Consider the following 56,315-nt stretch of genomic DNA (forward strand, 5'->3'; position numbering starts at 1 on the left):
CACCCACCCTATTTTCTCCACCTGCCTAAATTCTGCCCTCCTTTTAAAGTCCACCCCTCCACGCAGCAGCCCTCCCCAACTCAGTCCTGAGGCCCTACAACTCTCAGCTAAGCAGATGCCTTTATTCACAGAGGGAGAAGAGGCCCAGCAAAGGGAAGAGGCTCATGCAGGGTCACGGAGCAAAATTAAGTCTGGCTAGGAGGAGAATTCAGGGTCCTGATACCCCATCTAAGGCAGCAACTCTGTAGCACATTAGGATGGCAGCGGCTTTCGCCTGGGCATGCTCACTCCCAGAGCCAGGGCATGAGCTCTGCAGACACTTGATTCTGTGAAGCAGTACAAAGCAGTGGTGGGAGGGAACCAGCTTTTATTGGAGGAGCAGAGCATGGCAGTAGGTGGAAGTCGAAGTGCACTGGGATCAGGGCTCCAGGGCTGGGGGGCGGAGCCGGCACAAGGCCAGGGCTAGAGGAAGGTGAGGCAAGTAGAGGCCGCGACCCCAGAGCTTTCCTTGTGCTCCTCGAACAGCTGCACCAGAGCCTTCATGTAGAGCCTGTGATAGTGGTCAACTTCCTCCTCACTGGGGTTGAGGCGCTGGGGCACCAGCATGAGGCGGCCCACTGCAGGAGAGGTGACACAGGTGAGGCGACAGGCCTCTGCTGCCCACACGGCTGCCACAGCCTTCCTCCCCAGAGCTGGGCACGCACCCACAGTGGTCACAGGCACAGCGAAGGGCAGCAGGCCCCAGGATTCAGCCGAGAAGAGACTGCGGCCCCAGAAGATGCAGGGAGCAAAGCCCATGAGCTTCTTGAAGGTGGTCTGGCACAGATGCTGCCAGGAGCCTGTGGCAAAAGTCTTAAGTCTGAAGACATCATTCTCCCCAAAGAAGTATACAGGCACCAGAGAGGCCCTGGGAAGGGGCGGCAGGAGAGACGAGGGGTGGTCAGGCCAGTGGCTCCCAGAGTGCCCCAGGACGGGAGCCTCAGAGGGCGGTGAATCTCTCCCCACACCCCACGATGCCATTTCCCAAGGCCTTTTGAAGCAAAAAAAGATGGCTACAAAGAAAGATCTGGAAGAAAGGACTCACATTTCCTGAGAAACAACCGTATACTGGGCTTTCATATATACATTTCCTCATCCAGTCTCTACAACTATAACATCGTTGCAAGGTAGGTATTAGCCCTATTTCACAGGTAAAGAAACAGTCCAAGGTCTTGCCTTTGAGAGAGCGTCAGAAAGGGATTTGAACCCAGGGCTTCTGAGCCCAAGAGTCCTGCTGTTTGCACTATGACCCTGCCTCTCTTGGGCGGGAGGAAGCTGGTGAAAGTGGGCACGGGGCTTGGCGCGAGGTAAGCACTCAAGCGTGGACATGAGTGCTGTCCAGCTGCAGGGCGCACTGTGGGCTCTGGGGACACACAGTCCCACCTACAAGGAGCCGATTTCTAGGGACTGAGAGTGTGGACCCCCAGACGCGCCGTGACGTTCTGATCACTAGGAGCAGCCCCAGGCCGGGCGCCTGCACCCCACTTACCCGTGCCTCAGTGCCAGGTCACAAAGTCTTTCCGCTTCTGAAAAGTGAGGCAGTGTTCCCCTGGGACTGCGTACAGGGACTCGTGGGCACCCCCGACCAGGATGACCACGGCCTGCCCCCCGCTGGGGCTGCAACAGAACAAAGTCCAGGCTCCAGCGGTTCACGGAACACAGTCCTGGAGGCACGAGGAGGTGGGGAGCAGTCACCACCTCCTCCGTGGCTCCCTGGCCACTCATCCCACCCTTTAACATAGGAAGAGTGGGCCCTACATCCCATTCCTTCCAACTCCCTTGGCCCTCATGCCCATGTCCGTGTGCCCTACAGTGCCTCTCCCAGTGAGGACGCAGGACACTTGCTCCAAAGTTATTCACTGATGCCCACTGCGAGCCTGGCCAATGTTCGAGACAGGTTCCTGCCCTGGGTGTGTGCGTGGGGGGCAATCTGGTGAAGGGGCACCTCCTCCCACTCAGCTGGAGGCTCACCGTAGGACATGATGTAGTTGCGAAAGACTGGGAGGTGGAAGACGCCGGCCAGGGCAGCTGTCCGGGGCCAAAGCCCAGGAAACTGCCAGGAGAAGCCATTGCTCTCGGTGAGGAAATTACAGAATATTCCCATGCACATGACCCCCGTGTGGGTGAGCGCCCAGCATGTATTTCCGGTTGAGGGGCAGCTCCACTGTTTTCACCAGCTTCGGGGTGTCAGGCAGGATGAAGGCAGGGAGGCACAGAAGGCAGGACATCAGTTGAAAAGAGTTGCCCTCCACCCTAACAGATTTCAGAGTTCAAGGTCCTAGGATGTGGTCAAGGGCACAAGGGACCCATTCTCTTTTTTGTTTGTTTGTTTGTTTGTTTTCCTTTTTATTGTGAAATTATTGTTGTACATTATTGTTTATCAGTCACCATATAAGTGCATCCCTCCACCCCTTGTGCCCACCCCCCACCCCCCTAGCCCCTGGTAACCACCAAACTGTTCTGTCTGTGTGGTGGTTTATGTTCCACATATGAGTGAAATCACGCAGTGTTTGTCTTGCTCTTTCTGGCTTATTTCACTTAACATAATACCCTCCTGGTCCATCCATGTTGTTGCAAATGGGATGATTTTGTCTTTTTTATGGCTGAGTAGTATTCCATGGTATATATATACCACATCTCCTTTTTTCTGTTTTTTCCCTTTTTTTCCCCAAAGCCCCAGTAGATAGTTGTATGTTATAGTTGCACATCCTATTAGTTGCTGTATGTATGTGGGACGCTGCCTCAGCATGGCCCAACAAGCAGTGGGTCAGTGCGTGCCCGGGATCCGAACCCCGGGCCGCCAATAGCAGAGTGCTCGCACTTAAGCGCTAAGCCACAGGGCTGGCCCCTATACCACATCTTCTTTATCCAATCATCAGTCGAGGGACACTTGGGTTGCTTCCATGTCTCGGCTATAGTGAATAATGCTGCGATGAACATAGGGGTGCATAAGCCTCTTTGGATTGTTGATTTCAGGTTCGTTGGGTGGATACCCACTAGTGGGATAGCTGGATCATAAGGTATTTCTTTTTTTTTTTCTGTGAGGAGATCAGCCCTGTGCTAATATCTGCCAATCCTCCTCCTTTTTTGCTGAGGAAGACCAGCCCTGGGATAACATCCGTGCCCATCTTCCTCCACTTTATATGGGACGCCACCACAGCATGGCCTGACAAGCAGTGCGTCGGTGCGCGCCCGGGATTCGAACTGGTGAACCCCAGGCTGCCACAGCAGAGCGCGCGCACTTAACCGCTTGCACCACCGGGCCAGCCCTGGTATTTCTATTTTTAATTTTTTGAGGAATCTCCATACTGTTTTCCATAGAGGCTGCACCAGTTTGCATTCCTACCAGCAGTGGATTAGGGTTCCCATTTCTTCACAGCCTCTCCAGCATTTGTTGCTTTTTGTCTTGGCGATTATTTTCATTCTAACAGGTGTAAGGTGATATCTTAGTGTGGTTTTGATTTGCATTTCCCTGATGATTAGTGATGTTGGACATCTTTTCATGTGTCTATTGGCCATCTGTATATCTTCTTTGGAGAAGTGTCTGTTCATTTCTTCTGCCCATTTTTTGATTGGGTTTTTTGTTTTTTTTTGTTATTCAGTTGTGTGAGTTCTTTATATATTATGGAGAGTAATCCCTTGTCAGATATATGATTTGCAAATAGTTTTTCCCAGCTGGTTGGTTCCCTATTCATTTTGATCCTGGTTTAGTTTGCCTTGTAGACGCTCTTTAATCTGATGAAGTCCCACTTGTTTATTTTTTCTTTTGTTTCCCTTGTCTGAGTAGACATGGAATTCAAAAAGATCCCTTTATGGCTGGTGGCGAGTAGTGTACTACTGATATTTTCCTCCAGGAGTTTTATAGTTTCAGGTCTCACCTTCAGGTCTTTGATCCATTTTGAGCTAATTTTTGTGTATAGCAAAAGAAAATGGTCTACTTTCATTCTTTTGCAAGTGGCTGTCCAGTTTTCCCAGCACCATTTATTGAAGAGACTTTCCTTTCTCCGCTGTATGTCCTTGGCTCCTTTGTCAAAGATTAGCTGCCCATACATGTGAGATTTTATTTCTGGACTTTCAATTCTGTTCCATTGATCTGTGTGTCTCTTTTTGTACCGGTACCACGCTGTTTTAATTACTATCGCTTTGTAGTATGTTTTGAAGTCAGGGATTGTGATGCCTCCAGCCTTGTTCTTCTTTTTCAGGATTGCTTTAGCTATACGGAGTCTTTTGTTGCCCCATATGAATGTTAGTATTCTTTGTTCTATTTCTGTGAAGAATGTCCTTGGGATTCTGATTGGGATTGCACTGAATCTGTAGATTGCTTTAGGTAGTATGGACATTTTAACTATGTTTATTCTTCCAATCCAAGTGCCTGGAATATTTTTCCATTTCTTTATGTCATCATTGATTTCACTCAATAATGTCTTATAGTTTTCATTGTATAGGTCTTTCACTTCCTTGGTTAAATTTACTCCTAGATATTTTATTCTTTTTGTTGCAATTGTAAATGGGATTGTCTTCTTGAGTTCTCTTTCTGTTAGTTTGTTGTTGGTATATAGAAATGCAACTGATTTCTGTAAGTTGATTTTGTGCCCTGCCACTAGGCTGTAGTTGTTGATTATTTCTAATAGTTTTCCAATGGATTCTTTAGTGTTTTCTATATATAAGATCATGTCATCTGCAAACAGTGAGAGTTTCACTTCTTCGTTGCCTATTTGGATTCCTTTTATTCTTTTTTCTTGCCTAATTGCTCTGGCCAGAACCTCCAGTACTGTGTTGAATAAGAATGGCGAGAGTGGGCACCCTTGTCTTGTCCCCGTTTTCAGAGGGATGGCTTTCAGTTTTTCCCCATTGAGTATGATGTGGGCTGTGGGTTTGTCATATATGGCCTTTATTATGTTAAGGTACTTTCCTTCTGTACTCATTTCGTTGAGAGTTTTTATCATAAATGGATGTTGGATCTTGTCAAAAGCCTTCTCTGCATCTATTGAGATGATCATATGGTTTTTATTCCTCGTTTTGTTAATGTGGTGCATCACATTAATCGATTTGCGGATGTTGAACCATCCCTCTGTCCCTGGTATAAATCCCACTTGATCATGGTGTATGATCTTTTTAATGTATTACTGTATTCAGTTTGCCAATATTTTGTTGAGGATTTTTGCATCTATGTTCATCAGGGATATTGCTCTGTAGTTTTCCTTCTTAGTATTGTCTTTGTCTGGCTTTGGTATCAGGGTGATGTTGGCCTCGTAGAATGTGTTGGGAAGTGTTCCATCTTCCTCTATTTTTTGGAATAGTTTGAGAAGAATAGGATTAAGCCTTCTTTGAATGTTTGGTAATATTCTCCAGAGAAGCGATCTGGTCTTGGACTTTTATTTTTTGGGAGGTTTTTGATTACTGTTTCAATCTCTTTACTTGTGATTGGTCTATTCAGGTTCTCTATTTCTTCTTGATTCAGTTTTGGGAGGTTGTATGAGTCTTGGAATTTATCCATTTCTTCTAGATTGTCCAATTTGTTGGCATATAGTTTTTCATAGTATTCTCTTATAATTTTTTGTATTTCTGTGGTATCTGTTGTAATTTCCCCTTTTTCATTTCTAATTTTATTTATTTGAGCCTTCTCTCTTTTTTTCGTGGTGAGTCTGGCTAAGAGTTTGTCAATTTTGTTTATCTTCTCAAAGAACCAGCTCTTTGTTCCATTGATCCTTTCTACTGTTTTTTTAAATTACAATTTCATTTATTTCTGCTCTGATTTTTATTATTTCCCTCCTTCTGCTGACTTTAGGCTTTGTTTGTTCTTCTTTTTCTAATTCTGTTAGGTGTAGTTTGAGGTTGCTTATTTGGGCTTTTTCTTGTTTGTTAGGGTGGGCCTGTATCGCTATGAGTTTCCCTCTCAGGACCACTTTTGCTGCATCCCATATGAGTTGGTACGGTGTAGTTTCATTTTCATTTGTCTCCAGATATGCTTTGATTTCTGCTTTAATTTCATCAATGATCCACTGGTGGTTTAGGAGCATGTTGTTGAGTCTCCACAGCTTTGTCACTTTCCCGGTTTTTTCCTTGTAGATGATTTCTAACTTCCTGGCATTACTGTCTGAAAAGACACTTGTTATGATTCCAATCTTCTTAAATTTGTATAAGCATGCCTTGTTTCCCAACATATGGTCTATTCTTGAGAATGTCCCATGCACACTTGAGAAGAATATGTAATCTGCTGTGTTTGGATGGAGTGCTCTGTGTATGTGTATTAAGTCCATCTCATCTAGCTTTTCATTTAGGTCCGTTATTTCCTTATTTATTTTCTGTCTGGATGATCTGTCCATTGATGAGAGAGGGGTGTTAAGACACCCCACTATTATTGTGTTGTTGTTAATATCTCCTTTTAGGTATGTTAATAGTTGCTTTATGTACCTTGGTGCTCCCATATTGGGTGCATATATATTTAAAAGTGATGTCTTCTTGGTGAAGTGTCGCTCTTATCATTATATATTGCCCCTCTTTGTCTCTCATTACCTGTTTCATCTTGATGTCAACTTTGTCTGATATAAGTATGGCAACACCTGCTTTCTTTTATTTGCCATTGTCTTGGAGTATTGTCTTCCATCCTTTCACTCTGAGCCTGTGTTTATCTTTAGAGCTGAGATGTGTTTCCTGGAGTATATTGTTGGGTCTTGTTTTTTAATCCATCCCACCACTCTTTGTCTTTTGATTGGAGAATTCAGTGCATTTACATTTAGGGTAATTATTGATATATGGGGCTTGTTGTTATTTTATCACTCTTTTTCTGGTTCTTTTGTATTTCTTCTGTTTCTTGTCCCGTGTGTTTCAGACTACCAATTCAGTTTGGTAGTTCTGTATGGGGGTTCTCTTAGTTTTTTCTTTCTTTACCGTGTGTGATTCTGTTCTGATTATTTGCTTAGTGGTTAACATGAGGTTTGTATAAAAAATCTCGTGGATGTGATAGTCCATTTTTTGATGGCCTCTTATTCCCTTAGACTAAGTCGATTCAATCCCTTTCCTCTTCCCCTTCTACGTTATTGTTGTCACATCTCATTCCTTCTTGTGTTGTGAGTTCGTGTTTAACATGACGAGGTTATATTTATGCTTGGTGCTCACCTTCTCTTGATCTTTGGTTTTATAATTCAGTGTTTGCTAATCTATTCTGATACAGAGCTGCAATTTTTCTGGTTTTGTCGACCTATTTTCCTCCTTGTTCAAAACTTTGAATCCACCTTTCTCTTTTCTTCCTCAGGGATGAGGGCCTTCTTGAGCACTTCTTGTAGTGGGGGTCTTGTGGCAACGAACTCCCTTAGCTTCTGTTTATCTTGGATAGTTGTTATTTCTCCATCATATCTGAAGGATATTTTTGCTGGATAGAGTATTCTTGGCAGAAAGTTTTTGTCCTTCAGAATTTTGAATATATTGTTCCACTCTCCCCTAGCCTGTAAAGTTTCTGTCGAGGAATTGGCTGAGAGCCTGATAGGAAATCCTTTGTATGTTATTTTTTTTTTCTCTAGCTGCCCTTAATATTTTTTCTTTGTCATTGACTTTTTGCCAGCTTTACTACTATATGCCTTAGAGAGGGTCTTTTCGTGTTGATATATTTAGGAGATCTATTTATTTCATTCACTGGTATTTCCAGCTCCTTCCCCAGGTTTGGGAAGTTCTCAGATATTATTTCTTTGAACAAGTTCTCTGCTCCTTTTTCCCTCTCTTCTCCCTCTGGAATACTTATAATCCTTATGTTGGGTTTCCTAATTGAGTTGGATATCTCTTGGAGAGTTTCTTCATTTCTCTTTAGTCTTAGTTCTCTTTCTTCCTCCATCTGGAGCATTTATGCATTGCTGTCCTCAATATTGCTAATTTCTTCCTCCATATTGTCTGCTCTGATTCTTAAGGCTTCCAGATTTGTCTTTATCTCCTCTATTGTGTTTTTCATCTCTAAGATTTCTGACTGGTTTTTTTTTTTTTATAGTTTCAACCTCTTTTGTGAAGAAACTCCTGATTTCATTGAATTGTCTGTCTGTGTTTTTTTCTATTTCATTAAGCTTTTTTATGATGGCTATTTTGAATTCTCTGTCATTAAGGTTATACATTTCTGTGCTTTCTGGGTTGACTTCTGGGTGCTTGTCATTTTCCTTTTGGTCTGAAGATTTAATATATTTTTGCATGGTGCCTGTTGGTGTTGGCTTGCTTTTCCTCATAGTGGAAATATATGGTCGCAGTTTCCTCTTGCTGCTGCTGGTGGGGGTCAAGAGCTGTGTATTCTGGGCTGCCTCAATCCGTGGGCACTCTCGTGGGCCCCTGGCTGATCTGAGGCATGGCTGAGTGGAGGCTGCTGGGGCGGAAGCATGGGAACAGCTGGAGCTGGAGCATGGGAACAGCTGAGACTGGAGCGCAGCTAGGCCGAAGCAGCTGGGGCTCGGGTGTGGGTGGCTTGGAGCAGCTGCAGCTGAAGTGCCACTGGGTCAAAGAAGCAGGAGCTAGAGCACTGCTGGGCCGAAGAAGCTGGAACTGGAGTGTGCTGGGCCAAAGAAGCTGGAACTGGAGTGCGCTGGGCCGAAGAAGGAAGAGGTGGAGCACTGCTGGGCCAAAGAGGCTGGAACTGGAGTGCGCTGGGCCGCAGTTGCTGGTGCCAAATCAGCTGGAGCCTGAGCACAGGCCAAGCTGAAGCAGCTGGAGCCAGGGGGAGGGAGGGCGGTCAAGCCGAAGGAGCTGTGGCCATGGCACAGTGAAGCCAGGCAAGCTGGGGCCCTGGCTTGGTCCAGCCGGAGCAGCTGGGGCTCTGGCACGGTGGGGCCTGTGCTGCTGTGCCTCTGGTGTTGGGGTGCAGGCTCGCCCCGCTGCTTGTTGGGCCTGGGCACCTGGGGGCCGCTGCCTCTGGGGACGGGACTGAGCTGAAGCACTGGTCGGGTGGGCCGGGTTGGGGAGGGGCATTTACTTTCGCCTCCCCCATCTCAGAGGTTTCTCACCTCACTGTCGCTCCCTGCTCTCCTGAGGGGCTAGCTTGTTGAAAGTACCCTTGCAACAGTTCTGCTCTCTCTGTAGGTGGATCCCCTTGGTCTGTGAGGGGTCTTGGAGAGCACCATTTTTCATGTGGCGAGCCACCCCTTCCCCTCCTCTGAGAGCCGCGTGGTCTCAGTCTCAGGGTCGCAGTCCTTGGGGAAGGAAGGGAGCTCCTTTTACCTCCTTCCACTTGCTCTGGGGATTCCAGCACCTCAGTCCTGGGGTGTGTGGCTACCTGGGTGCCTCAGACGTTCCCTGTGTTGTGTGAATAGCTTCTGTTGGAATATGAATGTCCTTTTTGTTGTGTCTTAGAGGGGGAGAGTTCAATGGGGGAAGCTCACTCCGCCATGATGCTGACGTCACTCTCCTTGGACCCACTCTTGAACACCACTCTGCCTCCTGCCCCGTTGCCTGAGCTTAGGCAGCAGGGGCTCAGGCTCCAGCAGAGGGCAAGGTGAATAGGTAGGGGAGACAGAGTGCCTCTGGAGGGTGACCTGTCACCCCGATAGGATAATAATCCCTCAGGTGTTTCCAAACAGTCCAGCTTCTTATCCACTCAGAGCGCCTTCCACCTTGGGGCAGAGAGAGATGTGTGCAGGAATCCCTGGAGGCACCCACTGCCAGCTCTTAGTCCCAGTGGGGCTCTTTCTATAGCTCACCTTGGTTGGGTGTGTGCCAGTCCAGGAAGAGCCACACTGAATAGAGAACAGAGAGCGACCAGAGCGACGGGAAGAGGAGGAATAGGAGAAGGGAAAAGAAAGGGCCTGGGGGAAAGAGGAGAAAGAAGAATGAACTCTCTGATGAAACTCAGTCATTCTAGCTGGCGGCTCCTCTCCTGCAGCCTCACCGGTGGTATCACCCCCCTACCTCCCCTCCGACCTCTGGCCCTCACCCCCTCCCTTTGCCCTCAGACATCCAGGCAAGTGGGGCTCCAGCCTTCACCCTCTTCCCCTCCCCTGTCCCTTCTCCCCTTGGGGACCCCATGCACCTGTGCCTCTCCCCCGCTCTCACCCATAAAGAGGAAAGTGATCACGTATTGGGAGGCACTCACTGCTTCCAGCTGCTGCTTCTGAAGGGTTTTCATGGTGGGCGAGGGCGGCGAGGCTGGTGGGCGGCGGAGACTCCCACTCCAGAGCTCTCCTGGGCCAGCAGGGCTCCAGGACCCCGAGGGCAAACGATGAAGGTTTGGGGCCAAGCTCTTGGGGCCTCCCGGGAATGCGTGTGGATAGGGAGATGCTTGGATCTGGAGCCCCCGACGCTTCCAGGCTTCCCCTCACTGATCTTTGAACTCCCTGCTCAGTGGGTCTGGACTGGCCGCTGGGCGGGGCTGGGAGGGACGGTAGCGGGTGTGCGAGGAAGGTGTGGCAACTGGGTGCCGGAGGAAATGATGTGGGAAGGGGACCCAGAAGAAGCTGGAGAGCCCACCAACTGGGTCCCAGACGCTGGCGGGGGCTAGAAGCCCAACTGAGGCCGTCTGATCTCCAGTGCGGCCGCGTAGGCCCCTGCACGCGAGCTCCCATCTGTCTGCAGGTCTCCGGGAGCATCAAGACCCTCCGGCGCCACCACCTGGCCCTCTCCCGCCGCGCACCGACACACAAACACCGCAGGTGTGTTCTCACCTTTAATTTCACCCTTGCACCCGCACGCCCCCTGGGGCTCGGGGAGGGCCCGGGCGGCGGGGGCGCCTAGGTGAGGACCAGGTGCCTGTGGGCGGGAATGCCGTAGCGCGCCTTGTGCTCTTCGAACAGCCGCGTGCGCCTCTCCACGTAGAGCGCGTGCAGCATGTCCACTTGCGCGCGGCTTCTTGGCACCGGGATTGGGGCCCCCACTGTGGGCGGAACGCCAGGCGAGAGGGGCGGTCGCTGGGATCCCTCGCCCGGTCCTTTCTTCCCTCCTGCCCGCCGCGATCCTCCGGGACAGAGTTCAGGGCTGGGGCAGAGGCCCAAGACCGGCCCGGGGGGCCAGGCTGGCGTGGCCGATGCGCGGCCGGTAGCCAGGATTTCAGGCCCCAACCAGGGACCTTCGCCACCCGGCGCGGGGACCGGGCGGGGGCCTGAGCTCCGGAGGAGCGCGCGGGCGGGCCGGGGAGCGGACCGGGCAGAGGCCAGGGCTCACCGACTGTGTGGATGGGCGCGCCGAAGGGCAAGAGGAGGCCCAGGGGGCCTTGGAACAGCGGCAGGGCCACGCTCAGCAGTGGCTGCAGCTCTTCCTGTGCCCCCCGCACCCACGAGCCCGGCGGGTTCGGGAACTGCTGGAAGAGCTCGTTCTCCCGGAAAGAGAAAACAGGCACGAGGGAGGCCCTGGGGAAGCAGGACCGCGCCTGACTCCGGGCCCCAGGGCGCGCCGGGCTCCTCCCCACCAGGGCTGCCCGGGCGTGTCCCGCCCGGCCACCGGCAGCTTCTCACCCTTGCTCCAGGGCCAACTTGACAAATCCCTTGATTCCGGATCCGCAAGCTCAGCCCTCCGGCTTTTGCCTCCAGCGCCTCCAGGGGCCCTCCCACGGCCAGGACTGCCACCTGGCCGCCCCCCAGGCCGGGACAACAGATAGGAGGCGCTGGTCTTGTCAGAGGGTACCAAACCTGAAGGGAGGGCAGAGGCTGGGGGGCCTGACGCCTGGGTCTTGGAGAGAAGAGGGAGGGGGGCACCGGGAAGGTAGAGCTGGGACCGGGCAGCCCCAGACGGGAGGAGGGCAGGTGGGAGGTGACAGCAGAGACTGGGAGTCCTGAGCCAGCTCACCCCTTCTCACCACCACACATAAGGTAGTTCCGGAAGAGAGGGGGGTGGAACCAACAGGGCAGCATGAGCAGTTGCCGCAGGAGGCCGGGGAAGAGACGGGAGAAGCCCGTGGCCTCTGTGCAGAAGTTGTGGAAGGCCCCGACGACAAGGACGACAAGGACCCCACCAGGGTGGAAGCGGAAGAGACAGCAGGAGGCATCCAACTCTGCAGGTTAACCAGCTGCAGGACAGAGGGTGTACCCCAACCCGGCCGGTGAGATTGCACTTTTGGCGATGGTAGTCCCAAGGGGCTCTTCTGAAGCCTTGCTTCCAACCGGCACACCGTTCCTGGGTGCGTGCACCAAGATGGTGAAGTAGTCACGGAAATGTCTCCAGATTACCCAGTCGTGGACCCATGCAGAGCGGTGGCCTCTTGCCCAGGGCATGTCCCTGTCTCCGCAGAGCCAGACCAAGTAGAGGACCACTAGGATCCAGGCTGGGCCTAGGAGTGCAAGGAGCAACGCTGCCAGGCACACTTGGGCTGGAGGGGCAAGATGGGATGGGGTGGGGTGGGGGCTCAGGACCCAGATGTTTAAGTGCCAAGTCCCCCCTTTGCCGCCTCCCCTTCCGTGGCTTCAGGCCCTTCTGTCCCACCTACTTCCTTCTCACTCCTTCAAGGACCCCACCCTGAGATCCCAGCCCTGCCTCCTTCTCTCGTGGTAATGGGGAAGCAGAATGCCAGGGGCAGGGGGCTGGAGGGCTTCAGGGACTCACTGAGCCCCAAGAAAGAGAGGACCCATTGCAGGACAGCAAACACTTGGAGACCCCGGCAGAGGAGGCTGGAGGAGGCCGGCGTTCTGTAGAGGGGAGCCGCACAGGGGCTGCTATGGCACTTAAGAACACCCTTTTTGGGTCCAGCCCTCTGGCCCTGACCCTGGCCCTGGCCCCGCCCTCGTTTCTGACCCCTTTGCTGACCTGCACACTGGGCCTTCGGGAGCCCCAACCAGGAAGGATTAACCACGACCTGAGCTCACAGGGCTATGACCAGTAAAACCAACCGGAAATGACCAGGGATGTGGCCAGGAGCCTGAGGGGGAGGAAGGTGTTTGGACTCTATGGAGGTCAGGACCTTGGGCCTCTGCGAGGAGCCGGACTAGCAGAGGTCTGGGAAAGCGGGGGTTGCCAGAGTGGTGTGTACTATTAATGGCAGGGCTCCCCATGAGTCACCCAGGTTTGGCCCCTGAGGAGGAGACGACCTGCAGGATTTATTCCCTGAGGAGCAGCATAGGCCTCTGTGGGGAGACGTTCTGGAGGGGAGGCCTTTGTGGGAAAGGCTAAGGACTGGGGAATCCCTTAGAGAGAGAGCACACTGGGCTGTGGGCACACCCTCCAAATGGGCCAAGGCCAGTCCTCACCACCCCCATGGCCCTCCCCAGCAGTGACCAGAGGCCTGTGGGCCGGCACCTTTTCCAGGTCAGGGGACATCACTTCATGTAGGGAAGTCTGACACACACTCCTCAGGAGCCTCTGTCACGTGCTCTCCTAGCATAAAATACTTTTCCTCCATCACAGTCCTTCTCGGATGGAGATCTCCCCCAAGCTGTAAGCAACAAGAAGAGCGGCCTTGTGCTCATCACTGCAGCCCTTGCTACGGGAGATGCTCTGGAAATGAGTGATGGGTCTGCAGGGGACAGGGGAAGCCAGCTTCCAATGCCCAGGACCTACTGTCCCCATCCCCTGCCTCACTCTCGTGCCGTTTCCCTGTCTGGGGACCTGGCCAAGTGGCATCTTCTCCTGTCCCTGCTCAGCCCCCTGCCATCCACAGGCCATGCAGATGAGGGTGGTGGAGGCCAGGGTGAGAAGGCCAGAGAGATGCTCAGTCCACATGGAAAGGTGACCAACCAGCCCCAGCCACCAGAGGGGAAGGCTTCATAGAGGAAGTTTTCCTGGGAGTCTGGGCAGGAGGAAGGAAGAAGCGGATTCTAGTTTGTGGGTGGCAAGTGAGGTGTCAGAGGCAGGAAACGTCCCAGGAAAGATGAATAGGCTTGTTTGGTTTCTAAAAGTCTTCTGCAAGGGAACAGTTGGGAGATAAATTTAGGAAGGAAGGCTGGTGCAAGGCTGGAAAAGACCAAGCTAAAGGAGCATGGCCTGCTGTCCTCAAGGTGTCTCGAGGGGTCTGGGCAAGGGCTTGATGGTCCCCTCAAGGCTGGAGGCAAGACCAGTTCTCAGGAGGTCTCCTCTTTTCCAAGGCTGCTTCACAGTCCCCTCTTCCAGGAAGCTTTCTTGGGATGAGCCTCCAGGGCTTCCCCTTTCCTGATCCCGCCTAACTGAATACTTCAGTCCAAGAAGCCACAGTAAGGCTGCAGCCTGTCTTCCCTCCTTAGAGCACATGCCTCCAGGGGGCACTCCTGCCCCAGCACTGTCCCTGGAGCCCCCTCAGGGCTATGCCCTGCTCCCCTTCACGTCATCAAGTGAAGAGAGAATCGGGGAGGAGTGGTGATGGGCAGGGGCCGACTTTCATCGGAGACTTATCAGGGAAGTCCTTTTGATCTGGCCCTTCTCAGGCACTTCCCCTAGCTCAGGCGATAAAGGGGAGTGAGAAATGGGACCCAGGGAAGCTTCCAGGTCCCCACACTGCTCTAACATTCTGCTTCTGCCTTTCCCTCTTCCCTGTTCTTTTTCTTTGGAGGAACCCCAGGTTTCCCCTCTACTCTGGGTGGCAGGAGGGATATGGGGTCAGTAGGCAGATGAAAGGCGATAAATGGACTCAAGAGTTACAAATCCTCCTTTATTGGGAGGGAGGCTGAGAAATAATAATTTATCACTTTGGGAACCCCCAGAAGCCCTCTCCCCATGAACCCTTGGGGGCTGAGGGGAGGGGCAAGGGGGCTCCAGGAGCTTCCTGAGAGGGCCGTGTGGTGGGGGGTGAGGAGACACATTCAGTCCCAAGCACACTGAACATACACTCAGGAAGCGAGGACCCGGATAGACCCCCTCCAAGGAGGGGGCGCAAGAAGGCACAATGGCAGAGAGGGTTTGGCACAGTGGTTGAGTGTCAGGGGTCAACAAAGGACACCATGATGTAGCGAGTGCCCCGAGTAGTGGGCAGCCCCTCGTGGTAGTGGGTGAGACGGCCAGGGTGCAGGAGCCCCCAGCCCTTCCGCGGCGACAAGACCACGCAGTCATAGCGCAGGAAGCGGCAGCCACCTCCCTGGGGAGAGGAGAAGGGAACAGTGGAGAGTGAGCAGACCTGGGGACTGGGGGGCAGGCAGACCAGAGGGTTAGGGAGAGGGGGATATGGAGTTGGGGGGCTTAGGGTATCGGCAGAGGGGAGATGCTGGAGGAATGGGAAGGCAGCCAGCCGGAAGGGTCCAGGAGACGATACCCACCAAGTAACAGGGAAGGTGAAGAGAGTAGACAAGGGGCAGGGAGGGCAACTGAGGGGTGTGAGCGGGGGGTGGAGGGGGCGGGACACAGTCATGGGGGAAGTGTGAGTGTAAGAGCGTGTGAGTGTGTGAGTGTGCGTGTGTGTGTGTGTGTAGGCCCTGGAGTGGAGGGTGGTAGGGCTCACCTCATAATCCAGGCCCTTGTGGTTGAGGGCAACATTGAGGGTGAAGGTGGATGAGTCGTGATGTGGCCGCAGAGAGGGCTGCTCATCAGGCCGGTAGCGGACCACAAAGTTCATCACTGCTCGGGTCTGTGGGGACACGAGAGAAGAGGCTGGAGGGATGGCCTTCTAAGGAGGCGACAGCCGCTGTTCGGGGAGGGGGAGGGGCCCCAGGGACCAAGCAGTCTCCCCCCAGGGGTGCCCGCCTGCAGGATCTCTTTCCCTGGGGCCCCAAATGCTACAGGGGCTGAAAGGCGCTGCGTGGAGACTTCCAGCCATGCCTGGGATGTGGGAAGGCGGAGGAGGCAGGGTGGCAGAGGCAGCAGCCCACCTTGGTGTGATAGCCTGGGAATAGGCTCTCGGTCATGGGCCCCACGTACGTCCTCAGCAGCTGCAGCCACTGGTCCTCATAGCCCACCTGCTTCATGTGGATGTCCACGGTGGGCACGTTCTCGTAGCCTCCGGCCAGCCTTGAGTCCTATGGGCAGTGGGCACTGAGCCCTGACAGGGCAGTGCCAGCTCCCCCTCCTCTGGCTCCAGGCCTTACAGCTGTGTCCCTCGGTCTGGAAGTCTCAGCTTGAACCACTCCTACTAGCTTTTGAAGTCTCAACTCTTCCGTGAAGACCCTGGGTCCCCCCACAGCTGGGCCAAGGGCCCCTCCTGTGGCTCCCACAGCCCCTGGGCTGCCCATCGCAGGCCCTAGAAGCTGGGCTGCTGCTCCTCCCAGCAGCAGGTGAGCTCCAGAGGGCGAGCTGGGCTGCACACCCCATCAGTGCACCTGCACCACCTAGGACAGGGGCTGGCATCTGGGATCTGCCCGATATTTCTTGAATGAATGGATGGATGGATGGATGGATGGATGGATGCAGTTGTGCTCTCCATGGGCCCCTCCCCCTGGGACCCGTATCTGCTCCCACTCTCCTAACTCCATTTCCCTCCATTAGACCCAGCACTGCCCTCCTCCTGGGGTCCTCCCTCCTCCCGTGGCCCAGCCTCTCACCTCGTGCCGGCCTCCTGACCACTGGCCGTAATGCTCCATCTCCTCCACCAGCTCATCACACATTTGGTCTGACAGCAGAGGAAACCAGTACACGTCCGGGCATGGCTGAGGACAGAGCGGGGGAAGGACAACAGGGCTGGGTGACGCTTGCAGAAGAGGGGCGGGGAGAGGAAGCAGGGAGCCGAAAGAGAAGCCAGGAGATGAGAAGCTGGGGGCATGGGGGTCTGAGCGTGGGCTGGGCCAGGGGAGGCAGAGCCACAGAAGGTGGGAGTGGCACTGAGAACACGGCACCAATGGCAGGAGGGCCTGGAGCCCCAGGCTCTGGGACAGTGGTGTTCAAACGTCTTTACAAAAATGTCATTTCACCCATAACACCAATATACCCAACAGACGAGAGAGATCACTGATTAATGCTAGGGTGGGGCTGAAGACCCATCTGCTCAGCCTCTACCTCATCTCACCTGAGCAGAAGACCCTAAGGCACCTGGGAGAAGTCAGTTTGAAAGCCACTGATCTGGACAGCAGACTCAAGGGCAACGGCCATCAGGGCGGGCGGAGATCCTGAGCAGGCCTCACCTGTTCCACGAATCCCTTCCCTTCGAGGGCCCGGCTGTAGTTCTCATGAATGTACTGCTCCTTCCAGTCCTGGGGAGGGTCAGGGGAGCGCACAGTGATGGGCGCCCTCCTCACTCCATCTGGTCCCACCCAGGAAACCCCAGCCCCTGGACCGCCCCTCCTCAGGCAGGAGCAGATCCTGCACAGGGGTGAGTGTGTGTGTGGGTGCGCACGTGCGCACGTCCTCCTTTGGTGAAGGGTGAGGCATACGCATTCTCTGAGCAAGGGCCCCCCCCACTCACCAGGGGGTTGTCAAAGATCTGCCAGAGATCGGGGTGCAGGTGGTCTGTGTCATAGCGGGAAGTGGCCAGGAGGCGGCCGAACTCGTGCTGATTGCTGAGGTGGAGGAAGATGCCCTGGAGTGGGGGGAGCGTGTGAGGAGGAGACGAGAGGTGGCAGCTGCCCAGCACCCAGCATGGGGCCCCCAGGCCTGCACCCTGGGTCTGACGGCGCTGCTCACCCTGTCCCGCAGGCTCTTACAGAAGGCCATGTCAGGGTCGGTGTCGCTGACCGAGAACACCTCCCTCTCGGGCAGCTCTGTCCTCAGGGTCTCCCCGCGGATCACATATGCCTGGGATATGTAGGGCACATTCCACACGCCCCTGGAGGCACCCGCACTAGGGTCAGTGTGGCCCAGTTCATCCTCAGGGCACCCCACTCTCTTCCCTTCCCTCGTTCAGCACTGCTGGCCACAGCCCTCCCGTGTTCCACTCCACGGTCAGTCCCTACCCTGCAGCCGGGGCAAGTCTGACTGGCGGCCACAGCAGACCCGAGACTGGGGCCTCGGGATGCGGTGCAGGCGTGTGTGGGGGCCCACGTCAGAAGAAGCCGGGCAGGACTCACACTCGCTTCCGCTGCACCAGCTCCACGTAGTCCTCGGAGCGCGCGTAGTACTCGTCAGGGCTCAGCGCTCCCCAGAAGTTGGACCACAGCTTCCCATGGCGGGAGAGCATGGGCGCTATTACCTTCCTGTGGACAGGTGGAGGTGAGGGCTGGCAGAGGTGAGCCCCTGCCCGAGGAAGGAGTTGGGGGCTCTCTGGGGACTCTTTGGGGGCCCTCTGGCCAAGCTGGACAAGCGACCTGTTCTCTTCAATGAGGATGCGCAGGGTCTGCGGGTTGGTGATGACGGTGTCGGCATCCAGGCTGAAGTAGAATTCACACTCAGGGTCCTGCCGACAACTGTCCCTGGAGGTGACAGACCAACAGACAGATAAGCTGAAATGGGAGCAGGTGGGGGGAACGCCCCCACCAGCCGAGGAGAAAAGTGGGCAGATGCACAGATGCACCAGCAACAGGAGAGGAGGGGGACGTGAAGGACTGCAGGGTGGAGGAGCCAGTGTGAGTGCGACAGTGGAGGGTAGTACGCCTGGTGGCTGGGAGGCCACCAGTGTGGAGGCCGAGGAGAGAATGGATGGTGAGTGGAGATGGGAGGGCGGCAGCCTCTCCCCCCTTCAGCCCCACCCGTCCTCCCCGTCCTCACTCACATGGCCATGTCTCTCGCCTCGCCTGGGCTCAGGGCCTCCTCTGGCCCCACCAGCTTCACAGCTGAGAAGTGGTCCTGGAGCTGGGGCCAGGAGTCCGCAATGTGGGGCTCGTGGTACACCTCCTGGAGATGGGGGGTAGGTAGGAGGGGACTGAGAGGGCAGAAGAGATGGCTGGCCCCCCGGGGGACAGGAGCGGGGCAGGTGGTGAGCAGAGTGTAGGGCGGAGTCTGGGGTGGGGGTGGGAGTTCTGACCAGGGCAGAGGCAGAGGCTCTCGGGAGGGCCCACAAGGGAGAGACTGCCAGGGTGTCTCACATTGTTATGCAGGAAAAGGGTGACCCTGTCGGGGGGATAGTCCAGGAGCAGCAGCCGCTGCAGGAAGCGGGGCAGGAACGGGGTAGGCTGTTCCACAAATACGGCCAGAAGCACCCGGGGGGGAGGCTGGAACATAGGACATGACAGGGCTCAGAAAAGAGCCTGGGGCCCCACCCAGTCTGCCCTCCACAACCCTGCCAGGTTTGGGGGTCCCCAGGAGCTTTGTCCCCACCACTGCTCCCCAGCATGCTGTCCCAGCACCTGCTGCTTCAGGGCACTCTCCTGCCCCACCCTGGCACCCCTCCTTACTTGCCCCCCCGGGAGTGTCTTCCGGTCCAGGTCACAGAACCCACAGCCTCCCTCGGGAGTCCAGCCTTTGGGAACATAGTTTCCCAGGTAATTCAGCTGGAGCTGTGGGGAGAGACGATGAGAGGCTGAGGCTGAGGAGGTGGGGAGGGCCAGAGGTGAGGGAGGTCAGGGAGACAGGCAGGGGACAGGGCAGGAGGGGGAGTAGGGGACACTTAGCACCTCTCCCAGCACCTCTGCTGCTGCAGCTGGGAGGACTGACTGCTCAGAAGAGCTAGAGGTACCTAGGGGCTGGGCCCAGGCCTGGGGCAGGGGCTGTGAGGCCAGGACTGACGGGGGCAGGGGCTGGGGCCAAGGGTATGGGCCATTGGGGCACCTTAGTGGGACCGTTGCCATGGACCACAACAGGAAGCGTGTCGTAGGCCACATTCCGGATACGCACACGATTCCGATCAAACTTTAAAACCACCTCATCTGGGGAAGAAAGACCAGGTTTTAGACTCCCTTTCTCTTCAAGCCGCCAAGCAATAGATGCTTCTATATAGGGGGGAACTCAGTTTCTCTGAGGATGAGGGACTGCGGCTCCATGGGGGCAGGGATGGGTACCTTCTCTCTCTGAGGGCACAGACCAGGCTGCTGCCCCACCCCAGGGGAGCTCCAGCATACTACCTGGGTGACCCGGACAAGTCACTGGCCCCTCAGAGAGGCCGTTCCTCATCTGTAACAGGTGGAAAACCACAGACCCTCCTTTTGTAGGATTGTGGTGTTAAATGAAATCACAGAAGCAAAGCCCTGGTCTAGCGCCCTGGCACACGGTACAGTCACGCGTCACTTAACGACCAGCATACGTTTTGAGAAGTGCATTGTTAGGCGATTTCGTCGTTTTGCGAACATCACAGCGTGCACTTACACAGACGTAGGTGGTACAGCCTACCACACACCTGGCCTACATGGACTGATCTTATGGGACTGCCGTCGTATATGCGGTCCGCCATTGATTGAAACGTCGTTACGCGGCACATGACTGTATGTGTTCAATAGATGTTAGGTTTGACGACTGCTGCGTTTATTACTATGAGCACAGTGCAACTTACTCTATCATCAGCCATTCAGATGTCTGAAGAAGTTAACACAAGGGTGAGTCAAAGCCCACCTCAGTCCCACCAGGAGCCCCTCCCAAATTCAGGACCCCCAGCAGCAGAGGCCTCTCTCCCCGGCCCCTCTGATTGCCTTCTCCTCACCTAAAGCCCCATTGAGGTTCTGGAAGATCCGGGATTTATGATCCAGATTAAGGCTGAGTTTCTCCTGGATGGGGTGAGATGGGCAGTTAATTAAAGAGGGGGAGGGACATCACCTCCCAGTCTTTTCTCTTTACGTCTTCCCCAAAGCCCTTTATCCCTTCCCTCCCATCCAGCCTGAGGCCTGCCGCCTCTCCTCTGCCCCTCCCTACCCTCAGTCCTGGGTCCAGGTAGAGTCGAGTGTAGAACAGCTGATCATCATCATCATCCTTGTACTTCCACTGGCGGACGATTTGGTGGATGGTGGGTGCAAAGCCAATGAATCCTGTGGGGGGAGGGGAGGTGCTCACTCCAAGACTGTCAGGATCCCGCCGACTGGTCCCCACTCCCTCTCCGGCCCTCAGGCACCTGGAACACTCTGTACCCCACCACTCTTGGCCCCTCTGCCTCGGGCAGTCTGCCACTCACCACCAGAGTTGAGGAAGCGCTTCCCCGTGCCCACCTCAGGGTACTGCTCTGCCAGCCCCCACTCGGGCCAGCAGAAGCCCTCCGCAGAGAAGAGCAGGCGGCTGCCACTCTGGACGAACTTCTTCAGCAGCTCCGAGGGGCTGCCAGCCAGAATCACATCGTAGCTAGGTGAAGAAGGACAGGATGAACAGGACAGCCACTAGGTACCTCAGTATCCTCACCCCCTCCTCCTGTTCACCTCTTCCCTTTCTCCCCAACACTAGCCCCTTTACCTGTCCACAAACATGATGACCATATCCTCCTGGTCTGCATATCTCTCCATTTCCTTCTTTAGCCACCTCACCTTCTGTCCTCCACCAACTGTTCGGGCCACATCACCCCCTCGCCACTCCTCTCCCAGGCCCAGGGTCTATGGGGGAGACCCGCCATGCCATGGAGAGGATAGGCCGCCCAGGACCTCCTGACCAGAACCTCCGTGGGGCCCCAGGCATCCAGCCCTCAGCCCACTCCTCCCACTGGAACCCCCCCATCCTCCCAGGGGCCACGAGGGTGTTCCTCTCCTCACCCGCACAGTGTAGTTGAAGAACTCGGCTGACCGTAGGAAACGCCAGTATCCCTCCGTCTCGGCTGTGGCGACGGTGATGACCAGCAGCTTCTCTGTCACCAGCCAGGAATTGGCACGCGGGACTCACTCGCCCACCTCACTGCCCCACGCGCTCTGCCCACCGCAGCCCCCTTCACCTCCCTCTGACTCTGCTCCTGTCCCTTTCCTCTTTTTTCCCATTTCCACCCACCCAGGGAAACTTCGACACCATTGAGAACGGGATGGGAGTGACACCCAGGAATTCGGGGTCAGTTCGCATGGGGAGGCTGGAAACCTCAGTTCAGGGTGGGGACTGGGCGAGGGGCTGCATGATTCGGCCCCTAGGAGCGCGCTGGGCGTGGGAGATGCCGGCCGCCCCCACGAGGCCCCGGCCCCGACCGGCAGACACGTCAGCCCGGCGCCCACTCGGCCCTCCAGGGCCCTTCTGGGGTTCTCACCTGGGTTGACGGGGTCGCTGCCCCGGGGACGGTCGGAGGCCGAGGCCGCAGGAGGCGGCGGCAGCAGCAGCAGCAGTAGCAGCAGCAGGAGCCGGAGTCCCGCGCCCAAGGAGGCCATGGCGCGGAGCGGGTCGAGACGGCACCCAGGCCCGCACTGCTCTGGCTGCGCGCCTGGATCCCAGAGGGGCTCTGGAAGCTGGAGCCGGGACTGCAGTGAGGCCGGCTGCGAGGAGGAGCAGGGCTGGGGCTCCGCCCTGGGAAGAAGGCGTAGCCAGAGGCTAGAGAAAACTCGAGATGCCGGCGTCCCAGACAAGGCGAGGATTGTCCCGGGACGCGGGCGCGCGGGCGGCGCGGAGCGGGCGGAGGGGGCGCCCGGCCGGAGGCGGGGGAGGGGCGGGGCGGGGGCTCGGGCCTGCGATCCGGTGCCGAGGACTTTGGTCAGAGCCAGCTGGGCCCACTGCCCGCCTGACACACGAGGAAACTGAAACCCGGGGAGGGGAAGTGGGCCCCGGTGGGTCCGGCCGGACGCGGAGGCGGGTCTTTGCCGCAGCCCTGCCGGGAGCGGCCAGGCGGAAGACTGGGAGAGCGAGGCGGCGGCGGCGGCGCCGGTGCCGGGACGAGTGGAGGAGCGGGCGGCAGGGAGGGCAAGGGCCGAGGGGTCTGCGGCCCCAGAGTAGCTTGGGTTTGAGGTTTCGGCAGAGGGTCGCCGGGGACCCCTGGAATTGTCCACTCAAGCCTCCCCACTTTCCTTGGTAGTCCGGCCAATCAACAATGCTGCCCCGGGGAGAAGCTCCAGGGGCTGCATTTGTGAAGATGGCATCTTCAGAAGGACCAAAGGAAAATAACGTTTCACGAAAGACCACTGGCACCACCTCTTTAAAATGATCCATTTCGGGGGTCCTACAAAATACACAACCACTCTGAGGCCGGAAGTAGTTTTGCCCCTATTAAATATGGCGGAAAGCTTTCTCGTCTCCAAGGGAACATCACGTAATGCGTCAAAGCATTGGGATTATTTTGCGCACGCGCAAAAGTACACGCCGCCGGAAGTGATGGTGCCCCTACCAGAGCGGGTAGTTTTGCACGCATGCGCAGTAAGCTTTTCCGTCAGCTGTGTTGTAGGTAATGGTGGAGAAGAAAACCTCTGGTAAGTGAGCCCCTGGCAGTTGGCCCCCTTCCTCCTCCCAAATCCGAACTTGGCCTAGGATTTCTTCACCCAGTTATTAGTCTTAAATCCTTTTGCCGGCCCTCGGGTCCTGGCGTCGGGGCAGCCCCCCAAACCATGCATTCACATTTTATTGATGCCTGCTCCAAGCCAGGCGCTGGGGATAGAGAAAGGAAAAAGATCTTTATCATCTAAGAACTGGCTTTCTGGGAGGAGGACAAACACGCAGACCTACCACTGCATTTCAGAGTGATACGTGGTATGTCAGAGGGATGCAAAGCGCCAGGGCGCAGGGAGGGGGGGCGTCTGGGAAGCTTCTGGCTTCTGGGAACCCAGCTTCTGGGAAGGAGGGGACCAGGAAGGCTTGGAGGGCAAGAAAACGCTTGGATTGAATCTTGAAAGTCGAGTTATGGTTTCACTTTGTGCAGGTACGCGGGGACTCATTCCCGGCAGCGGGAAACGCACGTGCAAAGGCAGGAAAGCAGGGAAAAGCAAGTCGCTTAGGAAGCCAAGTTCACCGTTCGGGGCTCGCGGAGCAATAGTAAGAGAGGCTGGAGGGCTGGGGAATGGTACACTTGAAAGGCATTATATACAATGCCGAAGAGTTTGAACTCTGTGGAGAGGGCAGTGGAGAGCCATCAAGGACTTTTAAGGCAGAGGAGTGGCGGAAACAAATTTATGTTTTAGAAAGGCAGTTCTGGCTTCAGTGCGGAGGATGGATTGGAGCGACTAGAGCAGCGCTGTCCAGTAGAACTTTCTAGGATAATAGGAATGTTCTTAATTAGCATTGTTGAATATGGCACTCATTAGCCATATGTGGCTACTGAGGACTTGAAATGTGGCTAGTATAACCGAGGAACAGAATTTTAAATTTTTAAAAATCTGAATCTACATCTAAATTTAAATTTAAATAACCACATGTGACCAGTGGCTGCTTTATTGTGTAGCACAGGTCTAGAGGTTGGAAGGCCAGTGAGGAAGCTGTTGAGTAGTCCAGATACAAAGAGATGAGAGTCAGAACACCTTGCCTGATTAACTTGTAATCAGTCCAGTCATGCTGCTCCTTAAACCCCTCACTGGCTCTCTGTCACCTTTCCCATGAAATACCCCAATCCAAATTCCTTTAGATACTTAAAGGTAAAACTTAAAGGTAATGGTCTGCCTGACTTCATATCTGCCCCTCCCCCTGACACACACACTCACACATACATATATTCCAGTCATACAGAGCTTCTTTTAATTTATTGAAGGCACCACGGTCTCCCTCCAGGCCTTCTCTCATGCTGGTACCAAGGCTTGAGACACCCTCCCCTCTCCCGCACTGGGCTAACTTGTCTTCCTCAGTCAGGCCTTAACCTAGACCTACTTTCCTCTGGAAAATCTTCCTGACTGCCCAGGTTAGGTGTTTCTGTCGTGTGCTCTGTAGCACTTTGTACTTCCCTGTGCTTGCTGCTTTGTTCATATTCATATGTATTCCCCAGTAGACTGTTGGCTCTGATTGTGTTCCCAGAACCAAGGGCACTGCCCTCGGCCACTTGGAAGGGAGGCAGTATAGGACAGTGATCACAAGCATGCGTTTTGATGCTGGGCAGTTCTGGGTTTGAATTCTGACCCAGCCACTTAGCAGCTATGTGAACTTTGGACACACTTCTTACCCTCTGAACATCAGTAAAGTGGGAATGATAATGATATCTATCTCGTAGGGTTGTTGCGAAGGTTAAAAGATTCCACTTATGCAAAGGGCTTAGTATAGGGCCTGGCTCAGAGTATACACCCAGTGTTAGCTACTGGCGCTGAGTCTATTATTATGGTTATAGGCACTCAATAAATATTTGTTTAATGAATGAAGAGATATTTTGTGTAGAATTATCAGAGCCCAGTGAACAGCTAATTTGATAATGAAGAGAGAGGTTTACAATAACTCGTAGGTTTCTGGTTTGGATGTCTGCATAGATGGTTCCATTCGCTTAAAGAGAGTCTACAGGTGGAGAAGCAGACTTGAATGGGAAGAGTTTTAATTTTGAGTTGCTGGGGTCGGTAGGTGATTTCCTGCAGCCTATTGAATAGCCAGTTCTGGAACTCAGGAGAAGGCTCTGAATTGAGAGCATCAGTTTTGCAGTCATTTGCTTGTGGATGATAGTTAGAGCCCTGTGTTTGGATTAGAAATTCCAGGAAGAGTGTAAAGACTGAGAAAGACAGTGACAGCCATCTCCTTAGAGGCAGAGAGAGTAGCCAAGATGGGAGGCTGAGAAGCGTAGCTAGAGATGGAGAAGGAAAACCTGGAGTCATGGCAAGGAAGTAAATGAAGGGCCTCTTTCAACCTGAGGGAGATAGTCAACACAGGCTCAAGTCAAAGGAGGATTCTAGAAATGCACACTGGGTTTGGCCTTAGGAGTCACTGGTGTCCTGAGCGTAAGTGGTTCCCACTGAATGGGAGTTGGTTCACTGGGATTGAGGAGTGGACAGGGGGTGAGGAAATGAAATACCTCTTGGACCACCCTCTCAAAGAAGAACAGGTGTGAAGTTGGGTAGACACGTGCGAGTTTAGCAGGTTTATCCATTGGAGGAAAGTGCCAGTTGAGGAGAAGGGGTTGAAGATGCAAGAGGGAGGGGAGGACTTGAGCTGGAGCTGGAGGGTTGGCTTTAGCAGTGGGACTTGGTGGGCAGGTGGGTATCCCTGCAGTTATGTTGGAGAGTGGGCTGAAGATTGAGCGTCTCTACCTGTGGGTGGCCCATTTCCTTTGAGGTGGGAAGTGAGACGGCTGAGCCCGAAGGCCAGGTATATTAAGGTCCCAGTGGCGCCTGGAAGCCCTTAGTGTACGGTGGTCAGCACGGTTGTGTGGTTTCTGCCAGCAGTAGGAGGTCTCCAGGATGCGTTTCACTGGCTGGGTCTGGGATTGGGAGGCAAGACTGGTGCCACAGGACTTGAGAACAGGCGTGAGTGACTGAAATGGCAGTCTCAGCTGGGAAGGACGCAAACCAGCAGGGCTGAGGTATTGTGAGAAGATATAGGGCCAAGGGCTCGGTGAGGAGGATGAGATCAGAGAACTGTGGCCCCCCACACCCCTGGACATCTTCCACACACTGCCCAGAGACAAGGCCGCCCCAGTTTCTCTCTTCTGTGCCCTCCTTGACTCTGCGGGCCCCACCCATCTAGTTCGCTCCCAGGACCCTGGACAGCGGCGGGTGCTGGACCGTGCCGCCCGGCAGCGCCGCATCAACAGGCAGCTCGAGGCCTTGGAGAATGACAACTTCCAGGACGACCCCCACGCAGGACTGCCCCAGCTCGGCAAGAGGCTGCCTCAGTTTGATGATGATGCAGACACCGGTAAGGCAGTGGAGGAGGTAGGGAGGGCCAGGGAGACAGGCTGAAGGAAGGGGAAGAGTCTGCCCAGGTCGGGGCTGTGGAAGGACATCGAGTTGGGTGCAGATGACCCAGCAGCTCCTCGGGCTCTGCCAGGGACTGGCTCCTGTGACTGCGAGCCAGCCGCTCACCCCTGTGTGTGCCGTGGTTTCTTCTCATGTATGTAGAATAAAGAAGATGGAGCAGATGAGCTCCAGGATCCCTTCCAGCTCTGACATCAAGCCTTAGATTTAGGGAGTTTGGAGATACAGGAAAGCTGGGATTGGAGAAGTGGGGGGAAAGGGGAAAGGATGGTAGAGGCCAACTCAGAACCCAGGTGAGTATGTGGGCAGGGAATGGACACGTGGGGATCGGGAATGATGGGACAGAGAAGGATGGTGTCTTTCTTGGCACATGGCAAGTGACTAATTGCTCTTGACCTCTAGGAAAGAAAAAGAAGAAAACTCGAGGTGATCATTTTAAACTTCGTTTCCGAAAAAACTTTCAGGCCTTGCTGGAGGAGCAGGTGAGAGAGGAGCTGGCCGGGGAGGACCCCACAGGGAAGGGGTGAGCCTGCAGAGGTCCTTGTCCCTGGCAGGTGTTTGCCAGGTGAGTGGGCGGAGGAGTTGTGGAGCCTGCCCTCTTGTCTCTGCAGAACCTGAGTGTGGCTGAGGGCCCCAACTACCTGACAGCCTGTGCGGGACCCCCGTCCCGGCCCCAGCGCCCCTTCTGTGCTGTCTGCGGCTTCCCTTCCCCTTACACCTGTGTTAGCTGTGGTGCCCGATACTGCACTGTGCGCTGTCTGGGCACCCACCAGGAGACCAGGTGAGCTTGGAACCTCCCCCGGGTCCACACCCTCTCCCTCCTATCCCCTACAGCTTCCCAGACCACTCTCCTCCTCCTGGGCTGCCTCTGCCTGCAGGTGCCTGAAGTGGACTGTGTGAGCCTGGGCGTCCCCAGAGAGGAAGGCCCTGCCTGCATCACCCCAGCTTCGGAGAGGGCCTCACCAAAAGGAGAGGTGCTCTTCCTGGACCAAGAGAGGAGCCATTCACCCGCCCAACCAAGCTCATGTCTTATCCTCCAGGGAAGACCAGTCTCACTCCCGGGGACTGTGGCAGGGAAGTGGGCCGAGCCCTCACAGTGCTATTGTAATAAAAGGTCTCATGTGAGGAGGAGCCCGCCTGTTTGGTCACATGGTGTTTTGGGGGTGAGGGTGATGGGTCGCCTGTCTTCCTACTCACTGCTCTGTCTTTTCCTCCTACCTGTCAATCACCCCGCCCACTGGCTGCCTCTCTTGGTCCCTGACCGTGACAGATTGTCTCATTCTCCTGCTACCCCCTTGTCTCTGCATTTCTTGGCTGCTGCTTTATGTCACTTTTTTGGTTATTGATTTAGTTCATTTGTTTTTGCTTGTTGTTTCTCTAGTTCCTCTACGTATCTTCAGAGTATGGCTAGGTCCCAGGACTGGTGACAGGAAAGTAGAGTGAGGGTTGGGGGCAGGGGTGCAGAGTGATACTTCATCCCCTGGTACTTAACCAAATGAGAGAGACCAGCCCTTGTCCTTGGCGCTGCCTGTCTGAGGGGGCGGTTGTCCTTAGGAAGCTGTTGTTTTCAGGGGCTGTGGTGTGTGAAATTGTGAGCAGGGGAGAAACCCCAGAAATTTCTGGGCAGCGTTGGGGGATTCACGGTATAGATACAGCCCTGGATGCGGTAACTCGTGTGTGGTACTAGAGCGTCTTACACCCACGCCTTCTCTAAAGTGGACTGCAGGCTGTGCACTCGGAAGCTCCTTGGAGTTGCTGTCTTAAGGCCTGGTACCCTGTTGTTGAGAAAATGACCTCAAGATATTAATGAGATGCAGCCAAGTCAGTCATAGGCACCTTCTTAGGCTCTCTCCCCACTTTGGGGGACTTCCTTGGGGTTGGCCCAAATGTGCCCCGTGTCTTCCTGAGGAACTGCTTGCCCCATCTCTGAAGACATGTGGTTGGGCAAGTGGAGTTGGTGACAGCTTCATGTTGAATGGTAGTGAGGACAGGGTTAAGAGACAATCCTAAGTGTGGTGGTTTTAAAAGATGGCTGTAAACTTTTTGACCATCCTTCCATTGAAAGGTCCCCTTCCCCTGGGATCTGGGCAGGCTAATGATTTAGCCAGTAGACAGTGGCAGAAGTGAGAGCATGTCACATGCAAGGCTAGGTTGTAAAAGGCAGTGCAGCTTCTGCCTTGTCCGTAGGACACTTGCTTTTGGACCTCAGCCACCAGGTAAGAAATCCACCATCTGGAAGCCACCATGCATGAGGAAGCCCAGGCTACACGGACAGGCCGTGTGCAGGTGCCCCTGATGAGAGGCCCAGCTGAGCCAAGCCTTCAGGCCCTCCCAGCCCAGGCTTCTGTCACAGGAGTGAAGATGCTTCCTAATGATTCCAGCCCTAGGCATCAAGTCACCTTCAGGCATTTGAATCTTCCTCGCTGTGTCCTCAACATCATGGAGCAGACACAGCAGTCTCTGCAGTGCCCTGTCTAGATTCCGGACCTACAGAGTCCATGTGTATAATAAATCAGGTTATGCCATTGAGGCTTGGGACGGTTCTTTATGTAGCAGTAGTACCTGGGGCACCAGGAAGCCAGTTTGCTGGCTGCTAACCCCTGGCCTAAGTTTATTATGTCTCTGTCTCAGGAAAGGAAGCTTCCCTGGCCTCTCACCTTTGTATTTTCCTCTCCACAAAGAAGTCCACTCAAGAAAGAAAACAGGAGAAAAGACTATTTCTTGGCTGAGACGTTATGATCACCTGTGTTAAATTCCTGTCAGATTTCCACTAAGTCAGCACAGCCTCTTTGGTTTATTTCCTGAGTTCTCTGACTTTGTTTCATATTTTATTGTTATAAAAAGAATCACATAGGTTCTGCTAGGTGTAAGATTTGTCTCCTCAGTGACACACTCAGCCTTCCCCAACTCACCTCGATAGGACAGAGCCAGATCTCAAGGGCCTCCCGTTGCTCTGATTGGCTCCCCAAGTCATCCATTGACATTCCCCAGGAAGAATTCGTTCTCCAGACCCCCATTTGAAACCATAACTCCTCAAGGAAAGCCTTGACCAGTTTTTGCCAGCTTCCCGTGTACTAGTGGAGACTTGGTCCACACCTTGGGAGACACTCAGGTCTTTGGGAAACCTACATGTGCCAAAAACTTCCAGAGGCTAGACCCAGTGTCATGTGAGGGAGCAGCACAGCCCCTTCCTGGGTACACAGGGGGCAGAAGAGGTTCATGCCAGGACCTAGAAGGCTAGAGAGTAGGGGCTCCCACCTGAAGACCTCAATGAGCATTGAATTTAATAGAAGTGAATCTGTTTGCAGAGCCAGGAATTCTGGAAAGCAGGTGTCTTCAGTCTTAGACAAATCCTGGTCCCACTACTTAGAAAGTATGCAGCAGGGACAGGTCACTTTCCCTCTCTGACTCTGTCCCAGGTATTGTGAGGACTAAATGAAACTGCACCTCACCCAGTTTGAGGCCTGGCATCTGGTAAATCTTCAATGAATGACAGCTGTTGACATCATTGCCCAAGACCTAAAGCAGTTGATCGTGGAGCTTTCTCACAGCCAGTTCCCTCAAAGACCGGAGGAGACCTCCCAGCACCTTGCCCCTGTGTGGTGACCAGCTGTTTACATTCCTGTTTGCCCCTAGCTTGTGGGTTCCTTGAGGGCAGGGGGCATGTCTTGGTGTTCTAGCTTCTAGCAAAGAAGCAAATAAGTGTTGTTAAAAGGGGTAAGTATGTTGATAGCCATTTATGGCCACGTGACCATGCATGACAGACAAAGAAATCGGAACGTACCCGGTGACCATATTAAGGCACATACCTAACTGCTCAAATGTGAAACCTGGCTCAGGTTAGTTTTCCTCAAAGGGGGACGGGGTGAGAAGAGGCAGGCTGGAAAGGACGAGAGCTGGGGGTGGGCAGAGGGACAGGTTGGTTGGAGATGCCTGGGGGGGCGTCAGGAGTTGTATTTGACCTTCGTCCTTCACTGTTGGGGGCACAGGCATCCCTGTGGAGCTTTCACGCCTTTCAGAATTGTAAGACACATTTTAAGGAGTGTGTCTCATCTTGGAGAGAGAAACCACCATCGGTGTGCTAACCATGCGAGTCCCAGGCCCAGTACTTGCGGGAGATCGTTACACCAAGGGCCCCCCGTGGGACGCGCCTCCCAGTGTCCACGCTCTTGTGCAGTCCCTTCCATGTGGACTTTGGACTTGGCCATGGGACATCCACAAACTACAAAAGCAGAGCATGGGGGCGGGGTAGGATATAGAGATTTTCGCAGAACTTGGCCATGGAACCCTTTATGTAGAGAACAGCTCAGAAAGCACAAGTGTTTCTGGGTGGAGCCCAGTAGGAAGCCCTGACATGTGTGTCCAAGGCTGGTGAGCAATGCGGTTTGCTGGGAGAGCACAGTTGTACAGAGGAGGGATAAGAAATGGGGGTAGGGAGGTGGTCTAGGGCCAGGCAGTGTGTCAAGGTCTCAATTATCTTGGGCTTTTTTTCTGAGGCACCACAGAGCTGCCAGGGTGGGACAGTGAATGGTGCTCCAGTAGAAGGACATGGAATGGACTAGAAAGATGGAGTGACAAGCTCAATTAGGGTAATCCTGACGAATCCGAGGTAAGAGAGGATGAGGGCCTGACCCAGAACCAGGCAGGGGAGAAGGGAGAGGTGTAGGTGGATGTGAAGAACACCGTGGAGGGAGAGTCAGTAGGATTTGGCAGCTGAGGGAGGAGACGGTGGAGGGAAATGAAGGGAGAAGCCAGAGATGACTGAGGTTGTCAATCTGCGACTGAGAGGTTGGCAATGCTGGTAACAAGAATGACAGGAACTGTGGCTTTGGAGGCAAAGGGATGAATTTGATGAATTTGTCCAGCCCGGTGAAAACACACCAAGGGGGTACATGTACTTCTGAAGCTTGGGCCCAGTTAAGAAGCAGATGTGGGAGTCTCTGCACCCCAGGGCAGAGTCAGTGCTGGTGGGCGGATGGCATGAAAGAGAAAGAGGAGGAGACTGAGGTCAGAACCCAGCTGCCCCCAAGTAGCTGGTCACCATGGTTGGCCCTGCAGCAGACAGGGACCAGGATAGGGCCCTGTCCCCTCCTCCCACTGGACATCAGGCTTCTTTCTCGTGGCCTCATTTTCCTGTCTCTCGTGGGTACCAGCTCTGCTCAGTACCCACCAGGCCTTGCCAAGCCTGCCCATGACCCAGCGCCATGTCTGAGCTGAACACCATCAAGTCACACACACCCCACTGATATGACAGCCTCTGTGAATAGACCTTCAGAGCCTTTTCTGGAAGCTATTGAACCTTCCCCAGAAAAATGTACCTGCACCAGACCCGGCTGATTTGATGCACAGCTTCAAAGGGCTCATCAATTTCAAATGTCCGCTCTCAGGCCCAGGTAAAGACACTCTGCTCCAGACCAACTGTCTCCTTGTACAGCGGCGAGAGAGGCCAGCCGTAGAGGAGTGACTTGTCTCAGGCTGGCCGGGGAGTATCTGCTATTTTTAGTTTCCCAGAGCTTGGTCTTCCTGTATCTGGTCCTTGATGACTCTTATCAGTAATTATAACAGAGCCACACAGTAATTATAACAGAAATCACTTGCCACCCCTCCTCTCTTGCTGAATGAGACAGTTCAAAGGCAGTGGAGAGAGTGACATGTGACAGTCTGGAGTCCAAGACCTGAGATGGCCTTGGGTGCTGCCCCAGCCACCCTTGCTTGGCCAGCCCCTTCATGACACCCTCAACCCCTGGACAGTTCACAATACAAATTTATTTATGTATGTATTTATATAGATTACAAACACGCGGGGACAGCTCTGCCCCTTAACCACCCAGATCCCAGGCTCAGAAGATAAAGACGGGTCCGACCTTAGGACTCCGAGGTGAGTTCTCAGGAGGCGGGTTCTTGGCCAGACGAAGGCGGCGTGTCCCGGGCGGAGCATCGACCCAAGACTGGGCCTGAGGTGCGGTCAGTTGGGCGTGGCTTCCGGGCACGGGGCGGGGCCTGGGGCGTGGTTTGCCCCTGAGGTTGTGCCAAGGGGCGTGGGCCCGCGCCTGCAGCCCGGGGCTCCGGAGACCTCTCTCCGCTGCGGGCAGTGGGAAGGGAATGGGGTCCACACGCCAGGCCTCCTACACGTAAGCGTTTTTGCCGTATTTGCCAAAGCTGCTGTCGTCTTCATCCGCGGCCGCGGGGGACAGGCGGGCGGAGAGGCTGGCGGACCGCAGCGCGGAGGCCTTGTAGGGAAGCCGGGCCCTGGCGGGGAGGCCTGGTCAGTGGGAGGTGCGGCCCTCGCCCACCCCCCGCCCCCGCCCCTCGCCCCCCCTTACCTGGCGGCGGGGTCCTCTTTGGGGGCGCAGCAGCAGTGGGCGCAGAGGCAGGCGCCGCCCAGGATGGCGAGCAGGGAGGCGCTCCAGCCCAGGTAGAGGGCGGGGCCCAGCTCGTACCTGGGGAACAAGACGGCCAGGGGACGTCGCTAGCTCGGGGGATGGGGCCGAGTCCCACCCACTGCCCTCGAGGGTGGGTCTCCCATACTCACTTGGTTCCTTGATAGGAGGGGTTGAAGAAGTCCTGGGTGATGTTGAAGGCGTACCAGGAGATGGCCACCATCCCACAGACACCTGGGGGAGGGAGAGGAGGCCCGTACCGGCGCCCTAGGCATCAAGGCCCAGAGCGAGTTTCCTTCCATTCCTTTCTTTGCCCCTCCCCAGCTCATGACCCTTCTGTTTCCTAGGGTCCACTGAAAGCTCGTCAGTCCAGCACCCAGGACCCAGCTGCAGCCCACCCTTCCTGTCTATCTCCCACACTCTGCTCCTCAGCCCTCCTTGCCCCCCTTTGTCCCAGACCTGCCTTGTTCATTCCTACCTCTAGCGCCTTGATAACTTAAAATCCACCCCATCGAAGTCCTACCCATCCTCGAAAGCCTAAGCAGTCTTCCCAGACCGGCCCTGCCTGCCCTGGTGCTCCTTTCCTTCAGCCTCCCAAAGCCCTCAGAGCCTGTGGCACGCCTTTGCCACTCAGTGCATGAAGGCCTGAAGCCAGCCAGACTTCCGGACTGCAGGACCAGCCTCGCCACTCCCTGGGGGCTTGTCCTCCAGTAAGCCACCTGACCTTTCTGAGCCTGTTTCCATATCCGGAGAACAGGATAAGACCACCCTACCTCACAGGATTGATGTGAGGTGATGTGTGCAGAAATGTTTTTGCAAAATGAAAAGAGATTGCAAGTCACATAGTATTGTTATTGTGCGCAGTATGTGTGTGTGTCTGTGTGTGCCCGCACATCCTGGCTCTGGTCTTCCCAGCCAGGCTGTAAGCTCTGGAGACATTCACTCTCACTCTTTGGAGTCCCTCCCACACCTCGCTCATGCCTGGCTCCTAGTGGGGGCTCAAGAAACATTGCTAACGGACTGATTTGTAGCCAAGGGATTTGGTGAATGTGGGTGCAGCTGGGGAGAGCAGGGAGAGAGGGAAGAGCTGAGCATGGGAGGGCAGGTGTCAATGCAAAGGGGCAGGTTAGGCAAATGCCAGGAGTGGGGAGCTGGAGATGACAGAGAGCCCTGGGGTCTGCTGCCGGGGGCCACCCCCAACCCCCCCACCACAACGCAGGGCCCACCCATCACCTTCCCCCAATTACCAGCCAGTATGTGTAGGGCCCCTGCGGTGGCCGCCAGCTTGGCCTTCCTGGAGAGCTCTATGCCACCAATGTTTGTGCAGCGCAGCCCCAGCATGCCTAGGAAGAGGCCAAGGAAGCCCAGGAGGATGGCAGTGATCATGAGCGCCCGGCAGGCCTGGATGTACCCTGGGGAGGTGGGGTGCAGCCATTGGTCCCTGGTCCAGCCCTTCCCCCTCCGTCTCCCCTCCCCCTCTACAACAGAGCCAGCCCCTTCCAGCCCTTGCCAGGTCTCAGTCCCTAAAAGCCCTCAAGTCCTCTCCTTCCCCTTGGGGCTCCATCCAGCCTCCATCCACGCCCCTCCTGCCCAGAAGCTCACCTCACTCTCAAAGAGTCTCAGCTCCTCCGGCCCCGCCCTGCTGAACCTGCGCACTTCACCTCTACCTCCACCTCCGTTACAGGGCTTCTGCTTAGCACTACTGACACTTTGGCTGCATAATGCTTTGTTCTGGGGGGTTGTCCTCTGCACTGTAGGATGTTTAGCAGCATCCTTGGCTAGAATCAGTAGCAATCCCCCTAAGCGGGACAATCAAAATGTCTATAGACATTGTCAAATGACCACGCGGGGCAAAATCGCCCCTGTGCGAGAACCACCGCTCTGTTAGATGACCCACCGTGCTCTGCCGTGTGTCACGGAGAATGCCCCTGAGCTCCTCCAGCCCCTTCCCCACACCTGCCTCCTTTCCAGTTCCCACCCAGTGCCTAGCAGAGTGCTGGACATCCTGAACTGCGCTTCCTCCTGGAGTGGCCAACAGGGGGCAGCAGTGGCCTATGGGTCACTAGGTCGAGGGCACTTTCTGATCTGGGAGGTGGGATACCTGGGCCCAGGACCAATCCAAGTCAGTCTAGCTCATATGCTTTCAGTGCCTCAGTTTCCCCTTTCTCAAAGCTTAAGGAAATAAATAGCTGGCTCCCTTCCCCCTTCTCTTGATAGTTGCCAAGCGCTTCCAAGGACCTTGCACCCCTTCCCCGGGTGGGGCAGTGCCACTGGTGCTGAAGGGGAAAGGCTGGGTCCCTGCCAGGAGGATGTGAAGTGGTGCAGAGTTGAGGGGTAGATAGGAGGAGGAACAAAGTTCTCTGGGAGCCTTTCTCACTCCCAGCCACTCCCTCCACATTTCCCGCCTCTCCCCCTGGCCCCATATCCTTTCCCACCCATCCGTCGACCCCCCTCCACCTGGGCAGACCAGCCCTGAATCCCCAGGTAGCTCTGGTAGACAAAGGGCGATTATTAAGCGCATGCGCTGAACCGTGGGAGCGAATCAATGCCAGTCAGGACCCCTCTTAGGCCCAAAATCCGCCTTGGAAGACCCGCTGGCCCTGGACTGAGACACGCACGTCTGGACTCCAGCCCCCACCATCTTTGTGGCTCGGGCAGGTCAAGCTGACCCTGCAGTTTTCCAGCTTCTGTAAGATGAGGTTCCTAACACCCTCGACAGCAGGGCTGTTGTAAACAGCACTGAAATGGGGTGTGTGGAGTGCCCAGCAGAACGCCTGGACCCCAGATGACCCTCAGTGCTGGGCAGCTGCCCTCTCTGCCCTTCCTGCTCAAGCACGCTCTTGCCTCCCCGTCTTCCATGCGTGCTCATGTCCTCTCTCAGGCCAGTGCAGCAGTTCCGGGGGGGGGTGGCCTCTCGAGTGAACAGGCTCACAGCAGAGGCGCCTCCTCACCCCCTGGTGTGGTTGAGGGGTAAGTGAGGTGGAGATAGCCAGGGTTGCTGAGCTGGCTGCCTCCAATGTCCCTTCTGGCCACCCAGCCTTCTCAGCTTCTGGCCCAGACCGTACTCAGCTTCTATAGGGGTTTTTGGGGGGGCACCTGCATTGCTAACAGTAGTCCTGGAGAGAAGAGTGAAAGCATGAAGCCCCTGCAGCTGCCTCAGACCCCCTAATTGCTTAGAGCATCTTAAGCAATTTTGTGGAGTGTCGGTCTCAGTTCCTTCCCCCACTGCGTGGCACCTGCCAGAGGGGCCTGGAAGAGCACGATGGCTCTGGGAGCACCCAGTGAGGGCTTGGGAGCCATGGCGTATGGGCTTCCTGGTCATCCCCTCTTAGCTGGGCCTAGGGCACACTGAAGGGAGACTCCCCTGGGGGATGATGGGGGGCGACACTCACAGGATGAGCAGGAAGCAGGAAGATGCAACAGCCACCAGGGAGAGCCTTTCTGGGCCAAAAGAGCTGTAGGCTCCAGCCCACCAGGAACCTCAAAAAAATACACTGCCCCGAGCACCCTGAACCTCGCCCCCACCTGCTTACAGTAGACGCTGAGACCTACGGCAAGACTTCCTTTAAAACAGCCCTTTAGAGCTCGCCGTGAGAGCGAGGCCAATGCCCAGGGGAGGCCTGGGGAGCCTGCTAGAGCTGCAAGTGTCTCAACCCCCAAGAATCCGAGATGCGGCCTCCTCTTCAGCCCACACTCCCAGCAAGCCACCCCAGAACTGAAGTGCTCAGAGGGGCTGAGCGCACAGAGACGCTAACATCATGTAACGTTCTGCAGGTTTATCTCACATACTCCTCACGACCACCCTCTGACCGGTGCTATTATGACGCATATTTTACAAACGGGACAGAGGAAGATCTTTTATCACCTGCCCGAGACACAGAGCTAGTAAACGGCAGGCATTGTACCAGCAGTCTGACCCCGGTACCTGCACTTGTAACCATGGAGGCACAGTGTCACATTAGGGCAGGGGGCCACGTGTGACAAGGTCTCCTGAGCAGTTCGAGTCCGGGGGGGCTGCCCCCAGCACTCCCGGCTGCAGGAGCCCAGGTCTCCGAGCTTGCTGAGGCCTCCCTCATCCACACGGTGCCCCAGACCGACCACAGGCAGCACCCACCCTCCTCGGGGCTCCCTCCCACCTCCCGCTTCCCTCTCCTCCCACGGCTCTCCCCGGCCCTACCAGAGAGGGCCAGCATGGACGGGAATTCCCAGCAGTTGTAGACTCCCAGGGAGTCGGTGGCACAGCTATACCAGAGGTTCTCAAAGATGGTGTTGGTGGTGATGACGTTCCCGTGGACGGTGGACACTCGCCAGTAGCTGTTCGGCAGGGTCACCCCCAGCATCAGCAGCCCCAGGGCTGCCATGAAGAAGCCGAAGATCTCCACAGCCACCGACATGGTGGGACGCAGGCCCCGAGGGGCGCCTGGGGCCCCAGAGAGAGGAAGGGGCTGAGCCCAGGAGGAACGTGAAGGGGCTTTGGCTAAGGAGGGCTGTTAAGGCAGGCGGGGGAGAATGAGGGAGGGGGAGGGCAGAAGGCCACCTGCAGCCTCTCCTTCAGCCTCGGCTCTGGTCTGCCTCCCGGTTTCTGTCTCCTTCCCTCTGGGTCTCTCCGCTTCCCCACAGGAGGTCTGTCTCCCAGTTTCTGTCTCCTTCCCTCTGGGTCTCGCCGCTTCCCCGCAGGTCGGTCAGAGGAATGAGCCAAGAGTGCACGGCAGCTGTTGACGAGGCGATGGAGGGAATAAACGGAATGGGCCAAAAGTCCACCCCCTCCCCCCAGCCTCCAGGCTGCCCTGGGCTCCCGCCCCACAAGGGTGGGGGGAGTGACTAACGGATGCAGCCAAGGAGGGGCCCCCATGGGAGGCACTGGGAGTCAAGGGGAAGCGTCTGTCTCTGACTCAGCTTTCATCAGGAGCCAGAGAATGGAATAAGAGGGACAAGGAGAGAGAAGGTGGCTGAGAGACAAGAGTCAGGGAGAGACAGGGAATGACCACTGCAGCCTTTGGTGGGGGAAGGATCCAGGGACCAGAGACCCTGCTCTGGATGTTGGTGAGAATTCAAGAGACTCACAGACCTAGGGGTTGGGGCGTTTGAGTCTCCAGGAGGATTAAGTTGAGTAAGGGAATGGGGTCTCTGGGAGAAACCCACGGCTCTGCAGTCCAACCAACCTGGACTCCAGCAGGCCCTGTCATTTTCCAGAGTGCCGCGGGCGTGCAGCTGGAGCTCGCTTCTGCTTCTGTGAACTTCCTCACCTCCTAGGTTGTAATAACCGTGACCAGAGATCAAAGCGCCCCGCAGGTCAGCTGCTCGCTCTTCGGTGAGCGGCCTGGGCTTGGGTGCTACAGGCCCAGGGTGAGGCCTCCAGGGGCTGCTTACCTCTCAACTTCAACTTCCTGAACTTGAATTTCCCCCCTTGCAGGGTTGATCTTTGACTCTTTGATCAAGCAATTGATCTTTGATCAAGCAATGAGCTTGAACCTGCTGCCAAGGGGCCCCAAGGGGGATAAATCACAGGCCAAGAATGTGATCCTGTGGCTAATTCAAGCAGCTTAGGATTATCAGAACTGTCACCAGCTTTATTAATTCTGACAGATTAGAAACTTCTGGGTTCCCACCCCAAGCCAAGGCCGAGCACCTGTCCTGGTGTAGACGGTCTCATTTCCCACCCCAAGGCCACAGCCGGGATTGCTCTGGTTCTCTTCTGGCAAGTGTGGCTGGGGCTGTCTCTGAGGGGCTGATCCTACACCCAGGCAGTCACACAGGACATCACTGAGCTGGTGAAGTGTAACCCCCATGCCCCCCTTCCCCTTGTCAGACTCCTCCCCCCAAACCCCGCACCAGCTGGGCTGGCTTGGCTGTGGAACGAGAGGTATGCAGTGAAGCAAGACAGGCCCACACCGAGCCTGGAACAGGCAGGTGTGGGGCAAAGCAGGCCAGGTGTCGACTGGGCCCTGACCTTCCGTCTACAGCCCGGGCGTCCTGAGTTTCTCACCTCTCCCAAGACCCCCGCTACTCCGTTTCCTTCCCCCCACCAGCGGCCCCCTCCCCTAAGGAGACAAATAGGGAAGGAGGAGGAGGACGCAGGAAGACAAATAGAGGGAAGGGTGGGGGTTTTGGAGGAAACTGAGTGGGGGGCCCCCTGGTGTGGAAAACTCCATGCACTAAGAGGCAGCTGAGTGGGTCAGAGGAGACGGGAGACATAAATCCCAGCCTATCCCCTCAGCTCTGCCCTACCCACCTCCAGTCACTGCTTCCTCCCAGGATTCTGGGGCCATGCAAAGGCCATGTCCCCGTGCTGCCTACCACTGCTCAAGGATGTGGCTTTGGGGAAGGGAGGAAGGAAGGGTGTGGGGCCTGGGCAGTTTGGTGGACAAAGAACCCCACACCAGCCTGGAGGGTAGGGGCAGGAGAGCAGGAAAGGACCACATGTGACCCCCACCTCCGGGCCCAAGGGAACCCACTCCTTCCTCAACAAGGACACAGTTCCCAAGCCAAGGCCCAACTTTATTTACACTCATCCCAAAGCACATGATTTGGGGCTAAAGGACAGGTCTCAGGCGAGAGGAGGTTGAAGGCCACAGAGGACAGCGACGGGTGCAGGAGAAGAAAGGGACAGTGAGAATGGATGGGCCCCTCTTCAAGTGTCCTCCACGGGCTCCCACGGATCCCTGGGCAGAGGCAGAGGTGCAGTCCCATTCAGGATTTGGACTTGGACACAGCAAATCCGATGAGTCCAGCCAGTCCCGCTACACCCAGGGCCATGCCTCCAACAATGGCCATGCCCACTAGTCCATCTGGGGAAAGGAAAAGCGAGACTGTCAGGAGCCCAGCCCCACCCTCGTAGGGACCCTGGCCACCATCTTCTCCCTGCCCGCTGCTCATCAACAGAAAGTGTGCCTCTCCTCCTGGAGTCACAGGGTGAGGGACTCCAAGGGTTGGAGAGAGGGCTTCTGGGGCTTTGAGGAGGAACTTCTTGGAGGCGGGTCATTTAAAGAGAGACCGGAGGGACCAGGCATGGGGGAAGGAAGAGGGCTTAACAAAGAGTGAGAGGGACCTGGGGATGATGGGGGCTGGGGAAACAGGAGGCTGGGGAATGGAGGGAGAAGGGCAGAGATGAAGGCATTCACCTTTCTTCATGGCCTTATCAATGAGCCGTTCCAGTTCCTTGGCCTGGTTGTTCTGGGGCTCTGTCTGCAGCAGCCCTCGCACATACTTTAGGGCCTTTTCATATTCCTACACTCGGGGAAGACACACCCCTCCTCAGTACCCCATCACTGCTCCTGCCCATGGAGGGGCCTTCCCTTCACTTGCCCAGGGCCCCTCCCTCCACCCCTCCCTCACTCCAGCCCCACCCAATGGAGTAGAGTCCACAAACAACCCCAACTGTGTGGGGGTGATAAGCTGGGGGAGATAACAACCCAAGGCTTGGGGCTGCACCTCAATCCTGACGTCACCTTGCTCCCCACACCCTCGGCGCCCTGATCCCATCCCTCACCTTCCCCCAGTGTCCTGACCTGCTATCACCCCTCACCTCTGTACCCAACACCCCCACCCCACTCCACCCCCGCTACTGCCCTCTTCAGCCTTCGTGATGGCCAGGGCTCTACCCTGGAGGAGAGAAGTGAGAAGGTCCTGTGGCCCAGCCAAGTAGGGTGGAACAGGAAGGAGGGAGCTCTGCTCACCTTAAGCCGGTAGTTCCCCACAGCCAGGTAGAAGACATAATCTCGCTGCTCCTCTTTGCTCCCTTTGGGCAGCAGCTCTGGGGAGGAGGGAAGAACGTGAAAACGCTTCTCCCCTTTCTAGTATTTGTGTCCTCGAGACCCCATCCACTTTCTGAATCCTTACAGAGTCCCAGGAGAAAGTCCCTGTCCTGAGCCTCCCTTTCAGCTCTGGTCACTCTTGGCTTCCCAGTCAGAGCTCTGGGGCAGCGTGAGCCCAGGCTGCCCAGACACCCTGGTGATCAACACCCCGGTATCAATACTACAGTCAACTCTGGTTCATCCAAGTGAACTGAAAGCAAATCAAGGCACTGCAGAAGCCAAAAGCTATCTCTCCTCAGTTGTGGCATCTGCTGTGTGTTTTCACTACAGTTGCTTGCTGCCCAGATTAGTGTTGAAAATAAGTTTGCACTCCCTCCCTGTTAAAAAATCAGCTCAAAACTCACCTTCAGTTAGACTTCCCTGAATGACCCCACCTGACTCTCTTAATTCAGTAACTCCCCAGAGGCTTATGTGCTCAGTTGTACCCTATGCACTAGAAACTGATGCTAAGTGGTTTGGCAGGTGTTTATAAATCTTCCCAAGTGTCTGTACTGTCTCCTCAACTAGACTGGCCACGCTTAGAGACCACTTCTTCTACAGCTGTGTCCTGCTGTAGAGGAAACCTGAAAAATCTGAATTGGCAAGATAAACAAATAGGGTGAGATTATTTGCATTAAGAAAGAGTCTAAGTCTTATAGATTTACAATAGGCGTCCTTTGCTAGTACACTGATTGCTTACACATGATTACCTGACGGAGAGAATGGGGGTACAGAGAAATTTAAAGGTCAAGTATTGTGGCCTCTGATAAATGGTGACCCACCCCAAACCAACGGGAAATAGGATTCCAATCAAAAAAGGCAGTATCTGCTCACAGGTTTGGGGGACCATCTTCTGCACGTCTTCCACGCCACCTGCACAAAAGCTTCTCAAAAACAGCTGCTGAATAAGCACCATAGTGGGGGACAGAGAGCATGGGACCGAGACACACAAGAGAAGAGCTTCCAGTCCCAATTCAGTCATTAATCAGCTAGCTGTGTGACCTCAGAAAAGCCACTTTCCTTATGGTTAGGACGACCAGATCACCAAAGTCCTGTGGGGACTGACATGCTCTGACTTTTTGGCAAAACAATGATGACGTGGTAATGAGCCAAAAGGACGCTGGGAGAAGTGAGGCTAAGTACAGCCCTTTAGCGCAGTGAGTTACTGGAGAATAACTGTGAGGTGACTGTACTATAGGGTCCACTGTTGAAAAAGGATCCCAGCACTTGAGATGGAGGGAGTGACTGAGGCCAATGGCAGCAGAGGACAGACCCCAATGGCAGTTGGGAAGGAGAGAGTGGGGCAGCCTGGCACCTCACCCTCCAGCAGTGCAATGCCTTTACGGATGTCATCGTTGTACTTGCTTCGCACCAGGCACCAGGCATACTCAAACTGCGTGCTCTTGGACACGGAGCCTGCTGCTTTCTCAGACTGAAATTTCTTTTCAAACTTCTGCCATAGGAGAGGAGAGGAGTCATTTAGACATGAAAGGGTGCGAACCATTCTCTATCAGGAGCTTGGTGTCCATTTCCCAGTTACACTCTATCTTCCCCAGCCTCTGTCACCCTTCCCTCGCAGGTCTGGGTACCTGGCACCCCAGGTTCTGCTATCTCCATCCCTCGGACCCACGCACTCTGCTTTTAGCGGCAGGCTGTCTCCTCGGACAGTCCTCCTTCCGCTCCCCTCCCCCTGTGGTACCGAGCGGAGATGCCACCTGGTGGCGCTTCCAGGCACCGCTCCTAGAGCAGCTGACCCCAAGCGGCCGAACAGTAAACACGCTGTCAGAAGGCTCAACAACAGCCCACGCCGTCCCTTGTCAGAAGCTGCTTCCCCCAACCCGCCCCACCATGTCGGGTCTGGACCTTTTCTTATCTGCAAAACGAGAATAAGAAGAGTGCCTACCTCATAAAGCTACAAAAGTTGAGATACCGCCTGCAATGCACTTAGCACTGTGCCGGAATCAGTGAGCAATATCTGAAACTTTGTGATGGTCGCACTCAAAAACAGGTATCCGCACCCTGACCCCCTAACTCCTGCTCGCAACCAGAACCCGTCCGTCTTTCCACGCCACACTCCAGGCCTTGAGTCTGCGGCGGGGTGGCGCAGGAAACTACAACTCCCATTAGCCTCTGGGGCAAAGTGGCACCTCTGGGCAGGAGCCGGACGCTGCAGAGGCTGCCGGGAGCCGTAGTTCGGCTTCCCTGGGTAAAGCTGATGCTGGAAAGAGGGTTTGGCCCCTACCCGACTCTCCTCAGGACCCGCCCGTCCGAATCCCTTTCCTTTCCCCCCGGTTAGGCCTCACCAGCAGGTCGTCCACAGAAACCAGCTCGTTCAGTACGGCCTCCATGGCCACCGCCCCGCAAACCTCACACCTCAAGCACTACTGTGCCACCGCCTCCATGGCCCACCAGCAGGGCGGAGAGCTACTTCCGGCCTCGGCCGGAAGAGGGGCCCCTCCCCTATGCAGAGCCAATCGTATCTCGCAACCGACGTCGAGCCCGGCCCCCGCCGGCCGAGTGGCGCCCCGCCCTTCCTCGCCGCGCAGTCGGTGAGCAGGTGAGGCACTAATGCGCATGCTCGGGGCGGTCGCCCTCTCACTCTCCGGGTGAGGTGCATGTGCCTCCCTCCACGGATGCTGCACCCAGAAAGTCTGAGACTATGTCTTAGTGGTTAGCCCCCCAGACTGCAAATAGCGGAAAGAGGACGGTGGAGAACCGGGCATGGATCACATAATTTTAGGGACCAGTCTAATCCTACCCCCACCCCCTAGCTCTCCCCTCCCTGAAATCTAGGACCCTGAAGGCTACGTGACTTTTCAGTGCCTGCAAGAAAATCCTAACTAGTACCAGGGCTTCCAGGGCCTCTGCTGACTCTTACAGTGCAAGAGGATAGAAAGCTGGACCTGTTATCCATACACCCAGAGACCAGAGTACTAATAACAGGGGATACTGTTTTTGAGAATTTAAAAAAAAGTTGTCGTCATTACTTGCAGAGAGGGTCCAATCTTTTACTTTTTTTTTTTCCTGAGAAAAATTCGCCCTGAGCTAACATCTGCTGCCAGTCTTCCTCTATTTTGTATGTGGGTTGCTGCTACAGCATGGCTGATGAGTGGTGTAGGTCCAGGCAGGGTATCCGAACCTGCAAACCCCGCCACCAAGGTTCAGAAGTTAACCGCTAGGCCCCAGGGCAGCCCGGAGGGGCCTATCTTTGAAATGTTATTTAGACAAAGCCTCCTCTGGGTGTACCCGAGGGGAAGGCCTGCCCTGCAGGGTCACTGGCAAGGAGCTTGGCAGAAGTGCTGCTAGCTCTTCTGGCAGCTGTGTTCTGTGCGGCGATGGGACTGTGTAGGTAGTGACTTTCAAAGTCTTTTTACCTTGACCCACAGTGCTCCAGTACACATTAGAATGTGAGTTCCATGAGGACAGAGACTGTCTTGTTTGTCCTTGCATCACCAGCGCCTAGCACAAGGTGAATGTTCAATAAGTATTTGCTGAATAAACACGAAAAAAAGCCAGCAATAGTAAAGAAGGCAGTGCAAATGCAGAGGATTGTCATCCAAACACCTTTCACATCTGCAAAGCCCCTTGAATTTTTTATTTTTTGTGTGTGTGAGGAGGACTAGCCCTGAGCTAACATCTGCCAATCCTCCCCTTTTTTCTTGAGGAAGACTGACCCTGGGCTAACATCCGTGCCCATCTTCCTCTACTTTATATGGGACGCTGCCACAGCATGGCCTAGCAAGTGGTGCGTCGGTGCGCACCCGGGATCTGAACCCGCAAATCCTGGGCCATCGCAGTGGAGCGCGCACACTTAACTGCTGCGCCACCAGGCCAGCCCCTTGAATTATTTTTTTATTCTTGTAATAGCCTTGTGAGTAAGGTAGGCAAGTTATTCTTCTCTATTTGGCTTGGACAGTTGAGATGATTTTGATATGAGCCCAGTTAACTTGAGAAAAACTTCAGTTTGAGGAACCGGCTCCCTTATGACCACTAGCATAAGAGTCAAGGAGAAAAATTCACATTCATTCAAACGTCTATCGAGCACCTGATTTTGGCTGCGTCTTGGGGTAAGCCGAGAGGATAAAAAGATGTACATAATATGAAGCAGACGAGTGAAAACAGGACCGAAGACAGATGGCAAGTGCTGGCAAGACAGGATTTAGGATTTAGACAGGAAGGCCAAAAGGGTGTTACTTCTCCTACAGCGTTACTTCTCTGGGGTGGCCTGCTACCACCTTGTGCATCTTTGTATTTGCTGCAGCTCATGGCGCAGGCCTGGCCCATGGCAAAAGCTCCATCAGACTTTGCCGGATGTATACATGTGGGGAAAAAACGAATGCCTTACTCAAGTGGCTCAATTCTATGCCAGTGAAGAGATCCTAAGCCTGTGTTTGTCCCTTTTTGGGTCAAGTTAGCAGAGCCATCCACTTTGGATCACAGGGATAAGAAGTAGTGTCTGTTAATTTTACATCCAATTATGTTTCTCCATCTTCTTCAACCAGCATCCAAATGCAAACCATTGTCATCTCTGCCTGGATGACTTCGACAGCCACCTCACTGGTCCCCCGCATCCATTCTTGCCCCATTACCATCAATTTTACCACCCAGTAGTCAGAGGGATCTTGTAAAAACACAATTCTCAATTTACCTGAAACCCTTTAATGGCTTCTCATTGCCTTTAGAAAAAAGGCCAAAATCTTGTAACACAGCCTACAAGGTTCTCTCTAGTCTGGGCCGTGCTTAACTCTCTGCCTCATCTCTCCATTACTACCTCTCCATCTGTGCCCCAGCCCCAGAGGCCTTCTTTCAGTTCTGAAATGCCCAGTGGCCACGGGCCCTCGGCACACCTAGTTCCCTCTATCTGGAACATCGTCCCTCCCCCTTTGCCTACTTGGCTCATTCACTCATTCATGATTTAATTCATTCAACAAGTATTTACTGAGCCCCTCCCATGTGCCAGGCATTGTTTCAGTGCTAGGGATCAGTACTGAATAAAATAAACTTCTTGTTTTCATGGAGCTTGCATTTTAGTGGGGAAAACAGAAAAACAGAAAAAATAATTTACTTGATCAAAAAGTAATTGAATAAGTGAAAGACTAAAAACACAATAATGTCAGGAGGTGAAAGTGCCATAAAGCAGGGCAAAGGAATTGTGAAAGAGGATACTATCGGAGGAGTGCCTGAAGAAGCCCGTTCTGGAGAGGGGACGCCTGGGCAGGGCACTGAAGTGAGTGAATGAGCCATGCAGGTAAACGGGGGAAGAACATTCCAGGCAGAAAAAGCAGGAAGTGCAAACGCCTTGAGGAGGGAACATACAAGGGTTGTTTGAGGTCCAGCCAGGAAGCCAATGTGACTGGAGTGGAGTGGGCAATGGAAAGAGTGACAGAAAGTGAGGGCAGAGAGGCACCCAGGGGCAGGTCATGCAGGGTCTCGTAGGCTGTGATGAGGAATCTGGATGTACTTTTACACGTGCTGGGAAAGCATGGGAGGGTGTTGAGCAACAGAGGGAAAGAATCCTTTGGAAAAGGATCCTTCCGGTTGCTGTGTGGAGGAAAGGCTGCAGGGGCAAGAAGGAAAGTAGGAGGGCCCAGGCAGGAGCCAGAAGTGGGCCGGTCCACAGCGGTAGTGGTCGAGGTGACGGGATTCAGGATATACGGTCAGCAGGTACAGTCGGTAGGATCTGCTGATGGACTGGATGCACGAGAGCGAGAGCAGGATGACAGGGTTTTTGCCTGGATGGACCTGGTGAACTCGTACTCATCCCAAGTTCTCAGCTCTCAGGCTCTTCCTTAGGGACGCCTTCTCTGGCACCCAGACTAGGTGAGGGCTCCTGTGCAGGGGGAGAGTGTTATCTGGCCTACATTTGCAGAAAATGAAAGTGTAACCTGCTCTGTGTTTTTGTGAGCCACACAAGGATTGGTTTGGGTATGGTAACACACTCTGCCAGGAGCCAGAGACTCTATGCTGCTCTCACCTATTTTTTTCCCACATAAAGGAAGGCTCACACATGACATGTGGCCAAGAAAATCACCCCAAGAAGGTGCCATCATTGGCTCCATCCGGCCCATGAGGAAACTGAGGCTCAAAAAACGTTCAGGAATCTGTCCAGGGTCACAGAGCTAAAGTGGAGGAGCTGGGATTCAAACCCGAGTCCTGCCCTGCACGGGGTCACTGCCGCCTCTTCAGCTCAGAGGAGAGGAGGAGCCAGTTAAAGAACAAACACAAGGAAAGGATAGGATGAGTTTGTAAGTATACTCTAGTTATTCATCTTTTAAAAATTTAGGCCTAATTTGTAAAGTTTTTTGTTGGTTTACAATAGAGCACGTCCCTTAACCAGTAGGTGAACCAGGAAGGTGCAATTCAGGTGAATTCGAAACTAAGACAAAGCAATCCTGAGAAAGCATTTTTAGGGAATACACTAGTAAAATTAAAAACACAGCCCCCATACTACCACGAGTGCTGCTGAAATCTTTGTAAAACTGGCTTCAGCCTCTTGGCTAATGCCTGGTATTTTAAATTCACCCTACTTGTCAGTCTGTCATTGTACACTTGTGTGATGATCTATTGATGCCACCCTCCCCTACTAGACTGGAAGCTACATGGGGGCAGGGTCTGTGTCTATTTCGCTCATATTATGCTCCCAGCACCCAGCTCAGTGCCTAGCACCAATTTGTAACTGTTGCATAATCGGATATTGCTGTTGCCATTATTAACTTTTTGGAAGGCAATGAGGCACTATGTGGTAGGAGCTACAAGATGTAATATTATTTGAGTAGTAATCTACACCTGTGGAAATATTCAACAAAAGCAAAAAAAAAAAAAGAGAGAGAGAAAAAGGAAGGCATGGAAATACTCATTCCTGCGTATCCGTGAAGGTAAAAAAACAACAAAAATGCCAGGGAATGCTTTTATTAAAAGATAATATCAACATAATGAAACAGTAAACAGCCTTAAACTCACAGTCATCTGGATTCTACTCATGGAGATTGTAACATTCAAAACAAAAAAGCGTGTACGTCTCAAATGTGGTCATGGGAGTGGGCAGAAAGGAAACTGACATTTTTGCTTGGTGAGACTAAAACCTAGAACCGGTACTTGTTAGCAGATTCTATGCTCTGGGCCCCTCCCTCCCTTAACTACTCCAGAAGTTGGAGCCTGTTCTGGACTTCTGCCCTACAGCATCTTGTCGGTGGTCAGCCAAGGAGAAGCGCTCAGCAAACACTCAGTGAACAGGATTCCACTATTTGTGTTCTTCTAATCTTCAGTGATGGGTCTCCTGTACTTCCCACTTTCATCTACCAGCCAGTCAGTTAGGAAGTGCTATCAAGCGGAAACGGATTCATTCATCCATCCCACAAACATGTGATAAGGGCCTACTGTGTGCCGGGCACTTTTCTAAGTGCTGAGTAAGAGAACTGAACTAAACAGACACAGACAGTCCTCTCATGGAAGTTACATCTTGGTGGAAGAGACAAGACTGCTAACGAATAATATACAATGTCAGGCCACCCCCGCCTCCATTCTGCCGCCATACTCCAACAGCCTTCAGATTTTTTCCTCCTCCAACTCTGCCTGGCTGCCAATTGTATTTTAAAGTGCAGATCAGAGCTCATACATCCTGATTAAAATACCGTCTAGGCTACCCAAGACATTGTTTAAATTTCTTATCCTGCACAGAAGCCCTTAAGGATCGCCTACTTACCTTTCCAGCGTCATCTCCAGGCACCCATGCACCCTGCCCGCGGAGACGTTTTCACGACTGCCACCTTTCTTCTACCTGGAGTGCTCTCCAACTGGAGATCTCCATCCACCAGACACCTGAGTGCCTAGATGGCAACCGCCAGGCGCAGGGGCGGCCCTCCTCAGGGACGTCTTTCCTCTCTCTGGCCCCCGCGCCTCCAGCATCTAGGAGGCACAGCATTTATCACCCAGTCTTACAGTCCTTTATGTGGACAGGGACTGTGCTTCCTTCATCTCTGCCAAAGGGCAGGCACCCAAGAATCGTTTGTGGGGTGAATGAAAAAGAAACAACGGACGTTCCAAAAAAGACGCTAGGAATCTCGGAGACGTCTGCACTTCCGGGTGGCGGCTCGATTGGCACGGGAGGAAGAGAGAAGCTGGTGCTTTTTCCCGGGCTGCTCTAGGAGGAGGGCTCGGTGGTCCGGAGGACCCGGGGAGAAGCGAGGGGAAAGCACGGCGTCGGCGTCTGCGCAGTAGCCGCCCCCCGCGGGGAGGCGGGGCCGAGCAGAACCCGGGGCGGGGAGCGAGGGCTCCGCTGGCCAATTAACGGGCGCAGCTCCACAGGGGGGGCGGGGCGAGCCGCGGCTGGGAGGTGGAGGAGGCGGTGCCGAGGCCTGGGAGAGGCCTGGCGAACCTCACGCCCCGCCCCGCCGTTCCCCACCCCAGACCCGGACCTATGGCCCCGGGGTGACCGAAGTCCTCCTTGCTAACCCTTGACCCGGAGATGGTGTCTGTAGAATAAATTTCCCTGTTGCCTCTTTTAGAGTCCGTCTCGGTCCAAAAGTGTGTGATAAGCACAGAAAAACTTTAATGCGCACACGAATCACCTGGGATCTTGTTAAAAATGCAGTCTGATTCAGTAGGTCTAGGGGGAGGCGCCAGATGCTGCATTTCTAACAAGCTCCCAGGAGGAGATGCCGATGCTATAGATTCTCTGAGACACTTTGAGGAGCAAACGTGTGAAACATGGTTCTCAAAGTGCAGTGCCCGGACCAGCAGCGCGGGCATCATCTGGGGATTGTTAGAAATGCAAATTACTGGACCCCACTCCACACCTGCTGAATCACAAAGTCCTGGGGTGGGGCCCAGCAGTGTTTTTATGAGCCCTGTAGGGGATTCTGATGCACGCTGGAGTTTGAGAACCACTGGACAGTGGAAAAGTCGATTGAACCTCACCCCTCCACACACTTCTGGCTGTGGTCAGTTGGCCTTATCTGGCTAAGCTTCAGTTTCTTCAGCTGAAAAATCAGGATAAAAATACTAATGCCTTCCTAGTGAATCTATTATGAGGAGTTAATGTGAGATAATGGATGTAAAGCTCTTGGCATACATAACAAGCATTCTATAGAAGTTAGCTATCATTACCATCCAAATGGACTGCCAACGGACAGTGCAGGAGGAGTAACCCAGCTGCCTGAGGTGCCAGGAAAGTCTTCAGGGAAGAAATATGAGTTGACATCTGAGCCAGGGTCTTGAAGGATGGGGATGCCAAGTAGGGAAGGTGAGAAAATGCATTCTAGGAACAGGGAGTACCCTAGGTAGTCTCAGGAAAGGGCTGGGTGTGGGAGGTGATGTGCTGTGGGAGGAAGACGGGAAAAGGGGCTGCAGAATAAGTCATAGAGGTCTTAGGTGCCAGGCAATGATGTTTACACTTCATTCTTTAGGCAGAGGAAACGGCTTTAGGGGGAGCAGGGGATCTGCCATGTTTATTAGGATGGCAAATCTTGCTACTGTAGTGGGGATGCTATCCTGAGGAGCAGAGAGATCCGTGTGAAGGCTATGGTGATAGGTCAGACTAGAATCAATGAAGACTTATGTTCAGGTGCTGGCAGTGAAATTAACAGGAAAGTGCTAGAAGGAGGAAATGTTTCTTTGGTAAAATGGACAGAGCTTGGTAGCTAATTGGATGTGGAGGACAAGGGAGTGGGAGGAATCCATAACCACTCCCAGGTTTCTAGCTTGGCATAGGAGTGAATGAGTGTACATTCCCTAAACATGTAGAAGGAAGAATATGTAAATAGAGACAGTACAAACAGAGATCAAAGCCAGAACCACAGGGATCAGAAAGTTTTTAAGACGTAGGCAAAGGAAGAGAAGAGAGAAAGGGAGTCTTAGAAGAAGGGGACTTAGGAGCAGCCAGGAGGAAGTCCAGGAAAGTCAGTGTCTTGAGAGTCAGGAGAGAATTTCAGTAGGTGCCAGTGGACAGGTATTCTAAAAGTTGCATAGACATTAGGTAGGATGAGGACCAAAAACAGGCCACTAGATTTGACGCTAGTTGGCCACTGGTGGTGAGCTTAGAGAGAGTAATTTCACTAGTGTGTTAAGGGACAGAAAGAGATCTTAAAAGGGATGAGGCGTGGAGGGAAGCATATGGAGATATAACTTTAAACTACTCTTTCAGTCCACTGAAGGAGAAGAGACAGGGCTGTAGTGGTAGTGACCACAACAGTATTACCTCTCACTGATGGTGATTTTCCACAAATTCATTCATTTGGAAGAATGAATAATATCATTTCACTTATTTGGAGTGCCTCTTCCAAAGGAGTGACTTGCAGAAAGCAATGACGTAGACAAAGAGGAATTTTTTCAAACAACAGATGTACCTTAAATTAAACTATTTAGGTGTGATTTTCCTGCTTGTCTATTCTGGAAATGACATTACCTTTGCTGTTTACCACTGTTGACACAAATAATCAATAATCAGTCTAGTGGTAAGAGAGATAAGGTGAGTTTATTTGAGACAAGCTGAGGACTAGAGCCTGGAAGTGCAGTCTCCACCAAGGAAGAAAGCAATCCAGAGAAGCATGGTTTGGAGCATGATAGATACCATTTCAGAGCAAAGAACATATATCAAACATGACAGGGATACATCCTTTTTCAAAGTCACAACGAGATATTTTGTGGCAGTTTAGCATGTACACAACGGGTCAACCTGCCACTGGCTTCTGGGAAGAAAAACTTATCTTCAAAAGAATACTGGTCTTGATGTCAGAGGAAGGGACACATTCATCCCTATCTTTAAAGGCAACATTCTTTGCTTGGGGATAATGTTTAAAGTGGATGTACAAGGCATGTTTGACAGGCCATAAGTCAGGCTGCTCTTGGGAGAAACAAGTTAGGCCAAATCAGGTTTAAACCAGAATGACTTCCCCATATACCTCCAATATGTGAAAATTTCTTATTATTTTCAACACCACTTTGGTCTTAGGATTTGAGGAAGGGAATAAGAAGGAAAAATCAGGAAGAAGCAAGAGAATTTTCTGGCTCGGTGAGTTTTCATTTGGCAATGAATTCAAGCGGCGAAAAGAAGAACCAGACTGTCTTTCACCCCTACCGCATACACTGCCCCCGTCCCACCCTGAGCTACTGGATTCCTGATTCTAGGAATTTTTTCAGGACTCACTGACCTTCCAGATATGGCTGTATACATCACTAAAGATGAATGGAGTTGCTCATACCAGGGTCAGAGGGCCCTCTTTAGAGAATGTCATGCTGGAGAATTACAGGAACATGGTTTTACAGGGTAAGGATTCTGCCATGTAGAGAGGCCTTTTGAGTTTTTGTTGTAATTAATATTTATTGCTTTAAGAACCACAACTCTTAATTTAGCCATATTTTGTGTGTAACTTCCGTTTTGTTGATGTTAGTGGTGGAGGTAATGGGGTATACACTGGGCTGCTAAGAAAAAGGAGAGGTTGTGAGTAATGGTCCAGGCCTTTTAACCAGAGCTGCCCCAACAAGGACATGTTTTAACTAATTGGGTAACTTTGGATACGAGCTCTGCTGACTAATAATCAACCCAAACAGTGACAAATTGGCCTTCTAATTTTAGTCCAGTGTAAAATATTTATTGTGTGATAGGTTTTTTAAATGAATTTTTTCTTTTGTCTTTTTGCCCTCACTGTGTTTTAGATGTCCTTTTTTTTTTTTTTGTGAGGAAGATCGGCCCTGAGCTAACATCAGCCAATCCTTCTCTTTTTGCTAAGGAAGACTGGCCCTGGGCTAACATCCGTGCGCATCTTCCTCCACTTTATATGGGACGCTGCCTCAGCATGGCCTGACAAGCAGTGCCTCGGTGCGCGCCGGGGTCCTAACCCGGGCCTCCAGCAGTGGAGCGCGCGCACTTAACCGCTGCGCCACGGTGCGGCCCTAAGATATCTTTTTATTGTGGTAGCTGCTGTTGCTTTCTTTGCTTTGTTAAACATTTCAACCATAAAACCGGAGGAAAAAAAGATCCTTGGATGCTTGAAAGTAGGTAGAACTAAAAGAGATACCTAAAAGGATAGTTAATCTTCAAAAAGGGATAAACTCCACATGTCCTGTATGAAATGCATTTAGTCTAATAAGTACTTTTTTGAAATGTAAATTTAAGGTGGAAATACACTTAATGAATTAGCTAAAAATTCCATGAAATACTCAAAACTAGGTGAAAGAAAAAATGCATGTAAAAATACAAATATTTTCAAATGAGGAGGAAATCATTTTATTTAAGAAATGTTGGGGAAAAGCTCCTTGACATTGGTCTTAGCAATGATTTTTTTGGACATGACACCAAAAGCACAAGCAACAAAAGCAAAAATAAGCGGGAATACATCAAACTAAAATGCTTCTGCAGAGCAAAAGAAACGATTAACAAAATGAAAAGGTAACCTATGGAATGGGAGAAAATATTTGCAAATTATATACCTGATAAGGGGTTAATATCCAAAATATATAAGGAACTCATACAACTCAATTGCAAAAAAACAAATAATCCGATTAAAAAATGGGCAAAGGACCTGAATAGACATTTTTCTGAAGGAGACATGCAAACAGCCAACAGGTACATGAAAAGGTGCTCAGTATCACTAATCATCAGGGAAATGCAAATCAAAACCACAATGAGCTATCACCCCACACCCGTCAGAGGCCATCATCAAAAAGACAAAGGAGGGGCCGCCCGGTGGCGCAAGAGGTTAAGTGCGCGTGCTCCGCTGTGGAGGCCTGGGGTTTGCTGGTTCGGATCCCGGGCGCACACTGACGCACCGCTTGTCAAGCCATGCTGTGGCGGCGTCCCATATAAAGTAGAGGAAGATGGGCACGGATGTTAGCCCAGGGCCAGTCTTCCTCAGCAAAAAAAAGAGGAGGATTGGCAGATGTTAGCTCGGGCTGATGTTCCTCACAAAAAAAATAGATAAAAATTTTAAAAAAGACAAAAGATAACAAATGATGGTGAGGATATAGAGAAAAGGGAACCCTTGTGCACTGGTAGTGGGAATGTAAATTGTTGCAGCCACTATGGAAAACAGTATGGAGGTTCCCCCCAGTATTAAAAATAGAACTACCATATTCCATTTCTGGGTATATATCCAAAGGAAATGAAATCACTGCCTTAAAGAGATATCTGTACCCCCATGTTCATTGCAGCACAATAGCCAAGATGATACCAGCTCAAGACAAGGTTGACATAACGGAAGCTATATTGTAGAAAAGAAAAACTCTATTGTAACTTTGAATGACCTCTGACAAACTAGCCCAGCCGGATATGCACCCTCCAGGAGATCTAACTGCTCTGTGGATTTTACGACCCCTGCTTGTGCATGTACCTCCCAGCTGCGATAAGATGATAACTTTGTTCTTTTGAGTTCCTTAGGAACGTGATGACCCCTGAACAGAGAGTCTATGCTGATAGCCGTCATCAATGAAAACTGAAAGATCTGGTGTGGCACTCCCAGTCTGTAACACCAGAAGGTCAACATTCCTAACCTCCTCCCCTATAACCCACCAGCCTACATAACTGCTGTAAGACCTTGTGCTCCTTTAGATAGTTTTTTTCAGACATGAGTCAGCCATCTTCCCTCTTGCTAGCAAGGTGTAATAAAAAAGTCCTTTTTCTCCTACCACCTTGCCTTTTGACTATTGGCATGTCTTGTGGCGAGCAGAGGGCCCCATGTTGGGGCCATATGGAAGCAACCTAAGTGTCCATCGATGGATGGATAAAGAAAATGTGGTATATATATATAGTGGAAAAATACCCCAGCCATAAAAAAGAAGGAAATCCTGCCATTTTCTACAACATGGATGGACCTTGAGGGCATTATGCAAAGTGAAATAAGTCAGACAGAGAAAGACAAATACTGAATGATCTCACTTATATGTGGAATCTAAAAAAGCCGAATGGTTGCCAGGGTCCGAGGAGTAGGGAAAATGGGGAGAAGTTGGTCAAAGGATCCAAAATTCCAGTTATAAGATGAATAAATTCTGTGGATCTAATGTACAGCAGGGTGACTATAGTTAACAGCACTGTATTGTACACTTGAAAGTTGCTAAGAGAGTAGGTCTTAAATGGTCTCACCACACCAGAAAAAAAGGTAATTATGTGAGGTGATGGATGTATCAAATAACCTTATTGTGGTGACCATTTCACAATATATACATGTATAAATCATCATGTTGTGCACATTAAACTTATGCAATATTATATGTCAAATATATCTCAATAAAGCTGGAAAAAAGAGAAATGTTATAAATGTGACAAGACTTTAGGTGATTGATTATAAGTAAATGTATGAATAGATCAATCAAACCATTAGCTATAAATAGCTTTAAGTGAATTATCTTTAGATAGTTGATTTTAAGCAAATTGGCCTAGAATTACTTTGAATGCGTTACATTTCATATTTAATTACTTAAATAGTTGGTAGATTAAGAGAGATTGAGTCATTGATCATTTAATTATGTAAATTGATAAGAAGCCACAAACACTAATGCTTTTAGAGTCTATTGGCAATAAGATTGTAAATCCATAGGGTAGGGGTTAATAAGTGAGGGGTGAGGAAGCTTGTGGGGTGCTGGACAGTGCATGCGCAGCCTTCTGCATTCAAACTCAAATTTTAGGGTAACACCAACGTAGCCTAACAAAGCATGTCTGAGGCCAGACTGGCATGTTGGATTCCAGTATCGACCTCTGCTTTTTGTGACTTGGCTTTATTCATGCTAATTATAACTAATTTACTGTAAGAGGAACCCTCGCCATCTTTGTGGATTTGTCTACAAATTTAATTTTAAAACTTTAAGTAATTACTTATTTTAAATAAGAAACCTATTTGGCGATGGCTGGATTAGACAGTGGCAGACGGGCAGAAGCAACCCTCAGTATAGAGACCAAACGTTTTCTTTCCGAACTCTCTGAAATACAAGGAAAATGACTTTTCTAAACATCTGAGTATGTGACTTGTGCAATTCATTACTGCTCTATCACCATTTGGAAAATGATTTCTGCAGCAGAAATCTTTCTTAGACCATCTGTGCAGTTCATCATGATGTCTTTTCTTTGAGAAAGGGTGGAACTGGATGGCCCACAATTTTTGGATCAAGATGAGCCAATCAGATTCTCTCTTGGGACCTAGCTGTCGTTGGTCCAGCCTCTGCCTGTGGCTGACCTGAGGGATCTGTAAACTCAGCAACTGTGGGGAGTACTCGTTTTGCTCTGTTCATGAGAAGCAGACAAAGCTCGTCTACATATACAGAGAGAAGAATGCAGTGGAAATACAGAGAAAATCGGACACAAGAGAACCTGTGGACCCAACGAGAAAGATCCTGAGGGCAGAGCTGGCTTGGTGGGCTGGCGTCCTTTCAGGTCCTGGCTAGTCCCTCCTGTGTGCGACCACAGTCCTAAGGTTAGATTCTGGGGGAAAGTCTGTACTCTTTTTTGTTTTAAGCTAACTCAAGTTGGCTTCTATTATTTGCCACAAATACACAATGCAGGGAATTAGTGGAGTTTCTTTCTGATCCCCACGGTTGAAAATTACAAAATGAAGCATAGCACTAAGCCTGCCAGGAGACTTGGACTGCTCTCTGACAGACCCTGGATGCAGAGCTGGCAGGTATTGATCACAGGTCTTCACAGTTTCAGGCAATTATGTGAATTCCCAGGACAACCAAATAAGTTGTATCTGGGTTATAATCATATCGTTTAGTTGAGCAGTTTAAAAACCTTTTTATTTTGAAGTGTAACACACACACACAAAAAGTGC

General features: G+C 52.9%; 5 protein-coding genes and 1 pseudogene across 7 annotated transcripts; 1 reads left to right on the top strand and 5 right to left on the bottom strand.

Annotated features, from left to right (window-relative positions):
• Positions 1 to 462: 462 nt before the first annotated feature.
• On the bottom strand, positions 463 to 10,209 carry MOGAT3 (monoacylglycerol O-acyltransferase 3). Its single transcript, XM_014796527.2, is given in 10 exon segments — positions 463 to 617; positions 705 to 907; positions 1,529 to 1,547; positions 1,550 to 1,649; positions 1,651 to 1,703; positions 2,011 to 2,155; positions 2,157 to 2,216; positions 9,550 to 9,620; positions 9,708 to 9,812; positions 10,060 to 10,209. Coding segments are annotated over 10 exon segments (984 nt in total). The 5' UTR covers positions 10,133 to 10,209.
• Positions 10,210 to 10,684: 475 nt separating this feature from the next.
• Positions 10,685 to 13,248, bottom strand: LOC101394112 (2-acylglycerol O-acyltransferase 2-B-like; annotated as a pseudogene).
• Positions 13,249 to 14,530: 1,282 nt separating this feature from the next.
• Positions 14,531 to 22,329, bottom strand: PLOD3 (procollagen-lysine,2-oxoglutarate 5-dioxygenase 3). The gene is made up of 19 exons (XM_087417685.1): positions 21,836 to 22,329; positions 21,360 to 21,451; positions 21,067 to 21,203; positions 20,795 to 20,958; positions 20,539 to 20,651; positions 20,330 to 20,393; positions 19,465 to 19,562; positions 19,092 to 19,193; positions 18,783 to 18,908; positions 18,470 to 18,591; positions 18,066 to 18,170; positions 17,829 to 17,954; positions 17,446 to 17,587; positions 17,228 to 17,341; positions 16,947 to 17,015; positions 16,371 to 16,475; positions 15,702 to 15,848; positions 15,335 to 15,460; positions 14,531 to 14,974 (listed from the first exon to the last, which is right to left on the bottom strand). The coding sequence occupies exons 1-19, from the start codon at positions 21,951 to 21,953 to the stop codon at positions 14,819 to 14,821; spliced, it is 2,226 nt and encodes a 741-aa protein (XP_087273811.1). The 5' UTR covers positions 21,954 to 22,329; the 3' UTR covers positions 14,531 to 14,818.
• A 551-nt stretch (positions 22,330 to 22,880) lies between these two features.
• ZNHIT1 (zinc finger HIT-type containing 1) lies at positions 22,881 to 27,518 on the top strand. The gene is made up of 5 exons (XM_004442154.3): positions 22,881 to 22,982; positions 26,158 to 26,328; positions 26,790 to 26,869; positions 26,999 to 27,168; positions 27,266 to 27,518. The coding sequence occupies exons 1-5, from the start codon at positions 22,961 to 22,963 to the stop codon at positions 27,285 to 27,287; spliced, it is 465 nt and encodes a 154-aa protein (XP_004442211.1). The 5' UTR covers positions 22,881 to 22,960; the 3' UTR covers positions 27,288 to 27,518.
• A 4,615-nt stretch (positions 27,519 to 32,133) lies between these two features.
• Positions 32,134 to 38,545, bottom strand: CLDN15 (claudin 15). Of its 3 annotated transcripts, none has more exons than XM_087417687.1 (7): positions 37,930 to 38,545; positions 37,305 to 37,479; positions 37,016 to 37,187; positions 34,015 to 34,179; positions 32,920 to 33,001; positions 32,711 to 32,827; positions 32,134 to 32,636 (listed from the first exon to the last, which is right to left on the bottom strand). In XM_087417687.1, the coding sequence occupies exons 3-7, from the start codon at positions 37,159 to 37,161 to the stop codon at positions 32,559 to 32,561; spliced, it is 588 nt and encodes a 195-aa protein (XP_087273813.1). In that variant the 5' UTR covers positions 37,162 to 37,187; positions 37,305 to 37,479; positions 37,930 to 38,545; the 3' UTR covers positions 32,134 to 32,558. The 3 variants fall into 3 exon arrangements, with proteins under 3 accessions (XP_087273813.1, XP_087273812.1, XP_004442210.1); XM_087417686.1 differs by having other exon boundaries at positions 36,945 to 37,187; XM_004442153.3 differs by lacking the exon at positions 37,930 to 38,545 and having other exon boundaries at positions 36,945 to 37,321.
• Positions 38,546 to 39,244: 699 nt separating this feature from the next.
• On the bottom strand, positions 39,245 to 43,006 carry FIS1 (fission, mitochondrial 1). The gene is made up of 5 exons (XM_004442152.3): positions 42,864 to 43,006; positions 41,881 to 42,013; positions 40,444 to 40,520; positions 39,889 to 39,994; positions 39,245 to 39,555 (listed from the first exon to the last, which is right to left on the bottom strand). The coding sequence occupies exons 1-5, from the start codon at positions 42,906 to 42,908 to the stop codon at positions 39,458 to 39,460; spliced, it is 459 nt and encodes a 152-aa protein (XP_004442209.1). The 5' UTR covers positions 42,909 to 43,006; the 3' UTR covers positions 39,245 to 39,457.
• Positions 43,007 to 56,315: the final 13,309 nt, after the last annotated feature.

This window comes from Ceratotherium simum, chromosome 26 (genome assembly GCF_057802395.1).
Source record: "Ceratotherium simum simum isolate JZ-2026a chromosome 26, ASM5780239v1, whole genome shotgun sequence".
Classification (NCBI taxonomy): Eukaryota; Metazoa; Chordata; class Mammalia; order Perissodactyla; family Rhinocerotidae; genus Ceratotherium; species Ceratotherium simum.

Excerpts from the sequence above, each read along its gene's own strand:
- PLOD3 (XM_087417685.1), bottom strand. The coding sequence starts at position 21,953 with ATGGCCTCCTTGGGCGCGGGACTCCGGCTCCTGCTGCTGCTACTGCTG. Across the intron at positions 19,563-20,329 it reads GAACCTCAATGGGGCTTTAG|ATGAGGTGGTTTTAAAGTTT; the intron begins GTGAGGAGAAGG and ends TTTCTTCCCCAG. Across the intron at positions 19,194-19,464 it reads ATGGCAACGGTCCCACTAAG|CTCCAGCTGAATTACCTGGG; the intron begins GTGCCCCAATGG and ends CTCTCCCCACAG.
- ZNHIT1 (XM_004442154.3), top strand. The coding sequence starts at position 22,961 with ATGGTGGAGAAGAAAACCTCTG. Across the intron at positions 22,983-26,157 it reads GGTGGAGAAGAAAACCTCTG|TTCGCTCCCAGGACCCTGGA; the intron begins GTAAGTGAGCCC and ends CCACCCATCTAG. Across the intron at positions 27,169-27,265 it reads GGCACCCACCAGGAGACCAG|GTGCCTGAAGTGGACTGTGT; the intron begins GTGAGCTTGGAA and ends CTCTGCCTGCAG.
- FIS1 (XM_004442152.3), bottom strand. The coding sequence starts at position 42,908 with ATGGAGGCCGTACTGAACGAGCTGGTTTCTGTGGACGACCTGCTG. Across the intron at positions 42,014-42,863 it reads TTTCTGTGGACGACCTGCTG|AAGTTTGAAAAGAAATTTCA; the intron begins GTGAGGCCTAAC and ends CTCCTATGGCAG. Across the intron at positions 40,521-41,880 it reads AGGCATTGCACTGCTGGAGG|AGCTGCTGCCCAAAGGGAGC; the intron begins GTGAGGTGCCAG and ends CCTCCTCCCCAG.
- CLDN15 (XM_087417686.1), bottom strand. The coding sequence starts at position 37,161 with ATGTCGGTGGCTGTGGAGATCTTCGGCTTCTTCATGGCAGCCCTGGGG. Across the intron at positions 33,002-34,014 it reads GGCCCTACACATACTGGCTG|GTGTCTGTGGGATGGTGGCC; the intron begins GTAATTGGGGGA and ends TCCCTCCCCCAG. Across the intron at positions 32,828-32,919 it reads CCCTCCTATCAAGGAACCAA|GTACGAGCTGGGCCCCGCCC; the intron begins GTGAGTATGGGA and ends CTTGTTCCCCAG.